Source organism: Cervus elaphus, chromosome 4 (genome assembly GCF_910594005.1).
Source record: "Cervus elaphus chromosome 4, mCerEla1.1, whole genome shotgun sequence".
Taxonomy (NCBI): domain Eukaryota; kingdom Metazoa; phylum Chordata; class Mammalia; order Artiodactyla; family Cervidae; genus Cervus; species Cervus elaphus.
In genome coordinates this window covers 34,853,726-34,916,130 of record NC_057818.1, presented here as the reverse complement: position 1 = coordinate 34,916,130, position 62,405 = coordinate 34,853,726, and the positions used below count along the sequence as shown (strand labels likewise).

General features: G+C 49.3%; 1 protein-coding gene across 8 annotated transcripts; it reads right to left on the bottom strand.

Annotated features, from left to right (window-relative positions):
- Window positions 1-3,646: 3,646 nt before the first annotated feature.
- On the bottom strand, window positions 3,647-42,005 carry BEAN1 (brain expressed associated with NEDD4 1). Of its 8 annotated transcripts, XM_043898651.1 has the most exons (6): window positions 35,726-41,346; window positions 35,458-35,643; window positions 32,767-32,873; window positions 11,360-11,623; window positions 6,625-6,775; window positions 3,647-5,452 (listed from the first exon to the last, which is right to left on the bottom strand). In XM_043898651.1, the coding sequence occupies exons 3-6, from the start codon at window positions 32,789-32,791 to the stop codon at window positions 5,113-5,115; spliced, it is 780 nt and encodes a 259-aa protein (XP_043754586.1). In that variant the 5' UTR covers window positions 32,792-32,873; window positions 35,458-35,643; window positions 35,726-41,346; the 3' UTR covers window positions 3,647-5,112. The 8 variants fall into 8 exon arrangements, with proteins under 8 accessions (XP_043754586.1, XP_043754585.1, XP_043754589.1 ...); XM_043898650.1 differs by lacking the exons at window positions 35,458-35,643; window positions 35,726-41,346 and adding an exon at window positions 41,375-41,511; XM_043898654.1 differs by lacking the exons at window positions 35,458-35,643; window positions 35,726-41,346 and adding an exon at window positions 41,375-41,511 and having other exon boundaries at window positions 11,360-11,620.
- Window positions 42,006-62,405: the final 20,400 nt, after the last annotated feature.

Sequence of the window (62,405 nt, the reverse complement as noted above, 5' to 3'; positions counted from 1 at the left end):
GTGACCTGGCAGTCACACAGCCGAGGAAGACCTGGTTCTTGACCATCGTTGGCTTTCTGGGAGGCTCTGCTGGCCTGCTGCCCCTCTGGTCACCAGGAAGGGCATCTGTTCTGCCTGGTGCTTGGCCTCAGAGCAGCTCAGAGCTGGGCTGGCCACACCCAGGGTCTCTTTGCTCCCAGCCCCCGACTCCCCTGCCACCTTTTCTGAGCTCAGTGGCCAGAGCGTTCCTACCTCTCCCATTAGGAACTGCTTCCCAATGGGAGGGCTACCTCGGAATGGGTCTCCCGGCTGGTCTGAATCCATCATCTGAGGTCCACTGGTGCAGATGCTAGTCTCTGACACACATTAGTTCACCTGATCCTGAACCTTGGCAAGGTTAGGTAACTGGCCCAGGTCACATCTGATCACCCTTCTGGGTAGGAGACATAGGTCAGCTTGGGTGGGAGAGTGCAGGTGGACGTTTGGCATCCTGCTTTGACTCAGGGTAGGCTGGTGGGGAGTGGGTCCTGAGACCGGGAGGATGGGGACTGGCTCAAGGTCCCAGGAGGCAGGCTGGATGTATGCCTTGTTGTGGTCTGGCTGAGGCTGTGACCTTGGGGCCTGAGGCCTGCAGACCTGGGTGTCCTCGAAGAGATGCTGAACAGGCACAGTTGGGCTGCAACCCCCGTGCCCAGCCCCCCAGCCCAGAAACACCAGGCCTGCCCCAGGCAATCCGTCCCAATTGAGAGAGTTCACCTGGGCTTGGGGAGTAGCACTGTGAAGTCAGCAGAGCCAAACCTTGGACAGGGCATTTGCTCTCTTGGGTGATGACGCTGTGGGTCCTTCCACCGCTCATGCCCCCAGCCTGGTCAGTCTTCGGGGGACACCGACGATGATACCTGAGCATGAGTGTGGGTAGCCTTGGGGTGGGACCTCTGGGTGTGTGAGCTCTGAGTGTGAGTGGCACAGTGTGTGTGTGTGAGCTGTGTGTGCCACAGGTAGTGTGAACTGAGTGATGCACATGAGTGTGTGTCTGAGAGTCTCTAGGAAGTTGATGTGAGAGACCCCTGTGTGTGTGTAAACATGGGTGGGCTTGGCTGGTGCAAGCCAGTGGGTGTCCCAAGGGGCCGCTGTGGACAGCTGTGCTCGGCATCCACCCTGTTCCTCCCTCTCTAGAGTGATTCCTGCTGCTCACGCATGCCTGTCTGGAGGCTGTGGAAGGCAGTGTGCCCATGCTTAATGGCCCAGTGGCAGCCCACGCAGGCCAGGGTGATGGCCTCAGCTGAAGGTCCCCAGTCTGAAGACTTGGGCCAGAGGAGCTGCTCAGCTGCACAAGATGGAGGGGTTAACATTCTTGGCTGAAGGGCAGCCTCAGACAGTGACCCTTGAGAATCTGAGAGCCGTGTGTGATTAACCCACCTCTCTCCCCACTGGCCAACTAACCCTGAGGCAAGCTCCACTCTGGCTCTCGGAGTTGCCAGGGGGACGGAGAGCAGTTGCCCACAGTGGCAACCAGCTCAACAACACCCTGCCTGGGCTTCCCACCCTTCCCAGTTTCACGTCCCACTCCCTGGTGCTGCTCCTGGGGTCACCTTCCTCATCGACCCCTTGCACACCCATCCTTTCCCAGGGCTGGCCCTGCCCCTCCTCCCATCCCCACCATCCTGGGAATTTAGCTTCACTTCCCGTCTTCTTGGGGCCCCGATGAGCCCCACTGCCCAGTGCTCATGTGGGCCCAACCTCTCAGGGCCCCCTGGCGGAGAGAGCCAGGTATCAAGTCTCCTTCTAGGAGTGTGAGGAACTTGGATGTGGTGCCATAGGTGAACACGCCATAGTGTGTCAGAGTGGACACAAGGCATGCTGTGGATGGAGGTGGAGAACCCTGAGCTTGATAACCCCTGGGGGGCGGTGGGATCCTGAGTTTGTTTGCTTTTGGAACTGGGTGTGGGTGTGGGGTCGTTCAGGTTGGGATTGCCATGGGTACCAGATGGGCTGGGCAGCACCACCATGAAGGCTGCCACATTCATCCCCAGAAGGGGCCTCAGAGTACAGAGGTGGCACCTGAGCTGTGCACAGTGGTGTTTAGGACAGGAGAGTGGTTATTTTGCACACCGTGAGAGGTGCTGAGCTATCTGGCTGTGCCCAGAGAGATGCCGCGGGTTGGGGGTGGGAGGTGGTGGCAGGAATGATTCCTGTAAATGGAATGCTTGAACGGTTTAAACCTCATGGAACATCCCAAGGGTGGAGGACAAGCCCGGGACCAAAACAAGTTCTGTTACAACTAGGAGTGTCCGCAGGCAGTGGGTTAGAAACGGGGAGAAGGGAATTTGCATCTTTCAGGGGCTGATTCACTGGCTTTGAACAGTGGCGGCAGGCAGCCAGCAGGTGGCAGTGTGGGCTTGCAGTGGGGCCTAGGACAGGGCTGTGCCTGCCTTCAAGATCGCACCCCACTTTCAGGGCCCTTGGGGGTTTAGGATTATGCTGATGGACTCTACCTGAATTTGAGTAGGAGGGAAGAGTGACAGAGAAAGGGAACCTGTCAGACAAGGGATCAACAACCAAAGCCAAAGTCTTATGGAAAGTAAAGACAAAAGAATTTCTGCAAAGGGGGAGAAAATGACTTATTTCAGTTATTTCAGCCTAATTTCCTCCCCCACACCTTCCCCACTGCTTCCTGGTAGTCAAAGCTGTCAGAGTGTGGAGTGAAATGCCAGTCTTCTGGTGTTCCTGGAGTCAAGCCCTGCAAGGTTGTGGCCTGTCTTGGTGGCAGTTACACTGGCCAAGTCTTGGAGAATCGATGCCATGTTTTAGAGAGGTTTAAAAAAAATTATGGCTTCCCAGGTGGCTCAGTGGTAAAGAATCCACTTGCCAAGCAGGAAATGTGGATTCAGTCCTTGGTTTGGGGAAGATCCCCTGGAGGAGGACATGGCAACCCACTCCAGTATTCCTTTCTGGAAAATCCCATGGACAGAGGGGCTTGGCAGGCTGCTGGTCCATGGGGTCGCCAAGAGTCAGATACAACTTAACCACTAAACAACAACAAATTAACTGGTGTAAATCACTGACTACCCAAATATCCCTGTCCTAGAAGAATAACAAGGTTTCGGTGACTGCTGATTTTGAGAAAAGTAACATATTTTCAGTTTGCTGCTATTTAACCCTTTTCTTACAAGTGTCAGATGGTGCCAACCCCACCATGGGCTCCTTATTCAGGCTACTTCTTGCAACATTTTTTATTGATATATTTATTTTGAACACAGAAAAGATACATTGTTGCTTATTTAGCGCTTAATCCAGGGACAAGAAAAGCTGCTCGGCTCCATCCCTTCAACACTGATGAACATGTGGGGGTTTTTACCTTCCCCCCCAACCCTGGCACTCTCTAGGGTTGCAGAAGCAAGATGTGTTTCTTAAAAGAACCTCACCTCTGGAGTGCATTTTAAAGGCTATACAGTACAACAGACAAGAGATTATTTTTTTGCCTAGAAAACAGTACACCACAAAGGTGGACAAGACTGCGTGTAAACAAGATCCCTTCCCCGGGCAGAGTCAGGGGCTCCAGGATGCTACAGAACCTCTGGGTGAATTCCTTTCAGTTCTGCACCAGAAGAAATGCTATTTCTACAGAAAATAAGATTCACGATTGCCTTCCTCGCCACCTCTCTTCTTAAGAAAGGGATTACTAAATTGTCTTAGCCCTTTATTGGAGGAATGGAAATGTGGGGGAGAGGCTAGTTGGGGGTGCTGCAGTTTACGGACGGGGTGGGAAGGGAGGCAGGGTAGGTTGGAGGACTGCCGCTGGTGATGCCAGCAGGGACGCTCTTCCTCGGCGCTGGGCTGCTACCCTCGTGCAAGCTGGATCTGCAGGCATCAGCTCTGTTACCTGCGTGGTCTCTGATGGAAATTGCTGGGATTCAGGGGCCAAGGTCTGAGTCTGTCAACAACCAGGCCCACGTACCCCTTTCTGCAGTAGTCCCAGCAGCAAGGCTGAGATGCAACCACTGGTCCTCTCGCGGTGGCACGGTGGGGCCCACATCCCCTTGAGTTCATCTGCTCCAGCACCATGGAGGGCAGACCAGAAGGTGCTGGCTCCCAACTCTGAACCCTGAGCCCCCACCCAGAGGGACAGCACTGCTCCTGCGGTCTGTCTCCAGCCCACTCAAGCTTAGGCCATTAATGGTCGGCAGGGCATGTACCTAGTGAGGGGCTGCTCCTCTGCCTCAGCGCCTGTCCCCAGGCAGGCCCCACCCCGTCTTCTTTGAAGACCCTCAGTCCCAGGCAGTGGCTAGACAGACATGGGCACAGCTGTGACTCACTACCACCCCCCCCCCCCACCACCGCCGCATGCCCGCTGAGGGCCCTGTCCATCACTTGTGGCTTGGAGTGGGGGCTTTGGAGACAACTCCGCTAGCACCACCAGACGGAGGGTGGGCTGGGTTAGGGATGGGGCAGGGTGAGGCGAGGGTCTCCAGGTTGTGCCTGGGCCCCTAGTCCCGTGTCCCTCACCCTGTAAGTGGCAGGTGTTGTGGCTCTTCTGCCCCAGGGTGGGGACAGAGACAGCGTGGAGCTGAGCCTCACCGAGGCCTGTCCTGCCAACCGGGAGGACCAGCTGCCTCCTGGGGGTGGGGGGTGAGTTTGGGCAGGCAGCTGACCTGGGACAGCTGAGCGGCTTCTAGGGGGCAGAGCCAGCGCTGGGGCCCAGCCTGCCCAGTGAGAGCAGGGCAGACGGCCTGGGGAGAAGGCCGAGTGAACCCCAGCTCCTTCTCTGCCTCCCTTCTCCCAGTACTGGCTCCAGGGGCATTGCTGGCAGGCTGGGGAGGAGACTGGAGGTCAGGAGAGCTTCGTCTGCAATGAAATCTTTGCAGGTGGGATTGTGTATCGGGGGGGGGGGGGTAGGCCTGTGTGTGTGTGCACGTCTGCACACGTGAGGGGCATGTCTGGATGTGTGTGCGCACATGGGTGTGTCAGTGTGTCTCTGTCCAAGTTGTGTGTATATGTGTGCATGTGGGGGTGCTGTGTGAGCATCTGTGTGTGTGTGTGTGTGTGTGTGTGTGTGTGTGTGTACACGCCCCTGTGTGCCTGAAAGATGTGACTCAGCCCCGAGGGGCCGGCAGGACCTGACTACCAGGTCACTCACATGATCCGCTCTGGGCCCAAGGCCGGGGCCTGGGTTGTGGCGGGCGAGCCCTGGCAGCTCTGCGGGCCTGGTTGTGGTCCAGGCAGTGGCAGCCGGCCTGATGGGGGGCTGGCCCCACACACAGCCTCGTAAGGGGGCAGGGTGTCCATGGAGACAGTGCGGAGGCCACTCTGGCCCTGCGGCCTCTGCGCCTGCTGGTGTCGGCCGGGGCTGTGGTCACTGCCCGCATCCAGGGTGCCGTCCAGCTCGGGGCAGGAGTCGGTCAGTGAGTAGGGAGGCGGGGCATCCGTGGGGACGTACAGCTGGGTGGCGCCTGGCCCCACACACTCCTCGTAACTGCAAGAGAAGAAGCTCCCTCAGGCCCTGTGCAAGCTGGCCTCAGTGGCGGGTGGTGGGGTCTCCCCGCCAAGGGCTGGAGGCCTAGTAGCCACAGTGACAGGCTGCCCAGGAGTGAAGCAGGCCAGGCCTTGGTCCCACTGACTCCAGTGAGACCCCTCCAGTCCCTGGGGAGGAGCACCAGGCACATCAAGGCCTGGATTCTGGCCCTGACTCAGCCCTGGTGTCCCTGTGAACATGTGTGAGCGAGTCACCGAATGCTGAGTCCCAGGTCTCAGAGCAGCAGCCACCACTGCCGAAGCATCTCCAGGTGGGGCTCCCAGTGTGGGGGAGCACTGGTGGGGGCAGCCAGACACTCCTTGGTCTCAGGTCACCCCAAAGTGCTCCTTCAAGGGTTGGGGAGGACTCCCTGGGGGCCCCTCTGAACCTGAAGCTGCAGGGCAGAAAATCACCCATCCTCCGGGAAAGTCCATCCCTCCCAGTGACCCTGGGGGTGGTGGTGGTAAAGGGTAAAAAGGTGATGGGGAGGATGGGACTGTGTGCAGGGCGCAAGGGGATCCCCAGGGTGGGAAGTGCTGGTGTCCTGACTCCTCCTTCCAGGTCCTAAGTGGTGGTGAGGTGCCTGAGAGTGGCTGCCAGGACGGGACCCAGAAGAGAATCCCCCCAGGACAGGGCCACCTGGTGGGCCATGAGCACAACTGGAGACAGTGACACCTGTCCCAGTGGGTGTGATATGGACTCAGGGGCTCATACTAAGGGTGACAGAGGATGAGATGGCTGGATGGTATCACCGATGCAGCGCACATTAATTTCAGCAAACTCCGGGAGATAGTGAAGGACAGGGAAGCTTGGTGTGCTGTAGTCCATGGGGTCGCAAAGAATCGGACAGGACTAGGCAACTGAACAACAACAGCTAAGGGGCTCGGGCCTGGACCCTCCACCTCAGCTCCTCACCCAGCCTGACATGCCTTTTGGAGTGTCCCGCGGTGACATCTGCGGAGTCACACCCCGCCTCACTTGGTCAGGAGGGTGAGGAGACGGCCACGCCCACTGAGCAGATGTGTTCTGCGTTTGTACCATCTGGGGTGTTGCCAGTTCCCGTGGGGGCGGGGCTTCCTGCCCGGAGCCCCGCCGTCTCAGACCCTCCTACCGCCCCCGCGTGGCCTCCTTACCCGGGTGGAGAGTCTGGGTACAGCTCTCGGAGCACCGTGGCGTCCACGTCCCCATCAGAGCTAAGGTCCAAGGGCGGAGGCCAGTCCTCGGCGGGGCCGCAGGCGTACTGCATTCTGTGGCTCGGGCGGCCGTATGTGTGCCCGTCTGACACTGCAGGGAATGGACGGACATTCGGCCTGGGTCTCAGGCTGGCGCCAGGGAGGGTTCTCACGGGTCTGCCTGCGGCCACTGAGATTCTGTTCTCTCCAGCTCACTATCTTGGCCCTCCCTCACCATGCGCAGCTGCCTTCATCCCCTCAGCGAGCCCCAGAATATGGTGCCAGTGCCCTGCTGGGTGTGTGGGGGGTGGTCACAGAGAGGAAGCAGAGCTGGCCCAGCCCTGGCGGGGCTCCCAGGGTACTGAGCAGCCTGTCCTGGGGACAGCCAGGTCGTGAGCAGCACATCATGAGCTTTGATAGATGTCGTACCAGGGCTGTGGGAGCAGAGAAGGGCCCAACCCAGCCAGGACATCAGGGAGGGCTTCCTGGAGGAAAGGCTCTCAGAACTGAATCTTGTCTAGAAATTAGTCAGGGGGAAGAGGGGCAAGCCTGGCAGAGGGAACAGAACAGCTCAAGTCAAGGGCGGTGGGGGTGCGGGGAGATGGGAAAGAAGACTGAAGTGTCAACAGCATGCTTTGAGCTGTGGAGAAGGGCTGGGGCATGACAAATGGGGAGGAAGTGTCGGAGGATGAGGACTGCAGAGGTCTCTGGGGTTAGGTCTCCCTCCCTTTAGGTTTCCCAGGGAGAAAACGGGGCTTCTATGATGAATCCTGGTGACTTTACAGACTACACTGTCTTCTGTTGTTGTTGTTTTTATCGCACAAGTACATCAAAGGCTCTTCAAATGTCCTGAAGCTGAGAAACATTTAACTGCTTGTGCAGCATTTACCAACAGAATCTTATTTTCTTAGACCTAGTAACACTGCTTAGGAAATGCCGACAGTCTTCTCATTCTACAGCTGGGGTTCAGAGAGGATCAGTGACTTGACAGAGGCCACACAGCAAATTACTGGTAGGGCCAGAGGGTGACTGGATGTCCTGGCTCCTAACCCTAGAAGCGCTCCACCTCCCAGTTTCCAACAGGCCTGGTAGAGGCTGGAGGACAGTGGGAGCTGCAAAGATGGCTGAGACACGAGGTCTCCGGACCGCCCTGGCCTCCCAGGTGGCCCCTCCCCTCAGAGGGTGGGGCCTGAAGTGGGCGGGGCTTGCCTGCTTTGGGTGCGACTGGCGACCTTTCTTTGAGGTCAACACCGCTGTTGGGTTGCCCCTCTCATTCTATAGCCAGGAGCTCAGGGTCCTGTGGCTGGTAGAGTGTGCAGCTGGAATTCACGCATTGTCTGTACAACCCCAAAGACTGCTCCTTGCCTTTCCCCAAACTCTCTTTCCCACTCTTGACACAATGGTGAGTGGAAAAATCTGGATACAAAACTCCATCTGCGGGTACAGTCCCAGGATTATCTACAGACATCACGAAGGCTCTCAGAAGAAAATATCCCAGTGGCTCTGTTTGGAGGACAGGAACAGAGCCCTTAATTTTTCATGTTTTCTGTATTTTAAAGGTTTTCCACAGTGATCACACATTATGCTTCTACTAGGAAAAACGACTCCAATAACATGCTGAGAAGATGCTGAAATGAGATTTGTTTCCTTTTAGGTCACTAGCTGAAGAATGAGAATTTGGGGAAGAAGTTGGGGAAGAAACTGAGCAGAGAGGCAAACATGAAACAACTGGGTGAGGACAGAAGTGGCACAGTGGTTGGCCACTGGACTCCAGTGCTGGGTCCCATTCCCACCAGTGTTGGCGGGCGGGGCCCCATCCACTGTGTGTTGGGGTTGGGGGCAGCCAGGGCTGTCTGGACCTCAGGAAAGCTGAGGCTGTTTCCTGGTGGTCAGGCCTGAGAGCCGACTGGGTTGAACCATGCTGCTCTTTACTTCTCTCTTCCTGGGGTTACTTTCCTTGGCCCCTCCCCGCCCCCACAGGCTGAGCATCTTAGGGAAACTGAGGCCACCCTGAGGCATTCACCTAGCCCAGACCCCAGTCCTGAGATGACCCAGGTCAGCCCCAGACATCCAGGTGGGTAGAGTTCTCAAGGAACAGCTGGAAAGAAACTCCACTCCCCCAATCTGAACTCCCCAAATTCCTTTCTCCTCTACACTCCTTTTGTGTTTTCCTCATCAGCACACACCCAAATATTCCAGGGAGACCCAAATCTCTCTCTTCCCTTATTTACCCAAGTTAAGGTATACCTCTGTTCATTATTCAGCCCCAGTCCAAGGGTAACAACCTTAGACAGGCTCCGGAGAGCAGGGAAGAGGAACTTGCATCCGTAAGCTTCACTGTGCAGTAGCCTCAGGATCTTATTCACCCTCACAAGGGTTTGTGAGAGGGACACAGTGGGTGCCTCTTTCTTTCAGAGGAAGAAACAGATATGAAGTCACTTGCTCTAAACCTCCAGCAAGTGAGAGAGGGCCAGATCCATCCACTAAAGCTCAAACTCAAGATCTTTCCATCTTATGGAAAGAGAACAAATTTCTTTCTCTCTTTCTCTCCCTCTTCTTCCTTCTTTTCTTCCTCCTTTCTTCCCCAGTCTCTGCCTCATTCATTCACTCACTCCTTCATTCATTGTCAAACACTCATTGGCACCTCTCTCTGCACCTGACCAGCCTGCAGAAGGGTCCTGTGGGTAGACAGGGGAGGAAGGACTCTGTCCCGAGGGCAGTGGGGAGCTGCTGAGTGGCACTGAGAGAGGTCACAGTTCAATCATGTTGCTTGTCCCATGGAGAACACCTTGGGGGTACCAGGCCAGTGGCTGGCAGGTGTGGGGGTTGCAGCATTAGTGAAGTGATCCCGAAGCAGGCTCTCTCAAGGGGAAGAGATAATGAAAATAGTTAACATTAACTGGGCACTTACTCATAAACCAGGCACTGTGCTATTTTAGACCTGACAATAATTTTGGGGAGGGTCCCCATGTACCCATTGTATAGATGACTCACAGAGTTGAGCGACTTTCCTGAGGTTGTTTGGTAAGAAGTGGAGACGAAGGCTGCTGTGGACCCTGCGTCTGAGGTGCCTCTAAGTCTGAGATGTAAGAGCCTCGGGGCATCGGGTGAGGAGGATGGGTGGGGCCTGGAGCTGGAGGGTAAGGGAGATGGAGCAGGGGTGGGTCCTCCTGAGAGAGGACCCAGGGCCCAGGGTGGGGCTCTGAGCAACCTTGAGATTCCTCTTCCCAGGAATCTACCAGCAAGTCTGAGAAGAAGCCACCAGAGCAATGGGAGAGAGCCTGGAGAGGCTGAGTCACTGCAGCCAGGGAGGGCGTCTGAAGGACAGAGGGTCCCCAGGGCCAGGAGGCCGGTGCTTGTTGGAGCTTGGTGGCTCTTGGGTCCCCTCTGCCCTGGCTTCTTTCCAAGCCTCCTGGCAGTCCCTGGTGTACCCCCTGAGGCTGGGGGATGGCATGGGGGCATCAGCACCTCCAGGCCTCCTGCTGAGGCCCCAAGAAGATGCCAAAGCCAGAGCTGAGAACAGCCGCAGGCAGGGAGGTGGGAGCCCCACAGCAGGGTCTCCACGGGTCACTGCTGCGGGGCTGCAGTGAGTCAGCATCAGGTAGCAAAGGCCTGAGTTCAGACGCAGCCTGGCGGCAGCCTGCTACCACCCCACCTGCTCCAAAGTCAGGGCTGGGGGCTTGCTCTGGTGACACTGGCCCCATAGCCCCACCACACCCTTAGGATGGACTAGCCTGCCCCGAGGCATCTCTCTCTCTCCTCAAGGCCAAGGTCGACCTCTGCACTCAACCTTGGAAATTCCCCTGGCCCTCTCTCCTGAGCTCTAGGTCCCAGGCTCAGGCTCAGGCATATTCAAGCCAGTCAACAAGTCCCTCTAGCTCCTGGTCTTTAAAATGGGCTAGTGCAGCTCTCGCTGGGAAAGTGAGATGGGGTGGTGACTTCCTCTGCTGTGGAGCAGGTCGCGCTGGGCTAGGCCTGTGCTGGGCTGTGAGCTCAGTGCGAGGGGAGCTGCGGCTGTCCCGTGTCAGGGCGCTGATAGGGGTGGGTGTGGTGCTCAGGAAGTCCTGGGAGTGGGAATCACCCCTGCCTGGGCGGGAGGGCGTGAGGAGCGGCAGAGAGGCTCTAAAAGGAGGAGGCATTTGTGCCAGGTCTGGAAGGACAAGCAGGCTTCTCTCAGATGGGGAGGTGATGGGAAGAGTGGTGCAGAGGGGCAGAGGAGGGAGGGAGCAGGAAGGAGGCGCCTTGGGTGGCGGAGCAGGAGGGGTAGAGGGCAAGGGTTGGGCTATGTGAGGTGGGTAGGCTGGCCATCCTGGGCCTGACTGGCTCCATCCTGGGGTGGGAGAGGTCGAGGGTGGTACTGGGCTCCTTGTTGGGGGTGGGCACGCTCTGGGCAGGAGCTTTGTGCTCCCCAAGGGTCAGGCTGGTGCTTCAAGGGCAGGAACAGGCAGGCCTGGTCTCACAGTGGCCGGGGCTGGGGAGAAGCCCTACACCCACCCTTTGACCTTTAGCCTCACCCTTGGCAGACAGCTGGGCTTCCTATGCCACGGAGGCGTCAGGCTGAGTGCCTCTGGGCTCATTCCTGACCACTCAGGACCTCTACGAAGCAGCCTGACCACCCTGTCCCGCCCATGGCAGAGCCGCCACCTCCTTGCTGCTGCCTGGGGCCTGGGGGTGCCCGGGACGGGCGGCAGCTCACCATAGCCCTGCTCGTACTCTCGATGGCGCCGGCGGCGGCGGCGGTGGTGGCGATGGTGGTGGCGGCGGTGGCGGCGGCGCTGGCGCTGGAGCCGGGCTTGCCTGTCCCTGCGGATGCTGCCCACGATGATGGTGATGCAGGAGAGGATGATGACCACGCCTATGACGGCGCTCGCCACCAGCACGGGAGAGATGAGCAGGTGGCTGTGCTCTGAGCTCTCCGAGAACGTGGGGTAGAAGTAACTGGTGCGGTTGTATCGAGCTACTGTGGACAGAGAGAGACACTGAACAGGGCCAAAGATCCTGCCCCACACCTTCCTCCTCCCTCCCTGCTGCCCTGAGTTATTCCTCCCTCAGAGTGTGTGCGCGTGTTAAGTGACTTCAGTCGTGTCCAACTCTGTGCGACCCTACGGACCAGAGCCCACCAGGCTCCTAGGTCTGTGGGATTCTCCAAGCAGGAAACTGGGGTGGGTGGCTGTGCCCACCTCCAGGAGATCTTCCCCACCCGGGGACTAAACCCGTGTCTCCTGAGTCTCCTGCATTGGCAGGCAGGCTTTTTACCACTAGTGCCACCTGGGAAGCCCTCATCCCTCAGTAATTGGAGGCTAATGTGGCCCATGGACTTTATCCTGACTGCTTCTGCCAGGGAGGAAGGTAGCGCCTTGCCCACCATCCTGCCAAACCCCCCCCCCCCCCACCACCCACATCTACAGGAGCCTCTACTAGTGAGGGTTGACCTCTTCTCCTGTCCCCTGAAGCCTCTGCCCTGGGAGCTCAGCCAACTCACAGATAGGAAAAAGGAAGCCCAGAGAGGGCAGTGGACTTGGTCAAGGTCACACAGCAAATTAATGGCAGAGCTGAGGCTTGAACCCAAGATCCAGTGCTAGACCAGGACTCTGCTCCATCAAGACATGAAGTTGGAAGGTCAGTGTGACTTTCCCAAGGTCTTGGGAATGGATGGAGGATACTCAGGCATTGGAGTTCGACGACAAACCATACTGGCCTTCAACACTGGTCTCCTGCTTTTGGGGGTGAAACCTCCCTGGGGGACACCATGGATATCAGGCGAGCCTGGGGCTGTGGGCAGTAACTGACCCAGACAAGTCAGGGGGCTGGGTCAGATCAGGGAAGACGTCTCAGAGAAGGTGAAGTTTGGAGGTATTCCAGGCAGGGGAAGAGCAAGGGCAAAGGTGCAGAGAGGTAAGAAGGGGCTTCTAGGAAGGGGTTTAACATGGCAAGAGTATGAGAAGATGAAAGAACCTTCTCTAGGACCAACAGCTGGGTCCCTGAGAGCCCTATTAAAGGAAGCTTTTGGGAGCCATGATGGATTTGTGCTACCACAGTAAAAGAGGATGGAGTCCTGGGGGCTCGAGCTCCAGGGAGGGGTTAGAATCAGCCAAGAGCATCCACGGGCCTCTGCCCAGGGAGAACCAGCACCTCATTAGTGAGTCTGCATGACTGCCTCTTAATTCTCTCCCACTCAGCTGGGCTGGGGCGTGGATTTCCTCTTTAACAGATGTGTGGGCTGATGCTTAGGACTGGTAAGTGACCAGCCCACGGTCACTGTGTTACTCTGTGGTCAAGTCAAGCAAGAACCCAGGCCCAAACTTCGAAGTCCAGAGCTCACTGCCCTCTGTGTCCCCATCCCTGGCATGCTGATCCCACCTCCCCAGGGGGAGTGAGCTGCAGACACTCGGTGAGCCACAGGGGCAGGGCAAGCATTCCTGGACCCTGTCCTGAAAGGGGTCCCCCTGTCTGCCCTCTCAGAGCCGATGTCCCAGTCCCTGTTCTGCATCGGTCATGTATGATCATGCATGGTTTCCAGGGCTTGTGTCTGCGTGCCCTCCGTGTTCTCAAGCTCAGCCCTGGGTCCGAGTTCACCAAAGGTGCCCAAGGCATGTACTGAATGGGTGGCTCCAGCCTTAGACCAGATGAAGTGGCAGGGAGGCCTTGAGCTGCCTCAGGGGAATGAGGTCTCTGTCTTGGGTGTGAATCAAGCAGGGTGTGGATTGCTACCTCCTTGGGTAGCTGTAGGAGGGCTTTGTTCCCAGGTGAGGGCCTGGACTTAGGCAAATCAAGCTGGAAGCTCAGCTGTGGCCACCTGTCCCTTCTTATCCCTTTCCAACACCATGTCCAAAAGCCTCTCCCACATTCAGCCCATGGCAGGGACAGGTAGGTGAAGCAGGAACTCGGAGTTGTTGCCTGAGCTGTGAAGATGCCCTCCCAGCAGTTCTGCCCATGCTGGTAGCTCTTGAAGCCTACTGACATTCATTAGCCAGGGCTGATTTGAAAGCCTTACTTTCTGGGCCAGTATGTCATCCTAACCTGAGAACTAAGCCTTTGCTTGCTCAAGTTCATTGTAAGCTGCTCCCCTGCAGGTGCATTCACTGGGGAGAGGGAGAGACCCTTGGCTTTGGCTGGGCATGTATGCTTCTTGACCCCGTGATAGGAGAATGTCAGGGTATGCGAATTTCTGGGATTCTTTGGGGGCCAAACACACACCACTGTTTTGAGAGCCCCTGCTATGTGTAGGCTCTGTTTAAAGAGCTCACTTCATCCCTGAAGCTATGTTCTCCCCATTTTAGAGGTGAGGATACTGAGGCTCAAAAATATTAAATGACCCACCACAGTCATATAGCCAGTATATGACTACTTGATAACCATTCTATTTCTGTTTGGCCCAGGAGCCAGCCTCAGCATCCTTTCCTTTTTTTTTAAACATCCGTTTCAACATAGCACTTCACACAGTGATTACCTGGGTCATGAAACAAAGCTTGCGGCCACCACTCATCTAGTCCACAGTACTGCCACTCCTGAGCCAATGACCAGGCTTTGGCTTGGATTAGACCTGAACCCGTGGCCACTGTGCTACCATATTCTCTCTAATAAAGCACAAGCCAATTGGCCATCCAACCAATGTCACCATCTTCCCATCACCATGTGTCCTCTCCTCTTAGAAGCCAATGGCAGGACTTGGGAATGTCAGAGACAGGCGGTCCTCCTTGGGGAGCACAGGAGTGTATGGGGTCCACGCTGCTCTAGACTGGTTCAGTATGTCCCAGCTGCTGGGACGGCTTGGGACACACTGGCCACCCCATGATCCAAGGCAGATGGGCTACTAAAAAGCTGGCCAAGGCAAGGTTGTGGGTGCCCAGAATAAAAACCTAGGGCAGGATATATGTGTGTGCATGCCCGCCCTCCTCAGCATGCAGTACCTTCTGCCGAGGTGCCAGTCCCATGGGGTCACCTTGAAGATGACTTGCCTGCCACCTGCTTCAGCTGCTAAGGGGAGCCTCACCCTCTTGGCAGTGCTGGGCTCATTACCAGCCAGGCGTGGAGATGGCAACACCCGCGCCTGCATATGAAGCCAGTTTGGGCAGGCATCCGCCTGTATGGCTGGTGAGAAATTAATCTTCCAGTCACTGTGACCGGCAGAGGTATGCGCTGCTTTAAATTATGAGGGAGATTCTTCCAATTTTCAAATGCAGGGTCCACTTCATCAACAAGATAAAAATGACTGCAGAAAAATGACATGATGCTAACACCCCTTCCCACCCCTCTGCCTCCCTGTCCCCCGTACCAGCTGCGACAAGGACGGAGAATGAGTCTAGCTTTGCCTCTAGCCTAGATTTTCTTCCCAAGTAGCCTCTACAAAGGTGCTGATGACCAAGAGGAAATAGCACCCTGAGATGTGGCCCTTCCACACACCGGCATGACTAGCTAACTTCTGCTGAACACCTACTGTGTGTCCTGCACCACGCTTGGTACTTTTCATGTACTATTTAATTCTTACGATGGCCCATGATGGGAACGCCAATTAACAGGTAGAGAAACTGGACCTCAGAAAGGTTAAGTGATTTGTCCAATGTCACACAGCCCACGAAGAGGGACCCAAGTCAGTGGGCAGCCAAAGCCCTATGCTCTTAGGCAAGATGTGAGGCTGTGGCTAACAGGCACTGTGCGACAGAACTCATGTTTTCGGGATCTTGCTAAAGTGAAATTTTCCTCTCCCTAAAATGAAGCTTTGCTTCCTCCTGGCCACCTTATATGTAGCAACGTAGACCATGACCTAAGTCTTATTCAGGGTGAAAGTATATCAACAGCTAAACACTGCATGTCATGTTTAGCTAAACTAAGCGTTTAAACAGCTAAACATCCCTGGGTCAGGAAGATTCCCTGGAGAAGGAAATGGCAACCCACTCCAGTATTCTTGCCTGGAAAATCTCATGGACAGGGAAGCCTGGTGGGCTACAGTTCATGGTGTCGCAGAGTTTTGAGGGGCTGGCAGGGGCCCACTATTAGAGGATCTAGAAAGTTAAGAGACCATTCTTGGGTTTTCCCGGTTGTCCAGTAGTTAAGACTCCATGTTCCCAATGCAGGGGCCCAGAATCCATCCCTGGTCAGGAACTAGATCCCAGATAACACAACTAAAGATTCCATGTGCGGCAATTAAGACTAAGCACATCTAAATTAAAGAAAAAGGCTGTCCTTTATCTCAGTGGCAAAGAAGAGACTTCGAGGGGCCTGGTCCAAGTGTTTTAGAGGCGCCTTCTGGCTGAAGAAAGGGATAGTGTATGTGTATGTTAGTCGCTCAATCGTGGCTCTTTGCCACCTCTGTCCATGGAATTCTCCAGGAAAGATTACTGGAGTGGGTTGCCATTTCCTTCTCCAAGGAATCTTCCCAAGAAAGGGATATACCATAAACACACGAAGGCTGCTGCCAGGCTCCAAGTGAGCGTGGAGCGAGGGTGGAGCGGTGCGTAGAGCGAAAGGTGTGCGTGGAGCGTGCGGCGTGCGTGGAACGTGAGAGGGAGAGCGTGGGGCGTGCGTGGCGTGTAGGTGGAGCGTGGGTGGAGCGTAGAACGTGAGTGGGCGAGCGTGGGGCATGCGTGGAGCGTGGGGCGTGGGTGGAGCGTGGCAGAGGCTGAGGCCTCGGCTCCCGGGCTGTGAGTGGAGCCAGGCTCAACTGAAAGCTCTAGACAGTGAGCTGTTCCTGAGAGAGTTCTTCCACCGCGCCAAGCAGAAGTCCTGTGAGCATGCTGCAGACCCAGCCCTGGTGCTCTCCCCACTCTGCGCATGGGGTCCTGAGGCCCCTGTCGGGGCTGGCATGGTGCCTGGGTCTGTGCGCCGCCGCCGGGCCAGGCAGAAGCCTGCGCTTGCGCCTCCGGACTTCTGCTCCAGGCTGCGACTGGGAACCACTGGTGAGTCAGGCCCTCAGTGACCCCGGGCCGGGGTTGGGGCTGGGTCTGGCGCTTGCCTCCTCTCTGTGTGAAACCCTAGCCAGTCCCATTTACAGGACACTGAATCTTGGTGGGCTGGTTTGTCCACCTGGTTTTGAGGCAGAGCTGGGATTTGAACCTGGGTGTGTCCATGAACTAGTGGCCCAAGGCAGAGGCGGAGGTGGGAGAACTGGGCTACATTCCTGGTTCTGCCAGTTACTGTCTGTGTGACCTTGGGCATGTTCTCTGCCCTCTCTGGACCTGCTGACTGTTTATCTGAAAGATGTTTATTCTTGGGTCTTGAATCATTCTTCCTGAAGCGGTAGGGAGGAGGTGGGAGCCCGGTGAACGCAATGGGGGAGGCAGTGAGATCAGAAGATTGCTCTTTGCAGCTTGAAGCCACCTAGGATCACTGGCAAAGGAAGGGCACCGAGACACCCAAGGTGCTGAGCCACCGTCTTTAGTTCTCCAGGCCTGCCCATATCTTCAGAGATGCTGGCTGGAGGAAGAAGGGGGCCACGGACAGAGATCTGACTGATGGTCCCTGTCACAAAAAATTCTGAACGCATTTGTCATGGGTCCACTTCTCTAAGTCTGGCCTCAGCAGTGCACCTCTTTCTCCATTGCTGAAGCCACCAGGGGGGAGGCTGTGAAGTCATTGGAGAAAATCTGGGGAAGAGGATTCGGGCACTGTCTTTTCTTTGCTCACCAACGGCTGGTCCCAGCCTCCCAGCTGGGACTAGGGTAGGGGACATGGCAGGGCAGGCTCATTACACTTGGGCGCTTCTGAGTCCTATCCTCTTCTTTTTTGGGGCAACTTCTCAGCCCACTTGGCGATACCTATTCTCTTGTCACCAGGAGACTGTGAGGGAGAGATGTTAGGGCATTGGGGGCAGGTCAGGAACATCCACACAGGGGCTGGGTCTTGCAGGATGAACCAGCAGAACAAGAGCAGGGGAGGGAGGAAGGGGCCTGGGCAGGAGTACAGAAGGGTGAGGTCGCAAAAGAGCTCAGGAAAGGAGGAGGTGCTCCTGGGGTGAGGCTGTGGGATGTCACATGAACATTGGGATTATGAGGGTGAGGAAATGGCTGCTTAGTGTTTAGGATTCTTCTTACAATGGAAATGTATCTCTGCAAGATGTCAAGGCCGTGATGTGTTTTTCTTGGCTGTTTGGGACATTACAAGTAGGGTAGGTTATAGTGGAAACTGAGGATTAGAATGTGAAGTCATCCACCTATTAATCACCGCCCCCCCCGGCCATTAATTCACTCAACCAACTGATTATCCACTCTCCCATGTATTTATGTACCTAGGCATCTACTCAGGATCCACTTGATCATCCATGCATCCATCCATATATTCAGTCATCCATCCACCCATCCATCCATCCACCCACTAGTACTCACTAAGTGCTTCTGTGCCTGGATACATGCTAGGCACTAGGAACATGTATGTGAATCAGCTAAAATGAACCTCTCAAATACCCTGGTGCTCAGGGGAGAGTCTTGGTACATCATGGAGTTCTCTGCTCTCATGTTACGCAGAGTAGCCCTGCTTCTCTCTGTTTATACATCAGAGTTAATAGGAGAGTGCGCCACTGCCAAGTAGAAGACTTTTAGCCACTGCATTAAAATATAACTGGAAAAATAAAAGTGACCACCCACAGGCCCTTCATGATTCTATAAATATAAGATAAAAATGATTTCTTCCACTATTAAGATAGATTCTGCCACTTAAATAAACTCACCATAATTAACTCACATGTACTTCTACATATCCAGGCTCCATAGCTTACCATCCTGTCATCGTTCACTAAGGGTTTATCTCCAGTTTGGTGAACAATTTATTTGTTGGCTGGAAAACTCACTGAAACAGTATCACAGACCACTTTTCCCTGTTTCTGCAGAGGAAGTGGTGAACTGGCTGACATTACAAAATCAAACCACAGCAGAATGAGACTTTCAACTTGAAGCCACACCACCAATCTCCCATTTTCTTGCTAGAGTCATCGGTGGCCCAGAACTCATTTTCTCTACTCTTCCATCATCACCTAGAGTTGGCTTTTTGGCTGTTTTCCATGGAGGACACAGACTTTTATAACACCAGCAGTCACTGTGCCTGCTTGATGTGTAGGAAATAGGGGAACTGTGTGGAGAAGCAGCTGGATGGGAGCTGGGGGCTGGCTTGGCCCATCCATCAGCTAGGGAATTAGCTATCACATCCCCATTTGCATTGTGCTGTGCTTAGTCGTGTCCGACTCTTTGCGACCCCATGGACTGTAGCTGGCCATGCTCCTCTCTCCATGGGATTCTCCAGGCAAAAATACTGGAGTGGGATGCCATTTCCCTCTCATTTGCATTATGAGCCTCAAAATCGTGGCTTCAGAAAATGATCACTTACTACAATGTGGTCTTTCCAGGAAGTTCATGAATAATTGATATATAAAATGTTAAATTCATGAATGCTTCAAATTATCAACTGTCCCACAAACTGGGCCAGCCTAGAGATGTGTTTTTGGGCCCCAGTGGCTGAGCCCCCACCCCAAGTACTATCATCCCTGGTTTTGTTCTGGCCCTTTGCTTTAGTGGGTTCTGATTCTGGAACATATCACGGGACTTTGTCCCCTGCTCCACAGTAGTTGCCTCAACTCCTAGAACTTACAAGGGCATGTGGGAAGCCACCAGGGCAGCAGTGTACTAAAAATAATACATTTTGAGGAGAAAAGACTTATTCCAGGAATGCAAGAATGGTTTAAGACCATGAAATGTATTAATGTAACATGTCACTTCAGTAGGTAGAATGAGAAAAACTACTAGACCAGGCAAAGATAGATACTTCTTGGCCACAGTAGATATGAATGATCTCAAATGGCTGACACCATCACACTGAACCGTGGAGCTTTGGAGTAGTTTCTCAGTGTGTGGTTCATGGAACGTAGATTTCTAAAAACATGGAGTGTTTGTGGAGAAGTCCTGAATCCCCCCAGTCCCCAGGGTTGCTTTGTAGCCCTGAGCTGGGGCACCCCAGCCCCAGTCCTAATGCCTTTTATTCACCAGCATTCAGTGTCTGAGGTGAATGGCCCTAGTGTCCTCTGGGAGAAGGGTCACTCCTCAGTCATCTTCCTCAGGGCAGTGGTGGTGTGGGGGGAAACCCCAGAGCTCCTCCACCAAAGCTGACATGCATCTGGTCCTCAGATCTTGCCAAGTCAGAGTCCTGGGTTCAGATCTTGGCCCTGCCTCTTGCAGGTGGTCTCTGGGCAGTTTACCCCTCTGAGCTTCTAGCACTTCAACTGCAAAGTGGGAACAGCAATTCTTTGAGTTAATTAAAGCACACTGCTTAGCAGGATGCTTGGAACACAGTAGGTGCTCAATATATGACAAACCTTAAAATCTTAACAAGACATTCCCTGGACATAGTACTAAATATGAAAGGCAAAACAGTAAAGCTTCAATAGGAAGGCACTATAGAACATCTTTATGACCTTGGATTTCTTAAACAGGATACAAAGGTATTAATACTGACTATGAAACAACGGGTAAGTTGTACTATATTAAAATAAAGATCTTTGGTGGGAGTTTGGGCTTCAGGGTGGGCAAGGGGCATGGGGACTGAGATGTGAACAGGATCAAGGACATGGCTAGAGCAAGGGGAAGATTTTGAAAGAGTTTCTAAATAATTTGTAACTTGCCCTGGGACACTGGCGAATGCTTCTCAGGGAAGAACCTGTCTGTGCAGGTGCCTGGAACCAGATAATAGATTCCAAGACATGGAAGGCTTCTCCTTCACATTCTTATGGGATCCTACATTTTTTGCACAATTAGCTCTTGCACTCTAATAGTTCTTTGTGGCATACTCAAGAGAGTAGCTACACTATCACATATAGCAGTTCAATGTCAAACAGTAGTAACTGAGTATGATGCAGCTTGTGATGATAGAGGAAAACTCATTTGGAAACCTTGGTCTCATGTTCAGTGAGGGGACCTAAAACACCCTTTCTTCAAGTAAGTGATAAGTAAAAAGCCCCACAGTATTCCTTTTCAGTTTGAAAAATGCAAGTCTTCGCAGCAGCTGACAGGAAATGTGCGATATTTACCCGGGCTGTCTTTTGATGATGACTCATATCGCCAGTGCCTTTGCTACCTCTGATTACCTATGTTTCAGTATTAGTGTCACTTTAGTACTTCCAATCCTGTAAAGATTTTTGCAGCGGAAGTATAACTCTTGATTACCTACTAAACTTGGAAACAGTTTAGTTTCTTACCTACTAAACATGATCCTCATTCAGTTTTTATGATATGATATGATATGTGTTCTCCTCTCCTCTAAATCAAAGCCAACGTTGAACAAAGGGATGATGCTGGGCATGTCTTTCTCCTCTTGTGTGTGTTCCATGGGCTTGCCTTCCCCATGGCTCTTGTAATAAGACTATGGTATATAGCTGGGCCTTTCATTCTTGAGCACTTAAAAATAAATGCCACTGCAGGAGAAGTGCTGGCTGTGCTAGGATTGAGCAGAAATTGATTTTGAAATGATAGGTAAACATTTGTTAAATCAGACACTGAATATCAGCCACTATGGTGATTGAACTATTTAGTTCAGTGTTTTTAATGCTCAGTATAATTCCTATTTTAAAAGAATTTAAGGAACACTCCATAGGTTTCTGAATATACAGACTCAGAAATTCCATACTGGCTGAGAATTTGATAGTCATGTTGTTCTAGATAATTGGATTTTACGCTTGGTAGATATGGCAGTGTGCTAGGATCGCTCAGGTGTAATTGATCATTGTGCTCTCTGGCAAGGATAACGTGACTGTTCTTATTGTTTAGAGAGTGTTGGTGACATACTGTGCAAGTATATAGCCGCATGTACTGTAATTGTCCTTAAACTGTTGGGATCATAGTCATTATTTTAGTGTTAGAGGTACTTTTGTATCTTGGAAAAAATAAGAAAAAATTTTAAAAGTTTAAGTTATTTCACAAGCAGTCTCTTTAAATTTCATTTAACCTAACACCTAAAATTTCAATAATTGACAAAAACTCTTTAATAAGACTGCCATCCAACTTAAAAAGGTGCCCACCTTGGCTTTCACATTTATAAAAACATATTCTTTGAAGTGCATCAATAGGATCGTCTGCTCCTAAGAAGTCCAAGAGGGTATGGTATCCCCTAACTGTATGCTCCATATCACTTTATTTTCTGTAAATTTTAAAGTTAAATATGAATAAAGCAAACAGTTATATGTAAGACTTGATAAATACTCTCTCTATAAAAATTTGAGAATATCTTTGAATGCAGAGGCATGGTTATAAGAGTCAATAAAGCATCCAGGGACGTTCCTGGCGGTCCAGTGGCTGTGACTTTGCCTTCCAATGCTGGGGGTGCGGGTTTGATCCCTGGTTGGGGAGATAAGATCCCATATGCTTCTCAGCCAAAAACACTAAACATAAAACAGAAGGAATATAGTAACACATTCAATAAAGACTTTAAAAATGGCTCATGTTAAAAAAAATCTTAAAAAAAGAAAGCAGTCACAAAGAGGAAGAAGATTTTTGCAATAATATATCCAACACAGGTCTGGTATTCAGAATATATAAAGACCTCCTAGAAATTAATACTAAAAAGGCCCAATTTAAAAAAAACTGGGAAAAAGGCTTAAATAATCACTTCACAAAAGAGTATATCCAGGGTGCTAGTACACTGTATTTAATAACTAGAGAAACTCCAATGAAAACCACAAGGTGATATTTCTACTATTTTCCAGAATGGCTGAAGTGAAAAAATTCAGAGCAAGCACTGGTGAGGATGGAGGGCAACTAGAACTCTCATATATTGATTACAGGAGAGTGGACTGGTACTGCCCTTCTGGAAAACTGTTTTAGCCCTATCTATTAAAGCCAAACATATGGATGTCCTATAACCCAGAAATTCCACTCCTGGGCAGAATGAATCCTCCAACAGAAATGCATCAATATGTTCACCAGAAGCCACATACTAGAACAGTGCTGTCCAATATGATAGTCACTAGCCACATATAGCTGCTTAAATTAATGAAAATTAAATTAAAAATTTAATTCCTCAAAATCAGAGATGATTCAAAGAAACTGAAAGATGTCCCATGCTCCTAGATTGGAAGAAATAATATTATTAAAATGCCATAGTATCCAAAGCAATCTACAGATTTAGTATATTCCATACCAAAATAGCCATGATATTTTTTGTAGAACTAGAACAAATAATAATCCTAATATTTTTATGGAACCACAAAAGACCCCAAATTGCGAAAACAGTCCTGGGGAAAAAGAACGAAGCTGGCAGCGCACACAGTACTATACATAAGAGAGATGACTGACAAGGACCTACTGTATAGCACAGGGAACTCTAGTTAGTGTTCTGGGATAATCTATAGGAGAAGAGTCTAAAAAAGAATGAATACATACGTATAAGTGAGTCACCCTACTGTACACCTGAAGGTAACAGGACAGTGAGAATCAGCTACACTCCAGTAAATAAGAAACGAGCAAAGCTGGAAGTGTAACTACCAAATCCAGACTGTCCTCCAGAGTTATAGTAAGCAAAGTAGTGTGGTATTGGGACAGAAACAGATACATAGATCCATGAAACAGAATAGAGAACCTAGAAATAACCCCCCACACCTATGGTCAATTGATCTATGACAAAGGATGCAAGAATCTACAATGGAGAAGAGACAGTCTCTTCAACAAGTGGTGCTGGGAAGACTGGACAGTTTCTGGTAAAACAATGAGATTAGAACATTCCTTCACACCATATACAAAAATAAACTTTAAAAGGGTTTAAAGGTCTAAAGGTAAGACCTGAAACCATGAAACTCCTGGCAGAGAACACAGGCAGAACACTTTCTGACATAAATTGTAGCAACATTTCCTTGGCCCAGTCTCCTAAAGCAAAAGAAATAAAAGCAAACATAAACAAATGGGACCTAACTAAACTTAAAAGCTTTTGTACAGCAAAAGAAGCTATCAACCAAACGAAAAAACAGCCTACAGAATGGGAGAAAACATTTGCAAATGATGAGACCAACAAGGGATTAATGTTCAAAATATATAAACAGCTCATATAGCTCAATATAAAAAAACAATCAAAAAATGGTCAGAAGACTTGACATTTATCCAAAGAAGACATACAGATGGCTAACAGGCACATGAAAAGATGCTCCACATTGCTAATTATTAGAGAAATGCAAGTCAAAACCACAATGAAGTATCACCTCACACTTGTCAGAATGGCTATCATCAAAAGGAAACACAAATAACTAATACTGGACAGGATTTGGAGAAAAGGGAACTCTAGTTCACTGTTGGTGGGCATGTAAATTGGTGCAGGCATTGTGGAAAACATTATGGAGAGTCCTTAAGAAACTACAAATAAAACTACCATATGATCCAGCAAAAAAACCACAAATAAAACTACCATATGATTCCATTTTAAGGTATATATCTGAAGAGAATGAAAACACTATAAGAGATCCGTGCACCCCAAAGACCCCATGGACTGTAGAGTCCATGGATATCTCTAGGCCAGAATAGCCTTTCCCTTCTCTAGGGGATCTTCCCAACCCAGGGATTGAACCCAGGTCTCCCACATTGCAGGCAGATTCTTTACCAGCTGAGCCACAAGGGAAGCCCAAGAATACTGGAGTAGGTAGCCTATCCTTTCTCCAGTGGATCTTCCCAACCCAGGAATTGAACCGGGGTCTCCTGCATTGCAGGCGGATTCTTTCCTAAATGAGCTATCAGGGAAGCCCCCACAATGTTCATAGCAGCACTATTCACTGTTACCAAGGTATGGAAGCAACCCAAGTGTCCATCAACAGACAATTGGATTAAAAAGGTGTGATTTTATATATGTATGTATGTATGTATGGAATGGAATACTGTTACGCTATAAAAAAGAATGAAATAATGCCACTTGTGGCAACATGGATGGGCCTAGAGAATATTAGAGAAATAAGACAAGGAAGGCAAATAAGACCACTTATATGCAGAATCTTAAAAGTGATACAAATGAATGTATATACAACATAGAAATAGACTCACAGATATAGAGAACAAACTTGTGGTTACCAAAGGGGAGAAGGAAGGAACAAATTAGGGATGTGGGATTAATAGATACAAACTACCATACATAAAATAGATAAGCAACAAGGATATACTGTATAACATAGGGAATTGTACCCATTATCTCGTAATAACCTATAATGGAGTATAATCTGAAAAAATACTGAATCAGTATGCTGTACACCTGAAACTAACTGTATTGTAAATCAGCTGTACTTCAGTTAAGGAATTTAGTCCTCAGTTGCACTAGCTACATTTCAAGGGCTCAGTGGCTGCAAGTGGCTAGTGGCTATCACTGGGCAGTGAAGATATAGAACATTTTCATTATTGCAGAAAGCTCTGTTGGACAGCATACTACTAGAACGTTCACTATTCATCGCCCAACTCTGAAGAGTACTCAGATGTCCATTAAAGTAGAATGGATAAGTTATTTGTGATATATCAACACAGTGGAATATTATACATTCCAATATGTCAGTGTACACACTGGTGAAACTAAGTGATCTACAGTTACATGCAGCACTGTCACTGAATCTCATGACAGAGTATTGAGCCAAAGAGGCCAGATCAAAGAGAACATTCTGTGTGATTCCAAACATATAAAGGTCAACACCTGGAAAAGCCAATTTATAGTGACAGATGTTAAGACGGTGGCAGAGCTGGGCGTGGCGTAGGGCCTGGGAGAGCACGTGGCAGGAGTTGTAGCTGCAGCTTATGATGTACTTCTTGATCTGAGTGTGCTGGGTTTGTGAAGGTTCGGCTGTACACTAATGATCTGTGCATATTTCTGTGTGTGTGTTTTATACAGTGGTGTGCTGGCAAACCAGCTTTCCAGGAAAAAGAAAAAAAATTCTTGATTTCTGGTGTTGTTTGCCAATTTCTATGGTGTAAAACTCCCATCATGATGGATTTCAGGCTGGCTACCAATGATTAAATGGGTCATTAATCCTGAATATTTAGCTACTCTTGTGAGCTGGTATTTCTCTACTACACAAATAAAATAAAAAAAAAAAAAAGAAAAAAACACCTAACCCTAGAGAATCCCCATAAAAGGGACTCCTCAGTTCAGTTCAGTTCTCTCTTCAGATATTTAGAGGTCCTCCTGAAGACTTGAGGCCCAGAGAGCAAGGACTGAGAAGGCAAAAGGGGAAGGTTTTGTTGGCCTGACTGTTCACTGCCTCCATTTTAGACTGAGGGGGGACCAGGTTCTAACAACCTTTGTCCTTTTAAAGACTAGCTTGGTAAACCAGTCCTGGTATTACCATTCCCTAACTAGGATTATCTCAGGGGTGGACATGCAACTAAATTCTGGCCAGTAAGACATGAGGGTGGTATGCTGGGGAACTTCTGGGAAAAGTTGTGTCACTGCCTGGGTTAATGGTGGCCATCTCTCAATGCAGCAATCTTACAATGGCCATCTTACAGTGGAGCAAGAAGATGGAAAGAACCTGGCTCCTCGGTGATGTTCATCTCTGACCACTGAACCTGAAGCCCTACAGCTGCTCCATCTCAGGATTTCCCTCCCCATGTGGAAGTAAGGTCTAAATTTTTTTTTTTTTAAAGACATGGCATGTTATCATAGTTATCCTCTTTTCGGTATCTTCCCTGAGAACAGAGGAGAGCAGGCTCCTCGTGGAAAGAGCACTTCATGTGGAGTCATGCTGGGAGCATCAGCGTTTCAGCTGCAGACACGCCAGGTGACCTGGTCCAGTCCCCAGTATGCATCTCAGTTTCTGCATCTCTGGTGAGAGGCAGTTGGGGTGGAGTCCCTGGGTAAGTCCCATAGGGTCAGCAGAAGACCTCTTACATCCAGTCTAGAAGGTAGGGAGAACCCATTTGCTTGCATTGTCTCATTATGTGCCTGTGATGGGGTCTGGTGAAAGGCTGGCACCTGGCTAGCCCCTGATGAGAGCCTGTCAGATGAAGTACAGCCAAGTATGCCATGCTGTGTCTGCATACCCAGCTGGAAACAGAGAGGAAAGACCTGATCTCTTCTTGGAACAGTCTTGGGAGGACCCTGCAGGAAGACCTCCTCTCACTGTGGGATAGAGAAGCCAGAGGAGGAGGATAGAACAAACCCTGACTGACTGACTGTGTGCTCACTACACTCTCAGTCACCCTGGAAAGTGCGTCTCATGATCCCATTTCATAGCTGAATAACAGAGGCTTGGATGATTTAAATACATTCGCTTCAGTGGTTTTGGAACCTGTGTCATCCAGCTCTTGCTGTTTTTACTGTAATCAGCTATATCTCTAGCCCTAGCCCCATTCCTAGGGGAGACAAGTATCATCCAGTGACTGACGGGCCTGGTGGATGGGCAGAGGAAAGCTCTGGAATGACTTTTTCAAACAAGGCCTGGAGGTCACCTACAGATACGGAGTCCAGGTGGGAAGAGGGAGCAGCCCTTAGAAGCTGATGAAACCAGGGCTAATAGAGGACATGGTACTTTAAATGCAGAGAGAAGCAAACAGAAGGAACTCGAGGAGGTGAAAATGTATCAGGCTTTCAGAGGGACTAGTGTGGCCACTGCCCTGAGCTTGGGCCTGGAAGTTTCTGCTTGTAGATGCTGCCACCTCCAGTGGTCCCTGGGCCCACAGGGCATGTGACTTCTCTCTTGGGGCCTCTCTCTCCTGACTGGGAAGCATGCGGTCCTGCACACTTCTGGGGTGATGTCACAGAGGATGACCAGCCTTTCCTAATCACCCTAGGCACGCTTCCAGGTACAGGAGGGTAGCTAATGTAGTGTAGTCCTTGGCAGAGAAATGGCAATGTCCTTACTCATTCCTGTTTGCAGGTAAATCCTCCCCAGTGTACTTGGCTTTGGGGTGCTGTGGGTGACAACTCCAGGGATTACGCTTGCTTGGCAAGATTTCTAGATACAGAAACCAACTCAAGGCTCAGTCTCTAGATCCTTCCCTTTCCCACACTCCCAGGGTTATAGGCTGGCAGAATAGGCTGGAGGGGGGCAAGAGGGTGGCAGAGAGGTCAGTTAGGAGGCCAGAACAGTGGTCCAGGGGATGACAATGGTGTCCTTGGTCCTGGGGCTTAGTGGTGGAGGTGGCAAGATGGAGTCAGATTTCAAAGTGAAACTGTTAGGATTTTCAGATTAATTGGTTTGGGGTAGAAGAGAAAGGAGAGCAGTAGAAACTCAGAAAGTTTGGGACACAAAACCTCTGCAAGCTGGGAGTGCTCTGCAAAAGCTGGGGTACTGCTGCTGTTTAACAGTACGACATTAAGCACTCAAGCTGAAGCTGATGCCCTCTTGTCAAGGCTCTAATATTAATATAAAATGATTGTGCATTTGAAACTGAGATTAGCTGTCAGATGCCAAGCACTTGCTACAGTCAGACTCTGGGATCGACCAGAGAACTCAGAGGAGGGGTAGCCAGGATGTTCATGGGGCCACAGAGTGGACTCTCCATTCAAGGGCTGGGGGTTCAGGAGCTAGCTCTCAAGTTCTTCCTTCTCTTGACAGTGAAATCTCTTCAGAGGTAATACAATAAGCAGAGCAGAAAACAACAGTATCTGGTCCACACCCCAGGTTCATCTCCAGAGTCCCCATCTCTCTCCATTTTCGCCATTCTGTTGCCAAAGACTTGGGTCATGTTAAGCATTGTAGAGAGAGGGTGGTCAAAAGGATATGACTTTCAAGTTTCTCAAGCATCTTCTCAGTGCCTGGCACCAAGCTAGATTCTCCTTGTGACATATCAAATCTGGGCATCAAACCAAAAGGCTATTATGACTGTTTACATTTTACAGATGAGCAGATTGAGGTTTCTAGATGTGAAGAAACTTGCTCTAGATCTCACAGCTGGCAAGTGTCAATGCTATGTTGTCCTTGAACCCAAGCATTGTCGACCACATCACACAACTCTGAGGGAGGCCCAAGCCCACCCAGAGGCTTTTCTAGGCTATGATTCCTTCTGGCCTGCTGGCAGCCTGTGAACTTAGCAGAGACAAGCCCCATCCAATTCCTCTGTGGACCAGTGGTTGCTACCCTCTACTCTAAGCCCTGCTTCGCTGCATCCTCAGTCTCCCCTGAGGCCCCAGAGCCCCTCCTCCCCCCAGGTCTGTCCCTTGAGGCCACCTCCACTTCACACCATAGGAAGCTCTGTGGAGCTCCCATGTGCTCGTGGTAAAGAAGTAGTTAGGAAGCATCTGTTCTTGAAGCCTGCATCCTGGGGAAATCCTGGGCTGCCCTGCCCAGCTGGGGCCAGATGGAGGAGGCTCCCACGCGTCCAGCCTCTCTGAGGAGCCGGGCTGGTCCTTCTTACTCAGTGCTTAAGGCTGGAAATGGCTCACAGGCCTGCACTTGCAGGGAGGAGACCAGATTTCCCTCCTGCAGCCTTGCAGCCAAATCCCTCAGGGCTTCCCCTCTCCTGTTCCTGCCTCCTCTCCCTGCCTTAGTTTTTTTCATCTGCCTGACTGAGAGGGAGGGACATGGAGGTTTGTTGGGGCTCTCTCTGTGAGAGGCTGAGATGAGCTAAGATCCTTGGGATGTAATAGGGGTTGGGGGAGCCCAGGATGTGGGCAGGGCCTGGGAGAAGTCGGCCCAGCCTGGTCTGATTAAGGGCTGCCCAGCTCCTGAGAGGCCAGTGGATGGTCCCACTTCACCCAGTGTCCAAAGCTGTGGATGCCAGCCAGACCTGTGCCCACTGCCCTGCCCCAGGTTCACATTCCCTGTTGACACTCCCTGACTTCCCTGAACTCTTAACTTGAACGAGCCAGGTCTTGCTAGGGAGCCTTTGGTACTTGTTTTTCCTTCTGGGGACTTTCCTCTTTGCCCCTCTCAACTGGCAGGATGTAGGGGTGTGGAAACCCAGACAGGGACAAGCTATGGTTCCTGTCCTAAGTTTTCCAGATTTTAATGGCCTTGGGCATCTTCACATGTAAGATAATTTTGTGAGCTAAGATGGTTCAAGCGATTCCCTGTTAGGTGTCTAAATTCACAGAGCAGGAGAGGAGGTGCTTAAAAAGAGGGTGTGTGTGGCTAGATGATGAAGCCTGAGACTTCTGGCTTTGTCCCTCAGTGTTCTCAGACCAGGGGAATCAGGGCATCAGGGACTCTTGTGGTTCTGCATCCCTCCTAGAAAACCACGTGAGGGCCTCTGGTCTGTGAGCCCAGGAGGCCAACCACAAGCAGTCTGCTTCACTCCATTTGTTCACTTGTCTGGTTGTCCTGTTCCATGAATATCTACTGAGGCAGCAATTTCCAGGATGGGGTCTGAGGAGGGGGTTGGACTAGGGTGGGGGGAAGTCAGGAGAGAGATCTGTTGACCTACTTTGGAGACCCTGGGGTCTCCCTGGGTAGCTGGTAGTGATGCAGGTGTTGGAGGGAAACTGAGGGTCACTTGTAGATTTCTGGCCAGTGGGACTGGGTGGTGGTGATGGTGGTGCCCTAAACCAAGACAGCAAAATCAAGCAAGCTGGCATGGAGGGGAGGGCAAGGAGTTCAGTGTGGGACAGGCTGTACTTGAGCAGTGGAGGTGGGGCTACCCAGGGGAGCCAGGCAGTGGAAGGCAGAAGGAATCAGCTCAGGCAGAAGGAATCAGCTTAGGCAGAAACCGGAGTGGAAGAGGGTCATGGGAACTGCTGGCCTATGGGCTGCAGTTGAAAGAAGAGTGAGGATGAAATGGTCTGGGGAGTACAGGGCAAGAAGGCCAGTGGGGTTAGAGTCCTGGGGGACCTAGCATCCCTGGGCAGGTGTGGGAAGAATGCACCCTCCTCTTGCACCAAAGGAGACCATGAATGGATGATCAGAGCCCAGAGAGCCAGAGGGGCTGGAGGAAAACCCCAGGGTTCAGAGTCCAGAACCCAGTCGACGAGCCACCAGCAGGGTTGATGGGACCAACAGGGTCAGATGCAGCTGAGAACTGAAAACTCTGGGACGGACTTGGTGACACAGCCGCTGATGTCATTTTGGGGTGAGGGTGCAGGAGCCAGGCTGAAGCAGATTAGGGGTGCTGAAAGGGAGGATGGCGAGCACTTCTTAGCTCGGAAAAAAGGTAAAGAGTCCGACCGGACACTGAGGAGAAGAGAAGAATCCTGCAGAGAAGAGAAGAGACGGTAGAGGAAGAGGTGGGCCTGGATACCCACATGGGGCTTGGCCTACCAGTGCCTGGGACCTCCTCCTCTAAGCAGAATCTGAACAGACCCCCAACCCAGAGATGTTAAGCAGAGCTGCTCTGGCTGAAGCAGCGGGTGGTGGGGCATCTGGGTTCTGCCCACCTGGTCTCCCCTCACCCTCCAAGGAGCCTCACAGCTGCTCTGAGCTCCTGGAACCCCCTGGCCTCAGATAACGGCTTCATTTTAGAGATGAGGATTGGCTGGCCAGAGCTACGGAGAGAGTCTGGTGGCAGAGTCAGGAGCTTCAGCTTCTCCCCCTCCAGGGCCTCATCCACAGTGTCGGACTGCATTTATTCATTCAGCGAACATTTATTGAGTGCCTACTACATGCCAGGTGCCGAGTCTGTGCAGGGAGAGGGGGATTCAGAGAAGTGCAGTAACTGCTCCTGACCAGCCCAGGATACCCATGACCACACCCTGGAGTCCTCAAGAGCTGCTCGCACGGAGCCTTGTCCTGGGGTGATGGCCCCTGTTAGTGCAGACGGCAGGGCTCCACAGGGCCTGGCTCAACCCCAGAAGATTCTGGAAAGTCCTCCACACTCAGCAGCCCAGCCTTCTGCACTGCCAGCTGCTCCTGGGGGTGACAGTACAACCACCCCGACCCTCTGTGGGGCAGGTGTTCCTGGGCTCTGACCTGCTCCCATGGCAGCCTTCTCACCTGGCCTGAGGTTTTGATAGCTGATCAGCAGACATGGTGGTAACAGTAACAGTAATTTACCGAGCTTGTCCTATGTATCAGAAAGCTTATCGCTCTTGATCTATGCCCTCCTCGATACCCACGGCAGCCAGCAGCCAGGATGTGCTCCCTTACCTCCTGAAAACATTCCCTGCACAATGAACACACTGCCACCTTACTCCCCCGGCACGCCTGGTGATGGTCGCTCCCAGACAGGATAGGCCAGCTCTCCCTACCTCCACTACAGCAGCCCCCTGATGCTCACAGAGTTGACAGTTGGCAGTCTGACTCTGCAGGAGAGGTTCCTCAACCCCAGGATGTAGGACATGGTACAGATTCGAACAGACACTGGTGAGCAGGGTGAGGGAGTTGACAGGTAGATAGGGAACCTCAGCTGGGGGCCCTGATCTCGCACAGACTCACAGTCCCAACCTCACCAGGGAGAAGGGAGGGGGAGGTTATGCACGTCCTCCCAAAATGCAGCAAATGATGGTGCCTTGGAGGGGGCTCAGGGGACATCATGGGAGGAAGCAGGTGGCTGCCAGGGAGAGAGGCAACTCTGGGGTCAGGGTGGCAGCTTAAGTCGTGAAGGCAGGGTTGATGGTGAGTGGGGGAGTAAGCCACAGGGGCTGCAGCCTTGAGCCCCAGGGTATATCTGATTGAGTCCATCATCTAGATGTGTGGGCATCAGGGAGCCATGAGAAGAATGTTACGTGCAAAATCATCTAGTGGCTTCATTAGATGAAAAAATGAATTATTAATAACAAACAAGGGACTGTCTGGTGAGGCTGCTCTCGGAAGGGTTTCCTCAGACACTGAACCCCAAGGAATGTGTTCTGTGAAGCACCCATCTCATGAGACATTCCTTGTTGTCAGCTAAGTTTGGGTAGACCCCTGGGCTTTCTCTTTCCAGTGGAGCCTCACAACACAGCATCACCTTAAAGGCTCTGAAGAGTCCAGCAAAACTGACTTGACTTGTGTCACTCAGCATTTCCCACACATTTGACTATGGAATTTAAAAAAAAGTAACCTCATTAATATCCCTTGATATTAATCCCTTGAAGAACCCTGACCCACACTCTGGGAAGTGCTGATATGGAGGGATTGGCAAGGTGAGACATCTCTTGCAGATTGTCAGGGGTCTGCTGTGTTGCCCTCCCCCCATCCATCATATCACATCGAACCCCTATCAGACCCCTGGAGCTCTTTGGCCAAACATCCTAGAAACATTCTCTGCATCCTGACTCTGCGATGCTGGCCCCGGTCCATGGAAGGAGGAGACTTACAGGGGCAGGGGCGTTTGAAGGACATGTAATCCTTGGAGCAGAACAGTGGAGCCAGCCTGCCCACGTGCAGAGCTCTGACTTCTCGCAGGGAAGGACCCTCCGCTCACCTGCAGAGACACAAACAGGCAGGTGATGGGGGCGCCCACATGGCACCTGCTCACCCTGCAGGCTGGGGGCTTGTCTCCCCTGGGTTGTCAACCTCTGGGGAGAAGATTGTGACTTTGATAGCATGTGCCTAGTCTGGGGGGGGGGGGGAAGTATGAGGGTTCTAGGGCAGAGGTGGTACAAATGTGTGCTGGCATCTCAGTGGTTGGTGGAAGGGGGCGAATGTCTCTCCTGGGTTGACCTCTGAGAATCCTGTAACTGTTAGGGCTGAAAAGACCCTAACAGATCAGCTCAATGTCCTCATTTCACAGAAGGGGAAACTGAGACCTGGAGAAAGCGAGAAACTAGTTCAAGGTCCCGCAGCTGGCTCTGGAAGGGTATTCATAAATGCCTAGCTCAAACCTTATTATTATCATCATTATCATCAAACCGTTTTAAGAGAAAGATGCTTTTTTCATTCTCATTTTATAAATAAGGCAGTTGAGGCTCAGAGAGGTTATGAAGCTTTCCAGGGTCACACAACTTCTAATTACAGGCTGGGACTGGAACCCAGGTTTGTGTGACTCCAAAGCGCACACTGTCAGCCAGCACACTTCCTTAGAAGGTACCTACTAGATTAAATTACCAATTCAGAAATAAAGAGCTAGTGAATACAACTGTCTCTTTACCAATACCATCCCCCCCCCCCCCACACACCCCTATGTGAATATCCATGTGTCAAGATGTCTGTGCAGTAAAGGACTGCCACGTCACTCTAGTACCTGTTTGCAATGGAGGAAACATTTTCAGAAAGTAATTCATCCTCTCATGCTGCTGGAGATCTGAGCTGATTCAGTCTCTCCTGGTAGGTCCCCAAGTGATAGGAGGCCATGGGACTATTAGGGAGTTAAGAGTTCTTATTTCCTAGGGAGTGTGGTCACTTGATTTGGGAGAAACCAAACCGTGCCTTTGGATGGATGTGGAGCCCAGCAGGCACTTGCAGGGGAAGCTGCTGGCTGAAAGCCAATGGGCAGAGCGCCTGGCCCCTCTACATCCCAGGGGGAGCAGGCTTCCCTAATCCCGGGGATGATATCATTGTGGACAGAGCTTTTCCGTAAGAGGCAGTTCCAAAGGTTCCCACTCTTGTCTTCTCCAGGGATCCTTTTTATTATATATATGTATATATCCTCTAAATGGGCCCCATGTTTTGATGGAGCCAATTGGTTAAACTATACTAAGAATTCATTTTTTTACTTAATAAACAAACACCTGTCTTTGGAGAGCCCAAGCTCAGAAATCCAGTTCCTGAGTGCTAATATTGACTCTCCCACTTCCTGGCAGTGTAGCTTTGGGCAAAGCACTTCACCTCTCAACTTCAGTGTCTTCCTGGGGAAAGCAGAGTAAGAACACTTTACCTGCTATGAGGACTGGGGTTATGTACAGACAGTCCCTGGCATGAGGTATGTGGCTGCAAAATGTTCATTCTGCTGCCTGAGGCGGGTGGGAGGGAGGGGCCATCACTGCTGCTGACCTCGGAATCCCTCTCCAGGTGACTTCTTCCAGCTCAGTCTGTCCTGGTGTGAACCCTATGCTGGCCTGACACCCACTCCCAGTCCCCATAGAAACCCAAGTCAAGAGTTCTGATGGGGGAAGTGAAAGTAGAACTGGCCTCTAGAACTGGTGTGGCAGGCTGCTTGGGGAACTGTGATTTCACACCAGAAAATTCACAAAGCATCTCAGGGCCTGGGATCTGTGCTTTCTAAAAATACATGTGTGTACTTATGTCTGTGTTCGTTTCTGCGGGTGTGCACTGTGGCTGTGTGTGAGTGGGGAGGAGGATACAGTGCTCTGACAGGTCATCTCTTGTACCACTTCCAGAGAGGCAGAATGGATCAGGTCATTTGCTGAAATGTCTTTGGTAGCTCCCAGTACCCTCAGGAAAATGCCCAAGCCTCTGCCCCAGCCTCCACAGGTCCAGCCTCTGTTTCCCTTTCTAGTGAGCTGGCGTAGAGTAGGCAGTTAGTAAATGCACAATGAATGTATACATTCTATATGGCTACCCTGGTGGCATCTGATGCCACAAAGGGTGCTGACCACCCCCATGCTTCAAGGAATCGTCCCCAAGGTGACATGTCTATCAGAGGTCCCCTGTACCCCCTCTTTCCTCTCACTGGGCATTGTGACTATGAGATTAAGACTGGGGTTTTCACAGGGCATGGGGAGGTGGGAGATGACCTCCCAGGGCAGGGGCCACAAAGAATCCCTGCATTACATATGGTTTTCCATGGTCAATTTGGGTGGGTGGTGGAAATTGTGTAAGTTCCCAGGGGGCTAGGAGATTGGCAAGGGGCTGGCAGGTTTTGCCACCGGTCAAGTAGACATTTCTGTAAATGGAGATAATCTGGGCACTCCAGCTTTCAGGGTGGCTCATGTTCACCAGGCACCTCCACGTGCCAGTTAATATCACCGAAATTACTGCAACAGGTCTCCTGAAGTAGGTAACATTTTCATACTGCAAATAAGAAAACTCATACGCTCGTGACATAACCCACCCAAAGTCACAGAGAAGAGATGGAGAGAGAGAAATGCAGAGAGGGACCTTGTTACCTCGCGGTTACTGCCAGGGACACCCCACACCACAGATCTGACACCCAGGTCACGTCTTCCCTCGCGCCCGTCTCACTCAGCGCCCAGCATCTGAGTCGAGGCGCGTCCCTGCCTGTGACTCATCTCCGACTGGATTGCGGGCAGGCGGGCGGCCGGCAGACTGCAGTTTTCCAGGTTCTGAAGTGGCTGAATGGTGGGCGGTAAGTCCACGTCACTCCCACTTCTCTTCGCGTCCCTGCTCCCAGAATCCCTCCGCTCCGTGGCTCACCGTGACACTCCGATCTCGATCAGCGAGCTTGTGGTTAAGGGGACCGGCTCCGTCGCCCTGGCAGAAGCAGCCGGGTAACTGCGCGAGACGGGATGGTTCGCGCATGCGCAGCAGAGGCAGCCATACTGGAGGGTTGCGCTTCGCCAGGGTCCGTGGTGAACTGGGCAGGGCCACGCAGTGGCTGGCCTGGGGGATGGGCCACGTCTTTGCGATGCGTGCTCAAACCACTGGATCTCAAAACAAATCGCCATTTTACACAGAAAGGAGTCTCAGAAATGAGGGGGGCTGGTCTTGAAGTGTGAGACCCAGCTGATGGTCCCTCTAATGGAGAAAAAAATTCCATGGCAAATGCAGATAGATGTCATTACAGGTAATACCTCAGAGATAACTGGTTTGGTGGTCCGCGAGATTCCAGATCACCACAGTAAAGCGAGTCATTCAGTTTTTTTGGTGTCCCAGTGCGTATCAAAATTAGGTTTACATTATCCTGCAGTCTATGAAGTTTGCAGTAGCCGTTTGTGTAAAAAACACTGTACATACCTTACTTTAAAAATGCGTTATTGCTAAACAATGGTAACCATCCTTTGAGCCTTCAGCAAGTGGTAATCTTACTGTGTTGTGTGCTCAGTTACTCAGTGGTGTCTGACTGTTTGCAACAGGGATTGTAGCTCGCCAGGCTCCTTTGTCTATGGAATCTTCCAGGCAAGAATACTGGAGTGGGTTGCCATTTCCTCCTCCAGGGCATCTTCCCCACCCAGAGATCAAATCCATGTCCCTTGTGTCTCCTGTGTTGGCCGGCAGATTCTTTACCACTGTGCCACCTGGGAAGCCCCTTATTGCAATAGCAACATCAAAAATCACTGATCACAGGTCACTATAGCAAATATAACAAGAAAAAAATTTTTGAAATGTGAGAATTACCAAAATGTGACACAAGAGACATGAAGTGAGCAAATGCAGTTGGAAAAATGGCGCTGATAGACTTGCTTGGTTCAAGACTGTCCCAAACCTTCAGTTGGTAAAAATAAGCAATATCTGTGAAGCACCATAAAACAAGGTGTGCCTGTAAACATTTGTCATGTGATCAAATGAAGACACAGATGAACTCAGGAGTGGAGGAGAAAAAGAGTGAGAGGATGATAACAGAGAGGCTGGCAGAGTACACATAGATTTGCAAGCAAGTAACTTGGTACTGATTTTAGAAGAGAGATCCAGGATGTTTGGCAGCCCTGGCAGCAAAGAGGCCTTCTGCCCCCATGCAACATCTGGCCACATGTGTGCTATCCTGGGTTGGTCAGGAAATGCCTGGAGCTTACAGGGTCTCCATGTTGCCTTAGTTTACCTGGAGTAGCGCTTTGTTGGATCAGCTGCCTTCCCCACTGCCACCAGCGCCCAACCTCTAAGAATGGATTCATTAACTACATAAACCAGTCTATTTGCAAACCAGCAAGTAGGTCATGACCAAGGATGTAGAGAAGACTCATTCAAGGCCTAGACAACACCAGTAAGGATATAGAAAAACATTATTACAGCAGCGACCCCAGTGTCCAATAACAGAGGACAGGCTGAGAAAATTTTGGCATATGCTTATAATGGAATATTATATAGCCATGGAGTCATGCTTTAAAGAAATTTTAATAATATAAAGACTTTCACTTTAATGTCAATGGTGAGGGGATGTCACCAAGTAAGCTGGTTATATAACTGCTGACAACATGATCCCTTATTTTCTAAGGGAAAAAATGAGAGAAAATATTCACACACAGAAAAAGATGAAAAGGAAATAGACTGAAGTATCCAGTCATGTGGATATCCATACTCTGGACAGTGGTGGGATTGAGGAGGCTTGTTGTGTTCTTTTGTTTTTTACAAATGATTTTCTGTAACAAAGAGTAAGTGAATAAATCAGTGATAGTTAACTCATTGGAAATTTTAAATGCTAATTTAATTGCCTTTGAGCATGCCATTTGTTGTTGCAAAGATTAAAAAAAATTAACTTGTCTTTCAACTTACTGATAAGGAGCTTTATTAACATGTTAGGAAAGTAATCTCCAACTGGTTTTAACCTTCATCACATTTTCCCTGGCACTTGAGCAGGTCCTATTTGCCAGAATTTTGAGGGAAGTTTCTGCCATGAACCTTAAGGTTTTATTTTCAGGCAAGCTATACATTTGGCAAAAATAATAACAATAATAGACCTTATGTTTGTAAAACACTTTATAATTTGCAGAGCATATGAAGTGCTGGTGGTTGTTTTTGTCTCTGGGGATATGAGAGTAAGCAAAATGGTTAAAAGTCCCTGCCTTTGGGGAGTTTACATTATATGGATGAGGGCAGACAATAAACAGATGAATAAGATATATAAATGTTAGGGGTGATAGGGCTATGGAGAAAAATGGAGAGGAAGGATAGGGAATAAATGGGGGGAGTTGTTCTTTTAAATCAGTTTGATACTGTTTGAATATAAAAACATGAAGGTGTCTCAAAAAATTGCCCATGGGCAATTAACACAGATGTCCAATGATTGGAGATACCCAGGGAGGAAACATTCCAGTAACTAATTACATATTATCTAAAATACAGTGTGCTAATGATCAATTTTACAAACTTATAAAATTATGATGAGTCATAGTGATGTTTTAAGTTTCCTATACCTAGCAAAGTTAGTCCTTAACTTTGGAGTCCACTGAGTCCTAAGCCTCAGTGTTCTCATCTATAAAATAGGGACAATTATAGTACCTAGATCAGAGGGCTGTTGTCAGAATCCAAAGGGAAAATACTTATGGTTGGGAAACAGCATGTGTTCAATGCATGTTCTTAATGCAGACATAGCAAGGCCATTGCAAGGGGTCTAGAGTATTTGTTGCCATTTTCAAGAGGAAATGGAGGCTCTGAAGGGTGACTCTCCTGCCTAGAATCACATGCCATAAACCCAGGTAGTCCAGCTCCAAGAAGCTGTGCTCTCAGACACAATTCTCCTTTGTGCCAAGGGGCTTCAGAAGCCCTCCTGGTTTTCAGGAAGCTTCAGGAGGGTGAAAGCCCTCTCCCTTTAGGAGGCTGAGAGCCGACTGCCACCTTCCCACACCTTGTGCTCTGAGCACTTCCAGGGCACAGGCTTCAGGTAACAGGCATCTGAATGTGTCTAACTAATGACTCCCCAAGACTGGAGGAGGTGCCTGTATCCCCATCACGCTGATGCCTGGCTATGCTCCAAATACTGTGTGAACTAGGGGACACAAACCTCCTAATTAGTTTCTGATTAACTCCTTTGGGAAGAAGAGGTGAGAGTTATGGAAGATGCAAGGTGTGACACCCTGGTGGGTGAATGGGGGAGGGGAGTAGGCTGTAGAGGAAGAAGAGGACAGAGGGGGTTTCTGTGTAGTAAGAGCTTCGAGGAGGCAGCCCATTCTGTGTGTCCCACCAGGCAACATGTGGACAGACTGCCCCCCAACATTCCCTTCTGTTCTGGCAGCAGGGGCACTGGTGAGTAGGACTAATACAGGTGTCCATAAGTGGTGGAATTTGTTTTCTTCCTAACACCTGGAGCACCTTCAACCCTCCATGCCACCCCAGGGATTCCAGCATCCTCCCCTAGCTCCTGGGCCTCCCGGGTGCCTCCCGGGTTCTGCCCTGGGTCTGAAGTGTCTGCTGCACAGACTGGGCAGATCTCTTCCTGGAGACCTTCCAGCTCTGAACTTCTAACCTATCAAAGTCATTCACGGGCCCCGCTTCCTCCCCGAGGCTCATCACTTCTGGTGCCTCGTGGCTCAGTCGCCTGGATGAACATACCAGTCCACACAGCCTCAGGGTTGGGACCCCCTCCGACTTCCCGCTGTCTCCTTGCCCTAGTAGCTGCTCCCTCTGCTGCTCTTCACTGCCTGTCTGAACTGTCACCACTGGAACATCCAAGCCACCTGACTGTCTGATTGCGCCTCAGGGAAAGCAGTCTTCCCTAGGCCCAAACCCAGGAGGGGAGGGAGGTGTGAATTCCCTTGCACAGAGTGTGAGAAGGACGTGGGGAGCCCTCTGCTTGGGGGACAGACCTCAAACTAGGGCCAAAGAAAGAGTGGGTTACATAGTCTTTCTCAACTGGGATGGAGATGATAGGTAGGAGGAGGCCAGTGCCCGCTGGGAAGCAGAGCATCCAGGGAGGAGGGAACAGTGAGAAAGGGCCCTAAGGAGAGGGTTCTGCCATTGCAGTATGTGTCAACAAGGCCTTAGGGGATTCAAGACTTCCTCGGAGCAGGGTTGAGAAGGGGTGGTGTCCCTACCACCTCAGAGGACCTTGCTCTGCCTTAGCATCCACTGGTGCTGGACACCTCACAGAATGTCACCTGTGGTCAGCCTGAATTGACAGCTAGCTGTGTGCCAACCACTATGCCAGCCCTGCACCCGTTCCCAGGCATCGCCTCATTTATTCCCTCCAATCCACCCACCTTCCCCATGTTTCAGATAGGGAAACTGAGGCTCAGAGAGGTTAAGTATCTTGCCTAATGCCACACAGCTAGAAAGTCAGCCAAGCCCACCCTCTGGTTCGGAAGCCCTTGAACACGTTGCTCACAACAGAATCCTAGGTACATGTCAGCAGAGCAACTGAGGCACAAAGAGGTGAAGCCACTTGTTCCAGTAGAGCAGTCAGGATGTTTGTGGAGAGTCAGGAGGGGCTTGCTCACAGGCAGGCGCCTGTGGGACTATGTGAAATCAAGACCAAGGACCAAGCTCCTGGAGCCCCCGCGGCTGACACCTGTCACTCGTGCCCTCCTCTTCCCAGCCTGGGCCTGGCTCTCCCCGCCGGCACGGCGCGTGGGATCATCAGGAGGGCAGCCCTGGATCCTCCGCGAGCCAGCCTCAGGACCGCCTGGCCGATGGGGAGAGGGGAAGGGCTGTGCGAGTCAGCCGTGGAGCGGGTGGGCACTAACCAACTTCCGAGGGCGCGCGGGGAGGGGCGGCTATACCGCTTGGCGCTGCGCAGCCAGCCAGAGCAGCCGCCTCGGACTCAGCCTCAGTTACCGCGCCAGGGAAAGTCTGACCCAGAGCTGGAGAAGGTGCAGTGTGGACACCTCTTCTCCCACTGATGGTACTGAGATAGACCAGCGCGGCAGGCAGGCACTGAAGCGGGGGCATGGCCCTAGTGACCCGCCCGTTGGAGGGTCAAACTTCCCTGCTCGAGGGTCGCGGGTGGCTTCTAGCTTCAAACTCTTCAAGCCTGGAGCCCCTTTCCTCTTCCACCCCAGCCATAAGTGCGTCCTGGTTCCCCCTTCTTGGGTAGGTTGTTTAGGGGTCCGGGAAACCAAGAGCGCGGGGTCGTGGAGACTGATTTTTTGCCCCCTACATAGGGTGGATGTTGGTGTGGGACTCCAGTCAGGCAAGAATCGGGGAGTGCTCTCCATCCCGGGGCCTGATGGCATGTTCAGGGGCAGCCACGGTCGGCGCGGGTCCCGGTGGCCCGCCCGGGGGCGCGGGGGTCGGGGCAGGGATCCGCGGGAGAGCGGGGATCCCGTTCGAAGCGCGCTGCGGTTCCTCCCCGGGACAGCGTTGAGCGCCCCCGGGGTGTGTGCGTGCGCTGGGGCCGCCGCAGAGCGCGGGGGAGGGGGCCGGGACCCCCTCCCCGCCCCTCCCCAGCGCCGCCCCCGGCCCCACGCCCCTTACTCGGCTTGGCTGCCTCGCTCCGCTCCGTGCGCCGCACTGCCGGCTCCAGCTTCGGCTCCAGCTCGGGTTCCCGCTCTGGCTCAACTCCCGCTCGCGTTCCGGTTCCCGCTCGGATGCTGCTGCGCTCGGGCTCGGGCGTCGCGGGGGGCGCGTCTTTCCGCCACGGCCTGCCGGGCGTGCAGGGGCGGGGCGGGGCGGGGCGGGGCCCGGCCGAGCCGACCCGGGCCCGCGATCCCCGGCCGAGGCGGTGGCGGCGGCGGCGGCAGTGGCTTCCCGGTGCCGGCCCTGCCTTGCAGCAGCCCCGCCCGGCCCTCCGCCGGCCCCGCGCAGCCGCCCACGCCACGGCCGCCCGCTCCCGCCGCCCTGCGCCGCGACTCCGGGGCCTCAGCAGCGCCGGGCCGCCGCCCGGGTCATTCCTGAGCTGAGGGGAAGCGGCGGAGGGGGAGGGCCGAGCCGCGCCCCTCTGCGCACTGCCAGCCCGACACCCACACAGCGGCAGGCGGGGCGCACGGCCAGGAGGCCGAGAGAAGCTGGGAGGCCAGCGCGCCAGACGTGTGAGGACAGACGGACAGACCTGTGTAGAGTGTGACATACAGACAGGCGGGAGCAGAGGCGCGGACATACAAACCTGCAGAAGAGAGCAGATAACCAATATAAGCAGGGAAGGGTGTCCAGACGGGTTTCCAGAGGCCAGCCTGGGCCCCGGGGAAGGGGAGCCCTGTCATGGCCACCGGGCGAAGCAGACAAGCCTGGCAGGGCCTCCTGCTCCCAATTGCCCGCCGGTGATTCTTGGGTGTTCCGGAGTGTCAGCTAGGCCGGGCTGAAGCGTTCCTCTCCTGAGCGACCAGCTTGCCTGTTTCCTGTTCCCCTCGCCCAACCCTGTGCCCTCTCACCCCGCCATACCCAAACCTTGGGCATAGAGCTTGACCCCGACCCTGGAGCCTGACTCAGGGAGGGGCTCCTGGCCTTCCTGCTCTGTCCCAACTCTGGTTAGGGTCCGTGGACCAGCCCCGTTCCCCAGACCTCCCTTTCTTTATTACAATAGATCTCCTGATAATTGCACCCCTGCTAGTCTGGGTGCTTCTCAGTTATTTGTGGAATCATTGAATCTCCTCTGCTTAGCTGGGAGGGCTTCCCAGGTGGCTCAGTGGGTAAAGAACCTGCCTGCAGTGCAGGAGATGCGGGTTCGATTCTTGGGTCAGGAAGATCCCCTGGAGGAGGGCATGGCAACCCACGCCAGTATTCTTGCCTGGAGAATCCCATGGACAGAAAAGCCTGGTGTGCTACAGTCCGTGGGGTTGCAAAGTGTTGGACATGATGGAAGTGACTGAGCACTCCCACAGTTAACCGGGAGCCTCAGGAGGGAGAGACCCTTGGGGGCCTGCCCAGAGCATGCACTCTAAATCTGATGAATTAATTGATGAAATACTTTATTGACAGTTCTCCTAACCCCCATTTCCTTGATGGTCATGTTACCAAAAATGAAACATGAGGATAAGGAGCTGCAGATGTTGATGATAAAATGTGGGGAAGGAGAGGAGCCAGAGGGATGGGGTGGAGGAGAGGCCAGGCAGCCATTGGCACTGAGTGGAGGGTAGGGGCAGAGCAGGCTCTGGTTGAGAAAACAAACCTCCCTCCACCCCAGCTCTGCCAGTCACTATATCTTGGGCTTCCCTGGGTGGTGGCAGAGGGACCTGCATGGTCTAGAGCCTTGGTGACTGAGGCTCTTCCCAGCTCCCTTTGCTAACTGTTTATTCCGGGCTCTGACTCCTGCACTGTGTACCCTATCGCCCTAGACTGAAGGAGATGGAGGGACCCAGGCTGGAGGATTCCACCTCCATCCAGAACTGTTGGGGGCGGGGCAGAATATAGGGAAACATCTCCCAGTCCTAAGAAATAGAACCTGAGAGGTTCAACCTCACGCATTTATTTTATGGATGAACAATTAAAGGACTAGAGAAAGGAGGGGACAGACCAGCTAGGGTTGGTGGTTCTAGGGCTGCCAGGCCAGGGCTCTGCCCCCTGCACCACCCTGCTAAAGATGACCTTGACCGTCTTGAGTAGACACCTGCTGATCCATGCAGGATGGATATTCTGGTTGTTGAGTGGTTTTACCTTTAATCTGTCCCCTTTGGCGAGACTGTGCTGCTGCTAAGTCGTGTCCGACTCTGTGTGACCCCATAGATAGCAGCCCACCAGGCTCCTCTGTCCCTGGGATTCTCCAGGCAAGAATACTGGAGTGGGTTGCCATTTCCTTCTCCCATTGGCAAGATTGTGTGTATGTGTATTTTGTGGGGCCCTTGTGGAAGGCCCTAGCTGAAAAAGAGTTCATTCCCTCCTACCCCATTTGAACATTGCTGAGCTGACAGATCTGACTTGTTCTTTGCACTGGAACGCAGAATGGTTTCCACTGGGCATGTGGTGTTGGGGTTTAGCTTCAGGCTTGTGTTGATCTGCCTATCCACACACATGTTCATGTAGGACACTTGGGAAACTTGAAAAAGTGAAAAAAGAACACAAATACTGATCACTATTAATGTTGAGGTTTCTTTTTCTTCCTTTTAAATCTCACGACTCTATAAGTGTCCTTAATGGAGTGAGCTTGCTCACCCTTTTCTCCTACATCACAGTTTTCATGGCTGCCTAGCGCTGTGTCACATGGCTTTACTGTATTTTATTGGGTTGTCCAAAAGGTGCACTTGGGTTCTCCTATAAGATGTTACGGAAATACCATCCAGTATTGAATCAGTTCTCTACTGCTGGGTGTTCAGTTTTAAGATTTTCACACTTCCAGACAACACCACAGTGAACATCCTTGTGGGTAAGTTTGTGCGTGTCTGTGATTATTCTTGACTTCAATGGGTATGTCCATATATTCTTGAGGTTTTCTTCTGTATGGGGTCAGAGTCATAGGAGGGACATCTTCTGGACACCAGGGAAGCACACTGTTGTTCAGTGTCTGTTACACCAAGGGCAGAGTAGCAACACTGGAGGAAGGAGCTGGGAGGGGTCATGCAGTTCCATCTCAGGACAGTGAGGTGCCTCGGGAGTCCAGTGCCAGGCTGTGGGGACCTGCCCTAGAGTGTGCTCTCTTATCCCCATCACTCCTAGGTTTGGCCAACTTATCCATTCTAATGTTGGGAGGAGTCTTCTGATGTTTAATACTAAGGGTCAGTTCAGTTCAGCCCCTCAGTCGTGTCCGACTCTTGGCGACCCCATGGCCTGCAGCACACCAGGCCTCCCTGTCCATCACCAGCTCCCGGAGTCACAGGCTCAGTAGTTGTGGCTCACAGGCTTAGTTGCTTCAAGGCATGTGGGATCTTCCTGGATCACGGATTGAACCCGTGTCTCTTGCATTGGCAGGCAGATTCTTTACTACTGAGCCACTAGGGAAGCAGCCCCCTCCCCCGCCACCCCTGCCACCAGCTTTAAAAAGATCTTTTTCTCTCCCTCTGATTTTGCTAATGGTCTCCTTGAACATGTTAAGGGAGATGAAGGAAAAGAAGAGGGCTTGATTCTTGCTTGGTGGGGTGTGGGGCCCAGGAGTGCAGCCCCCCAAGGCTGACTAGCTCAGAAGTGGTGCTGAAGCAGAGGGTGGAAGCAGGGGCGGGGCAGGGCGGGCACAGAAACACCTGTGAAGTCCTAGGCAGCGCCTCCTGGAGCTGCTCTCTGCTGAGAGCTTGGAGGATTTTGTGCTCACATCCCACTTTACGGGTGAGGAGACTGAGAACCACCAAATGTAAGTGATTTTCCAGAGATGCACACTTGCTTAAGCCATGCCAGGTAAGATGATGAGACACTTCAAAACAGCAGAAAAGATTAGCAGGTGTCCTTCTAATTGACTGTTAGGTGTTACCTGGCACATGATTGTCTGTTTTTCTAGGGCTTCCCTGATGGCTCAGTGGTGAAGAATCCGCCTGCCAAGGGGGAAACGTGGGTTTGATCCCTGGCTTGGGAAGGTCCCCTGGAGAAGGAAATGGCAACCTGCTCCTGGATTCTTGCCTGGAAAATCCCATGGACAGAGGAGCCTGGTAGGCTAGTCGATGGGATCACAAAGACTTAGCGACTAAACAACAACAAACAGCAATAGGAATTTGCAGCTTTCATGGTCTCTGAGCTGTTTAATTACTTTGGAAGTTGTAGGAACCTGACTCTGATGGGAAACTGTTCCTGTCTCTTGAGATGCAAATACATTTTATCAGGTGAGGTCAGTGGAGATCTTGTGAGAGGAGGCTAAGAGCGATGCTTGTGGCTGTGCTTCAGATTTTCCTTTAAATTGTGTAAAATGTCTTTTTTTTCCCCCTCATTAATTAATGAGTTAAAAATGAAATCTTTGACCTGTGCAGTTCATTTTATATTTGTATAACAGTTTTGATTTTATATTTTAAGAAACGCAAACAGTAGTAAGCTTGTGACTGTATCCAGATGGATCTGTTTTACATCAGAGCTTAGCCTTTCATTGGAGATTTCAGACCCAAAGCCCTCAGAAGAGAAGGGAGTTAGTGTGGGCTGGGTGAGTCCTAGAGGGCTTTCTGGAAGACGGAGGAGGAGGGTTTGGAGGGGGGGTAGGACTTAGAGAGGAACACCTGGAGACTGAAGGCTTTCCAGAATGGGGGGCGGCAGGGCCTGCAGTCGGGAAGGGGTATGGAGGCTTGGTGAGGAGGCCTTTCTGAATGAAGGGTGGGTTCTGGGGTGCCAGGTGCCAAATGGAGAATGGAGGTGAGATTCCGGGTAAAGGAGGCTGCCTCTGATGCTCTAGGCAGCGGGGAGCCACTGTGACTCTTGAGGGAGGAGGGGACTTGATGAAGTGGACCTATTAAGAGGGCTGGCCTCAGGGTTCCTAAACCCTTTTGGCCCCCTACACCCTTTCTCCTAGGTGGAGGGCTGGGGCAGACTGCTCCTCACTGTCTCCTGTTAGTAGGGAGGCCACCCTTCTAGGACCCTGATGGGTCACCCTTCCAGAGACCCAGCTCGGGGAGCCTACTTCTGGGCCTGCTTGAAGATCTGTATTCGGGACAGGGCTTATTTCAGGGTCAGCTGGTTGAGAGGTGAGTAGGGTCTGTATGTAAACCTTTCTGCCGCTGTTTCCAACCAGTCATGAGATGTCCTTCCAGCTACCAGACCCTCTGTCAACCACTCTGTGTGAATTGTTTATTTCTATCCTCATGGTTTCCTGTAGAGGGGGTGATACTTTCTCCATTTTTCTTTGTGCAGCAAGGAGTTTTTGGAGGCTGAATAACTTGTTCATTGTCACATGGCTAATTAGAGGCAGAACCCAGATTTACACATGAGCCTGCTCGATCCCAAGACAAAACCAGAACGGTCAATGGTCTCTCCTTTGTGGGGCTCACGGTGTAGAGGAGGGAGCAGACACTAACCAAGGCGTGGTGGATAAATGTAAACTTGCCACGATGAGACACGCCACAAGTTTGGGAAGCATGTGAGTGAGTGTTACAGGAGGTCTGACCTTGTCAGGGTGGGGGAGGAGACAGGAGAAGTGGGCTGGGGCCAGGACTGCCTTTGATCTTGAGAGCTGTGGAGGGCGTAAGAGTGTCTTAAACAACATTGGACTTACTGTTGTGGTTGTTCAATCATCTAAATCGTGTCTGACTCTTTGCGACCCCATGGACTGTAGCGTGCCAGGCTTCCCTTCCCTGTCCTTCCCTTCCTTCTGGAGTTTTCTCAAACTCATGTCCATCGAGTCGGTGCTGCCATCCAACCATCTCATCCTCTGTCATCCCCTTCTGCTCCTGCCCTCAATCTTTTCCAGCATCAGGATCTTTTCCAGTGAGTTGGCTCTTTGCATCAGGTGGGCAAATTATTGGAGCTTCAGCATCAGTCCTTGCGATGAATATTCACGGTTGATTTCCTTTAAGATTGACTGTTTTGATCTCCTTGCAGTCTGAGGGACTCTCAAGAGTCTTCTCTAGCACCACAATTAAAAACGTCACTCTTTGGTGCTCAGGCTTTTTTTATGGTCCAGCTCTCTGACATCTGTACATGACTACTGGAAAAACCAAAGGTCTGATTAGGCAGACCTTTGTTGGCAAAGTGATGTCTCTGCTTGAATGAGTGGTGGTGGCATAATTAGACCTGCGTTTTGAAAAGACAGTTTTACTGGTAGTGCTGAGATGGTTGGGGGCAAGACAGAATGGAGGCAAGGAGGCTGAGAAATGGTGATCACACTAGCCTAGGAGAGGAGCAATGGTGCCCTTGGAGGTGGAGAGATGGATTGGAGATAAATGTGGAAGGTAAAATCAGTAAGACTTGGTGATGTCCTGGGTGTGGGGGTTGAGGGAGCAGGTGGAGTGAGGATGATGCCTAGATTTCTGTTTGGTGCAGCAGGGTGGATAGATTCACTGAGGAGCAGAGCACTGGAAGGGAATCAAGTTTGGGGAAGAATAATATGAGTTTGATTTTATACGTGTTGAATTTCAGGAGTTGCTGGCATGCAGCAGAACTCTGAGGAGTCTAGATGGAAAGATAACCTAAGGACTTAGATGTGCAGGCATTAGAATTGATTGATTCATCCGTCTGTCCATCCATTCATCTATCCTCCCATGAATTCATGTGTTCTTTCTCCCATCCTGCGGTCATCTGTTGATGCACTTGTTTGCCCATCTGTCCTCTCACTGTTCTACCTCTCCCGACTCCTGTCTTTCCAGTCCATCCACCCATCCATCCCCTGAACATGTCTTGGTGGTGTTAAGGAGAGATGAAGAAAGAGGCCTTGGTTCACGCTTGTTGAGGTGTGGGGAGAGTAGCAGGGCCCTCCTAAGGCCAACAGGCTCAGAGGCGGTGCTGAAGTGGAGGGAGGAAGCTCAGGAGGTGGAGAGATACCTATAAAACCTAGAGCAAGACCTTCTGAAGCTGCTCTCTGCTAGAAGCATGGAGGGGTTTGTGCTGTCATCCCACTTGGCTGATGAGGAGACTGAGGCCCTCTGAAATGAAGTGGGTTTCCAGAGATGCACTCCTGGTTAAGCCATGCCAGGTAAGATGATGAGACACTATGAAATAGACAGAAAAGGTTACCAGATGTCCCTCTCATTGACTGATGGGTGTTAACCTGTCACATGGTTTTATGTTTCTGTAGGTGTTTGTAGCTTTCATGGTCTCTGAGCTGTTTTGGTTATTTTGGAAATAGTAGAAAACTGATTGTGATGAAAACTATTGTAGTCCATTGAGATGCAACTGAATTTCTTCAGGTGAGGCCAGTTGGTATCTTGTGGGAGTGGGTAGGCTAAAAGCTGTAGTTGTGGCTGTACTTTGGATTTGACTTTAAATTGTGTATAATGTCTTATTGGTTCCCTAATTAGTTAATGAGTTAAATAAAATCACTGATGTGTATTCATGAGTTAAATGAAATCTTTGACATCTATCCATCCATCTAACCTTTCTGTCATCCATCCACCTCCCACACACCCACTTATTTTTCCTTATGTCCATTTACCCATCCATTTATCCTTACAGACTCCATTTATTCACCCATCTATTCATCTGTTTACCCCATTTGCACCCATCCATCCATACTTACTGATGCCTACTCCAGGCCCAGCATGTTGAAACAAAATAATGTAGAAAACCAGTTCCCTGCTCTTAAGGAGCCCACAATCCATCAGGAGAGGCAGGACAGTGGTCACAGAATGATATATTTTCTGTGCCAGATATGCACAGAGAAAGGGCATTTAACCCAATGTGAGGAAGTTAGAAACGCCTGCACTGTGCTTTTTGAATTGAGCTTAAAGTTTAATTAAGATTTCGCAAGATGGACAGGATTGGGTGATGTTCTAGGAGGGAGAATAGCTTGTGTGTGCAGTGATGATGTATCTGTCTAGAGACCAGTGTAATTCTAGAAACACAGGTAATTTGGAATATTGGGAGCATAGTTGAGTGTGAATGACTCATATACTATTTGAGAAGATTGGAATGCAGGTCTGGGGTGTTTTCCACACCAACAATTGATCCTCCAGCTCTCCAGACATCAAGCGGATGTCCAACAACTTGGTTCAACTCTTCAACTCCCCAGAGTTAGCACAGATTCCACGGCTTAAGGGCACAGCACAATAAGACTGCTCCCCACTTTAGTTATCAGTTGCAAAACTACCCTTTGCTTATAAATATAAAGTTCCCATGATCCTTTCCTTGGGCTCAGTAGTTGGCTCCAATGGCTTGAAGAACTCAGGGTAACACTTTACCTAGGTTTGTCAGTCTCTTACAAAATGCACAGTCAGGAACAGCCGGAGGGAGAGATGTATAGCGAAAGGCGTGAAGGTGCGGAGTGGTGTGTGAGGCCTCTGTAACCTCTCTGGGAGTACCACCTCCCTGCACCTCGATGTGTTTGCCCACTGAGAAGTTCATCAAGTCTCATTGTTTTTGAGCTGAATCTCCAGCCCCTGCCCACTCCATCCCCTTGCTATAGTACAGTGAGTAGTTCCAGGGCTGGAACTTCCAGCCCTGTAATCACTTGGTATTTCTGGTGACCCTCACCATCCTGAGCTGTGTTAGGGCCCTACTTGAAGTCACGCTACTAGCACAAACTCAGCTGTGATCAAAGGGCTTGGTATGATTAATAAAAGACACTCCTATCACTTAGGAAATTTCAAAAGGCTTAGGGTTTTTATTAAAAAACTAAGTATTATAGCAAAAGATGCTCATGTCACCCTTCACATTCAAGAAATTATGTGGTTTTCACTTGCTCTGTGCCAGGAAGCCAGGATAGAGACCAAATATATTTCTCATTATACTGCAGCTGGTCATAAAGGCCTTGGATAACAGACTAATGCCTTGAATAACAGGCTGAGGTCCCTCGGGGGCATGTAGGAGCTTACAGAGGGAGTGATGTGGTCAGGTATGTGTTTTAAAAAGATCTCTCTGGCTGTCTTGTAGAAGATGGGGTTGGCTATGTGTGTGCCGAGGAGATCAGATAGTCCAGTCTCTGTTGAATGAGGACTTTGCCCATGATGGGCTCTTGATCCAGCCCTTGGGGTGGCCTAACCACCATGTTTGGCCTGGCCCCAAACCTGATTCTCATTTCACTTACTCTGCCAAGGCTGAAGTCAAGGCAGCCAGGCTAAGGCTTGTGGCATGAGGAAGATTTAGATGTTCTGCATTTTTGAGGATGGCATGCAGAACCCCCCACCAAGGTCTTCAGTCTTATTGTGGTCCATCTCCATCTTTAAGGCTGCCTTGGACTTTTGTGAATTGCTCACTGGCTGATCTGTCAAGGTTACTAGGATCTCAGTTCCATGCCTCACTTTTTTGCCTCTACAGTTTGCATCCACAAAACCTATTAACGTCCCATCAGTCACACCGTGATGTTTCCTTTGGTCCCGTGAAATCTCCATCTCACCAGGCTGGCTAGTGACACATGACAGTGTTTAGCCCAGGTAGAGCTGCTCCTGGGAGTCAGAGATGGCCCTAGCCCTCAAAACACTTGCCAGTGGGTTGGAAGACTGATCTGGGGGTCCTGTTGATTTGGGCCGAGAAACACCAGCATATGGAATGAGAAACTGCTCAGGTTGAAGAATTGGGTCGACTTGTGTTTATGTCTTTACCATTCACTGGATTGTGCCCTTAGGGAAGTTACTTCATTTCCTCTGAACTTCCTATGTAGTAAGGGAAAAATAATATTTACCTTTTCTTAGTCTGGATTTTTTTGGATAGCAATTAATACAACTGATGAGAACCAACTTGAGTCATTTTAAGCCAGAAAGGAAATTTACTAGAACCCAAGTCTGGGCTTTTGGAGTGGAGTGGAGTGGAGTGGAGTAGAGAACAAAGAAGCGGATGGGAACCTTGGTGAGACTTTGCCTCTTTGTCTTTGCATCTGTCTGCTCACTGTCCTAATTTTTCTCACCTTGCAGACCCTCTTTCTCCATTATTCTGTAAAAAAAAAGTCCACACTGCAGCTTAGGAGTGAGTTCACAGCAGCTCATTTTAATTGCAAGCAGATCTGACTGACCCTCTTTAGATGAAAGTCCAAATACCCAAGAGATAATCTGATTGGCTGAGTTGTATTAGGTGTTCACATCTGATCCAGTCAGCTGTGATGGGGTTGGGGAGGGAGCATGTAGCACAAATGTGGCAGCTGGTGGACATATGCGTAAGCAGCGGGTAGTTTTTTGTTTATTGAGGTACAGTTGATTTACAGTGTTATTAATATATTAGCTTCAGGTGTATAGCATAGTGATTCAAAATTTTTATAGATTATACTCCTTTTGAAGTTATTACAAAAATTGACTATATTACCTGTGCTGTACAAGATATCCTCATAGTTTACTTATTTTATACATAGTAGTTTGTTCCTCTTAATCTTCTACCCCTATATTGTTCCTTCTCCCTTCTCCTGTCCTCACTAGTCACCACTCATTTGTCCTCAATTACCTGTGAGTCTGTTTATATTTTGTTACATTCTTCCATTTGTTTTTATTTTTAGGATTCCACAAATAAATGGTAACATACAGTATTTTTCTTTCTCTGACTTACTTTACTAAACACAATATCATCCAGGTTGATCCATGCTGCTGCAAATGGCAGAATTTTCTTCTTTTTATGGTTGAGTAATATTCTATTGTGTATATGAAGCACGTCTTCTCTATCCATTCAACTGCTGATGAACACTTAGGTTGCTTCTATATCTTGACTATTGTAAACAGTGCTTCTGTGAACATTGGGGTGCATGTACCTTTTGGAATTAATGTTTTTGTTTTCTTTGGATATATATCCAGGAGCAGAATTTCTGGGTCAATAGTAGTTTTATTTTTAGTTTTTTTTTAAATTTTTTTTAGTTTTTAAAGAACCTTCCATACTATTTTCAGTAGTGGCTTCATCAATTTACATTCCCACCAACAGTGAACTAAGATTCCCTTTTCTACATCCTCACCAACATTTGTTATTTGTAGTCTTTTTGGTGGTGATGGCCATTCTGACTGGTGTGAGGGAATATCTCATTGTGGTTTTGATTTGTGTTTCTATGATGACTAACAATGTTGAGCATCTTTTTTTGTGACTGTTAGCACATCTGTATGTCTTCTTTGGAAAAATGTCTATTCAAGTCTTCTTTGCATTTTTAATTGTTTTTTTTATATTGAATTGTATGAGTTGCATATATATTTTGAATATCAAGCCTGTATTGGTCATATCTTTTGACCAGTATTTTCTTCCATCAAATATTTTCTTCCATTCTGTTGGTTGTCTTTTTGTTTTGTTGAGGTTTCCTGTGTTATGCAAAAGCTTTTACGTTTAATTAGATCCCATTTGTTTATTTTTTCCTTTTCTTTTGCCTTAGGACACAGGTCCAAAGTTTTTTGCTGTAATTTATATTAAAGAGTGTTCTGCCTATGATTTCTTCTATGAGTCTTATGGTTTCCAGCCTTACATTTAGGTCTTTAATTTATTTTGGGTTTATTTTTGTATATAGTATGAGACAGTATTTTCATTCTTTCACGTGTAGCTTTCCAGTGTTCCCAGCACCAGTATTGAAGACACTGTGTTTTCCCCATTGTATATTTTTGCCTCCTTTGTTGTAGATTAACTGACCATAAGTGTGGGGGTTTATTTCTGGGGTCTCTATTTTGACCCATTACTCTGTGTGTCTGTTTCTTGGGTCCCTACCATACTGTTTTGATTACCGTGTAGTCTGAAGTCAGGAAATGTGATACCTCCAGCTCTGTTCTTCTGTCTCAAGATGATTTTGGCTATTCTGTATCTTTTGTGGTTCTATATAAATTTTAAGATTATTTGTTCTACTTCTGTGAAAAATACCATTGGTATTTTGGTAGAGATTGCACCGAATCTGTAAATTGCTTTGGGTAATATGGTCACTTTAACAATATTCTTCCAGTCCATGAAGATGGATTCCCGTCTTTCCATCTGTGTAGTCTTCAGTTTCTATCCTCAGTGTCTTAAACTTTCTGAGTGTATGTCCTTTGGCATTTCCCAGGTGGCTCAGTGGAAGAGAATCCACCTACCAAGCTGGAGACACAGGTTCAATCCCTGGGTCAGGAAGATCCCCTGGAGGAGCAAATGGCAACTCACTCCAGTATTCTTGCCTGGGAAATTCCATGGACAGAGGGGTCTGGCAGATTACAGTCCATAGGGTCTCGAGAGTTGGACATGACTGAGCACGCATGAGAGATGTGTCTTTTACCTTTTTAGTTATATTTATTCCTAGGTATTTTATTCTTTTTTATGTGCTCCTGTGTTAGAAACATATATATTTACAATTGTTATAGCTTTTTCTCAGATTGCTCCTTGGATCATTATGTAATGTCCTTCTTTATCTCTTGTTACAGTCTTTGTTTTAAAGTCTGTTCTGTCTGATACAAATATTGCTACCCTGACTTTCTTTTGACTTCCATTTGCATAGAATACCTTTTTCTGTTTCCTCACTTTTAGTCTGTATGTGTCTTAAGATCTGAAGTGATTCTCTTACAAGCAGCCTGTATATGAGTCTCGACTTTGTATCATTCAACCAATCTGTGTCTTTTGATTACAGCATTCAGCCCATTTACATTTAAAGAAATCATTGATAGGTATATTCGTATTGCCATTTTGTTCACTGTTTTGGGCTTGTTTCTGTAGGTTCTTTTTTGCTCCTTTTTTCTTCTTTTGTTCCCTTTCCTTGTGAATTGATGACTATCTTTAGTGTTATGTTTGTATTCCTTTGGCTTCCCTACCAGCTCAATTAATAAAGAATCTGCCTGCAAGCAGGAGACCCAGGTTTGATCCCTGGGTAGGGAAGAGCCCCTGGAGAAGGAAATGACAACCCCCTCCAGTACTCTTGCCTGGAGAATTCCGTGGACAGAGTAGCAGGGCAGGCTACAATCTGTGGGATCCCAAGGAGTTGGATACAACTGAGTGAGGCTAACTTTCTTTTCTTTCTTTGGATTCCTTTCTCTCTGTCTCTGTGTGTCTGTCTGTCTGTCTCTCTCTTTTTGTGTGTGTGTGTATTTATTACATATTTTTGGTTTGTGGTTACCATGAGTTCTATCTATCTACCTACCTATAATTGTTTTAAGATGCTGATCTCTTAATTTCAAATGCATTTTAACATCCCTGAATTTTAAAATTCTCCTCCCCTCATGATTACTGTTTTTGACATCGTATTTTACATCTTTTTGTTTTCTGTATCCCTTAACTGATTATTTTAGATCTTGATGATTTTGCTATTTTTGCCTTTTAACCTTCTCACTAGCTTTGTACATGATTGATTTACTACCTTTACTGTATATTTGCCTTTATTGATGAGCTTTTTCCTTTTATAATTTTCATGTTTCTGGTTGTGGCCTTTTCTTTTTCAGTTCAAAATCCCTTTAACATTTCTTGTAGAGCTGGTTTGGGTGGTGGTGAACTCCTTCAGCTTTTGCCTCTGTGTAAAACTTTAGATCTATCCATCAAATCTGAAAGAAAGCCATGTTGGGTCCAGTATTCTAGGTAGTACATTTTCCCCTTTTGTCACCCTAAATATATCATGCCACTCCCTTCTGACCTTTTAATATTCTCTCTTTATTTTTAATTTTTGCCATTTTAATTAGAATGTGTCTTGGTGTGGTCTTCTTTGGGCTGATCCTGTTTGGGACTCTCTGCTTCCTGAATCTGGATGTCTGTTTCCTTTCCTTGGTTAGGGAAGTTTTCAGGTATTATGTCTTCAGGTATGTTCTCTGCCCCTTTCTTTGTGTCTTCTCTTTCAGGCTCCTATAACCTGAGTATTAGTGTGATTGATGTTGTTCCAGAGGTCTCGTCAACTGTCCTCATTGATTTTTGTCCTTTTTTTTTTTCTGTTCAGCTTCAGTGATGTCCACTTTTGTCCAGCTCACTGATTCATTCCTCTGTATAATTTAATCTACTATTGATACCATCTAGTGTATTTTTCATTTCAATTATTATATTATTCATCTCTCTTTAGTTCTTCTTTATATATTTTCTAACTCATTGTTAAAAACTTCTAGCTTCTCACTCTGTTTATTGTCCACTCTTTTCCTGAGTTCTTTGATCATCTTAATGATCATTACCTTGAACTCTTTATTGGATAGGTTGCCTGTCTCTACCTCACTTGATTCTTCTCCTGAGGTTTTATTGTTCCTTCATTTGGAACATGTTCCTGTGTCACCTCCTGTTGCCTAAGTTGCTGTTTTTATTTCTTTGTGTCTGGTAGGCTGTGCTTCCTGACGTTGGTGAAGTGGCCTTTGTACAAGACATCCTGTGTATCCCAGTAGCACATTGCCCTCTGGTCACAGAGCTGATTGCTCTAGGTGCGGGGCCTTCTGTTGTGGCAGGCTGACAGCCGTGGGTGGTCTGGTCAGCGCGGTTGGTCTCCAGTCTGGTTGTCGACCAAGACCCTGCCTGAAGCAGGGCATGATTTTCAGAGAGTGGGGACTTTTGAGGTGGGCAGCGCCCCTGAAGTTGTCTCCTAGGTTATCTCAGGTATGTTGAGATGACTAAGTATGATAATGAATGTAGGCGGTTGGCACAGTTCCTGGCATATACTTTGGGCTCTATGAATGGTATCTGCTATTATTCATTCATTGCCTTATTTAATAAGCACTTTTTTAGGGTGTGGTTTTTTAGATCCTATGCTAGGTGCTTAGGACAAAGCTGTTAAGGTCCTGTTGAGGTTTTTGTCAGGATTGAAAGAAATAATACATGCAAAATATTTAGTGCAGTTCCTAACTCACAATAATGTTTCAGTAAATGTTTGTCTATAAGTATTGAGTCTAACTGAAAAAGAGTGAGAAAAATTCTTACATTTTTTTCTATGTGTCTTTTGGTCACTTGGCTACAGGACTCAGCCATGTTTGGTTACAAAAAATAGATTTTATTGATCAAAGTAATGTCAGCTGCCAGACTGATAGTTTTCAGATGTTGTTTTTAAGTCAGAATTAAAAGTTTAGGAATAACTGGCAAATAAAATAACACTGGCATCTTCTGAATGCAGGCACTTAAATCATTAAGAGTTAGCTAAGTTAAAAATACCCATGTGCAACATGTGATTGTCTTTATTTTCCTGACCAAGAATGGGCAGATCTGCCCATCTGCAGGAGACCTAAGTTGTGGTATAGCCACACGACAGAATTCTGCAATGAAGATGAACATACTTCAACCGCAAGCTATGTATGGGCAACTCACAAACACAGGGTTGAGTGAAGGAAGCCAGACACTGAATGATTCTATTTATATGAGTTCCAAAACAGGAAAAGCACATCTATGGTATTGTAAGTCTGGGCAGTGTTTGCCCTCAGAAAGGCGTTGGCTGGGAGGGGGCTCCAGGCATGTTGGTAGTGCTGTTTCTTGAGCTAAGTGCCGAGTACACAGGTATATTTTGTAAAATTTTACTGGACAGCACACTTGTGTGCATTTTAATGTATGCTTGATATAGTTTGATAAAAAAGTTTTAAAAACTGATAGAGTGCCCCTTCTTTCTGTACCTGCACAGCCCAGGCAGGAGAGGCAGGCTCCCTACTTGGTGATTGAGAAGGAACTAGATTTCCAGGCAGGGGGATAAAGGGAAAGGAAGTCATATTTATTCAGTCCGTGGAGAACTTTGTTTTGAGGCTCAGTAACAAAAATATTTTCATGTCTTCTGGACAATAATTTTCTCTTTTTGTTTATTTTAAAATATCTCTTGAATATTGTAAATGTTGCAACAGGGGGCACTTTCCTCTGCAGTGGCTGCTACTGAGAGTTTTGGGGTCTGCCTCTGGCAAGTGCAGGAATTGTATCTTTAGATGTCACCCTGAGTTTTTTATTTCCTGTCTTCCTTTTCCAATTCACTCATTTGTTTAAAAAAAAATTGTAATGCATGTGTTTCCTTTGTCCAGATTCACTCACTTAATTTTTAAAAGTTGAGGTGTATGTTTTCCTTTACCCCTAGTCACTCATTTGTTAGAGAAAACATGATAGTATGTGTGTGTCTTTTTCTTTTTCTTTTTCACAATTCAGTCATGCCGTGCATTGTGTAGGTTCTTAGTTCCGCAACCAGGGATTGAACCTGAGGTCCCTGCATTGAAAATGTAGTCTTAACCACTGGACTACCAGAGAAGTCCCAGTATATGTGTGCCTTTCAACGGCTTTGATTCTTTTTGGAGAAAAATGGTGTACAAATAAACAGATCAGTGCAGAAAACATGGATAGCAACCTTACATGTGTTGAGCATTTCCACCACTTATTTCAGAGGATGTTACAGGGGAAGAGTGTGGTTTGGAGGGGCTGACTTGGCACATAGAAGGTGCCCAATACACTGGTGAGGCATTGGCCAGCAGGGCAAGGATGGAACTCAGAGGACCACATGAGGCCTCTGCTTTCTCCAACTGCCAGAAAGCAGAGAGAAGTTCACTCTGGTCTGGTTCAGTAACTCTGGACTTGGAGCTAGAAAATCTGGGTTCCATTCACCCTCTTTTTCATGGGCTGCAAGACAAATCCTTGTCCTGGGACAAATCCCTTGTCCTTTAAGAACCTTTGTCCAGGAGAAGGTCTCTATCAGGCACTGCCTGGGGCCTGGGTCTCCTGTCCAGACTATGGTCCCTCCCCTGGAGCAGCAACCAAATATGAAGGGGACTCTGTCTTTTTTTTGTTGTTGTTGTTTTTGGTTGAAATATAGTTGACTTTATGGGCTTCCCTAGTTGATCTGTAGTACATAACCCACTTTCCAATGTGAGAGACCTGGGTTCAATCCCTGGGTCAGGAAGATCCCCTGGAGAAGGAAATGGCAACCCACTCCAGTATTCTTGCCTGGGATATCTTATGGACGGGGACATGGCAGGCTACAGTCTATGGGGTTTTAAAGAGTTGGACACAACTTAGTGACCAAGAAAACAACATTGTTGATTTACAATGTTGTGTTAATTACTGCTGTGCAGAAGAGTGATTCAGTTATACCTATCTATCTACCTATATATATACACATTCTTTTTTAATATTCTTTTCCATTATAGTTTATCATAGGATATTGAGTATAGTTCTCAGTGCCATACAGTAGGACCCTGTCGTTTATCCATTCTGTATATAAAAGCTTACATCTGCTAACCCCAACCTCCCGCTCCTCCCTCCCTCAACCCCACTCCCCCTTGGAAATCCCCTGTCTCTTCTCTATGTTTCATAAATAGGTTCATTTGTGTCATATTTTAGATTCCACATGTGAGTGATCATATGGTATTTGTCTTTCTTGACTTACCTCACTTAGTATGATAATCTCTGCATCCATGTTGCTGCAGAGGGCATTGTTTCATTCTTTTATTAGATCCATCAGTTCAGTTGTTCAGTCATGTCTGACTCTTTGTGACCCCATGGACTGCAGCACACCAGTCTTCCCTGTCCATCACCAACCCATGGAGCTTTCTCAAATTCATGTTCATCGAGTCGGTGATGCCATCCGACCGTCTCATCCTCTGTCATCTCCTTCTCCTCCTCCCTTTAATCTTTCCCAACATCATGGTCTTTTCCAGTGAGGCAGTTCTTCGCATCAGGTGGCCAAAGTATTGGAGCTTCAGCTTCAGCATCAGTCCTTCCAATGAATATTCAGGACTGATTTCCTTTAGAATTGACTGGTTGGATCTCCTTGTAGTCCAAGGGGCTGAGTAGTATTCCATTGTATGTATGTATACCATATCTTTATTCATCTATCGATGAACATTTATGTTGTTTCCATGTCTTGACTATTGTGAATAGTGCTGCTGTGAACATAGGGGTGCATGTATTTTTTTGAATTGGAGTTTTGTCCAGATAAATGCCCAGGAGTGGGATTGCTGGCTTATATGGTAATTCTATACTTAGTTTTCTGAGGAGCCTCCATACTGTTTTCCACAGTGGTTGCACCAGCTTACATCCCCACCGTGTATGAGGGTTCTGAAGGGGACTCTTAACTCTGTCTCCTCTTTCTATCTTGGTTCTCTCCACCAGAGTTCCTGGGGATGCTTGGTAACTTGGGAACATCCAGTGCCACCTATTCACATTCATAGGACTCAGAAGAACAGGCACAGAACCCAGCAAGACGGCTGGGGGTGCTTTACTGTGTGCCTGCTCCCCTTAAGCAGGCTCAGCAGCTCAGGAGCCTAGGGGAGCTGGCAACCCAGGCAGACAGACACAGACCAGCCCCCTCTCTTGCCCTCTCATTTGAGGAGCCTGTATGCTCTTTGTTTTGAGCTGACAAGGGTGGACTTGAAATGCTGCTAGGAGAACTCATCTCCCAGAAGTATGTTAATCATGTCCCACAAATGCAGTACAGAAAGGTTTGCACCCCCAGCCTGGAGTGGCTGAGCCTTTGCCCTTGGGGGAGGCAGGGCCGAGGTCCTGCAGAGTCCTGTGAGTTTGACCCTCTGGGGAATAAGCTGTTTCTTAGCCTCTCTGTTTGGACTGTATTGCCTTGTTCCTTTTAACGACATCATGAGAAACACTGGGCTGGAAGAAGCACAAGCTGGAATCAAGATTGCCGGGAGAAATGTCAATAACCTCAGATATGCAGATGACACCACCCTTATGGCAGAATGTGAAGAAGAACTAAAGAGCCTCTTGATGAAAGTGAAAGAGGACAGTGAAAAAGTTGGCTTAAAGCTCAACATTCAGAAAACTAAGATCATGGCACCTGGTCCCATCACTTCATGGCAAATAGATGGGGAGACAGTGACAGACTTTATTTTTTTGGGCTCCAAAATCACTTCAGATGGTGATTGTAGCCATGAAATAAAAAGACACTTACTCCTTGGAAGGAAAGTTATGACCAACCTAGATAGCATATTAAAAAGCAGAGACATTACTTTTCAACAAATGTCCGTCTAGTCAAGGCTATGGTTTTTTCAGTGGTCATGTATGGATGTGAGAGTTGGACTATAAATAAAGCTGAGCACCAAAGAACTGATGCTTTTGAACTGTGGTGTTGGAGAAGACTCTTGAGAGTCCCTTGGACTGCAAGGAGATCCAACCAGTCCATCCTAAAGGAGATCAGTTCTGAATATTTATTGAAAGGACTGATGTTGAAGCTGAAGCTCCAATACTTTGGCCACCTGATGCGAAGAGCAGACTCATTTGAAAAGACCCTATTGCTGGGAAAGATTGAAGGTGGGAGAAGAAGGGGATGACAGAGGATGAGATGGTTGGATGGCATCACCAACTCAATGGACATGAGTTTGGGTAAATTCCATGAGTTGGTGATGGACAGGGAGGCCTGGTGTGCTGCAGTCCATGGGGTCGCAAAGAATCGGGCAGGACGGAGCAACTGAACTGAACAATGTGCTATAAGCATTGCACCCCCTAAAGCAGGGCACATGCTGCCCTCAGTATAACCTTTTCCCAACTCAGTCTGGGAGAAAGGACACCCCTCCACTGTAGCCTTGGCGCTTCCTTAGATCAAGCCACCCCCTTAACTTAAGCCCTTCAGTAGTTTCTCGTTGCTACAGGGTCAGGTCTCCATTAGAAAGGACAGTAATCATGTATGGATGTGAGAGTTGGACTATAAAGAAAGCTGAGCGCTGAAGAATTGATGCTTTTGATCTTGAAAGGGTCAAGATCCTTTCTGATCTGGTCCCTGCCTGCCTCTCTAGGTTCTACTCCAGTCCCTTTCCCCCTCACCCCCTGGGCTCCACCCATCTCCAACATCTGAAAGTCCCCTTTGCAGCAGCTTCTCTGACTTTATTTTCCCTCAGGTTGAATTAATATCTCCTTCATCTGGGGCTCTACAACATACTTCATGTGTCAAAATGATAGAAATTGCGTAAGATTTTCATTTGTGCTTGTACATACATGCCACCCTGTTTGTGAGCCTTTGGAGGGGAAGAACAAGAGTTACTCAGTACTGTGTCCCCAGCTCAGGGTCTGGCCCAGGGCTCCGTAAACATTTGTTGCACCAGTGGGGTTGGAGCATAACGATACCTGCAACTGTGCTGGAACAGGGGACTGCCTCTTGAGCATTCTGTCTGCTCTTGTGTTGTTCTAGTCCTTTTCCCTCCCTTTTGCTTCTCAGGGTATCTCTTCTAGCTTTTCTTCTCCTCCCATTTGATAGTTATAAGCTTCACAGAAGAACTGTAGGTTTCTTGAGAGAACGGTATCCTTGATTGCTAAATTAATATGCTATATTCACAAACCAGGTTTGGTTAGAATGACTGCATTCTTACCAGGACATTGCTGACTGCATAGCAGTCCTTTAGAAGTCAAGCAAAACATACTCTTTTTATTTCAAAAATAATGTTAGACTTACAGAGGAATTGCAAAAATAAGAGTTCATGGATATCCTTCACCCAGATTCCACTAGTGATAGCGAGTTATACAGCTGTGGTATAGTGATCAAAACCAGGAAAGTAACACAGGTACAATATTTTTATTGTATCTTATGTGACGTTCTGTAGTTCTTACCTAATGTTCCTTTTCTGTTTCAATATCTGCTTCAGGATCCCAACTTGCTCCTAGTTGTGTCTCAGACTCTTCCAGTCTATGACAGTTACTGATTTCTTTCCTTGCTTTTATGAACTTGACATCTCTGAGGAGTACCGATCAGTTAAGGAGTACCGATCAGTTACGTAGAAGCGTTTTCTTTGCTTCTGGTTAGTTTCCAGGTGATTGAAGTTCCCTGAGGTGTGTGGTCAGGGTGAGTTCTGCATAAGTGCTTCCTCTTCCTTTCCCTTCTCAGTCTGCTTGTTTCTCTTGGGATTCTCTGGAGCAAGAGTCAGGGGAAGAAGCCATTCTGTGGAGGTGACCAGTGTTTCTTGACGTTGGCTGGTCACCTTCATAGTCAGAGTTCCCAATCACATCTGCAGTCAACTATACAGTTAACCATGCACATTGACCTTGGGATGACACAGACTCTTTCTTGCTCCTCCTCCTCCTCTGCCATCTCCCCTTGCCCAGTTGTCCTTGTTGATAAGAGGTGAGAGGAGGAGGCTTTAGGACTGGCACACCTGTGCATACACTTTCCTGGAGTCACGCTCTGGGATACCTTTGCCAAGTCTGCTCGGGGACTGGCTGGTGTGCAAGCGTAAGGGGGACATGTGCTGAGCCTTATAGCCCTCCTGCTACTCACCAGTGATGGGCTGTGTGGCCCATGAAG

Excerpts from the sequence above, each read along its gene's own strand:
- BEAN1 (XM_043898647.1), bottom strand. The coding sequence starts at position 41,996 with ATGTCCGCGCCTCTGCTCCCGCCTGTCTGTATGTCACACTCTACACAG. Across the intron at positions 11,624-41,374 it reads GAGCGAGGCAGCCAAGCCGA|TAGCTCGATACAACCGCACC; the intron begins GTAAGGGGCGTG and ends CTCTGTCCACAG. Across the intron at positions 5,453-6,624 it reads TACCCAGACTCTCCACCCGG|TTACGAGGAGTGTGTGGGGC; the intron begins GTAAGGAGGCCA and ends CTTCTCTTGCAG.